At 42.6% G+C, this 72,089-nt stretch overlaps 1 long non-coding RNA gene and 1 pseudogene across 2 annotated transcripts; both read right to left on the bottom strand.

Annotated features, from left to right (window-relative positions):
- Nucleotides 1-21,275: 21,275 nt before the first annotated feature.
- LOC100715116 (pre-mRNA 3'-end-processing factor FIP1-like) lies at nt 21,276-33,899 on the bottom strand (annotated as a pseudogene).
- Nucleotides 33,900-34,593: 694 nt separating this feature from the next.
- On the bottom strand, nt 34,594-54,857 carry LOC134472394 (uncharacterized). Of its 2 annotated transcripts, none has more exons than XR_010042199.1 (3): nt 54,791-54,857; nt 50,697-50,862; nt 34,594-36,407 (listed from the first exon to the last, which is right to left on the bottom strand). It is a non-coding gene; the product is annotated as an uncharacterized LOC134472394 (long non-coding RNA). The 2 variants fall into 2 exon arrangements; XR_010042200.1 differs by lacking the exon at nt 34,594-36,407 and adding an exon at nt 47,589-47,734.
- Nucleotides 54,858-72,089: the final 17,232 nt, after the last annotated feature.

The following is a 72,089-nucleotide window of genomic DNA, read 5'->3' as shown; positions in this document are numbered from 1 at the left end:
CAGATATATGAGGCATACAGGACCCCAGCCACCTATAACCCAAACAGAGCTACACCCAATTTTGATAATAATCAAAATTCCAAAAATCCAATATAAGAACAGAATACTAAAAGCCGTCAGAGACAAGAAACAGATCACTTACAAGGGAACACCCATCAGAATTACAGCAGACTTCTCAGCACAAACCATCAAATCATGAAGAGCGTGGGGTGATATAATTCAAGCTTTGAAAGACAATAACCTCCAGCCAAGATTGATATATCCTGCACAACTGTCCCTAGAAATTGATGGAAAAACAAGGTGCTTCCAGGATAAAGAGGAACTAGGGGAATTTGCAACCACCAATTCAACTCTACAGAGAATACTGCAGGATATTCTAAAAAAGAAAAATACCAAGACTTCAGAAACAGTGGCAGAGAGGCCACAATGAATGGAGCAGAAAGCGAAATGAAGAAGACAAACTGACAACAAACGACAGAAAAAGAGCTCAACAGAAATGAGGCAGAGAAGATTGGATGGTAGGAACAGCTATTTTGGAGAAAACAAGACATTATAATAGCTAGTGCTGATTTAGTATCATCTTGCTTTGAAGCTCCATCAAGCTTTTATTCTTCTGTCTCCATTGGTCTTAACAGGTTGTATCTTATTGTATTTTATTGTATGTGATAATATAAGCAAAAACTTGTATAGACAAGGAGATTATACAGAAACCATTGTTCATTTTCTGATAGTTGGTTCTAAATACCCTGCAATAATGTCATTCTCTTGAATGGTTTTACATTGTCTTGATATGTTTGGTGCTACAGTATACGAAGTTATACTCAAAGATTTCAAGGAAAGAGACACTACGGTAACTACTTTTATGTCAGGATATCTTGTGGTGAAACACTATTTTGCTTAAATGGCTATGCTTTGATCTGTGCTGTTCTGTTGTTATGCCCTCTTTTATCTCAGTCTCTTTTTTAAAAATTATTTACTTTTTTATTTTTATCTTTTTAATTAAGGGAAAAATAAAAAATAGCAGGATACATTATAGTAACCTACTTTGATTTCCTATTAACTTGATTTGAAACCCTGTATAGCCCTCACCATCTTGGTTTGACTGATTTTCCTCTATTCTGCTTTGCTTGATAGTACCAAGTTCGAAAGTATAGGCAACAACTGTGAAGACAATAAGATTCATTATGACGCCCATTCCAGTTGACTATTATCTTCTTTTAAAGTCCTGTAATGTCTCCAATGTTTTGGTTTTATTCTTTACTGTTTTGTTCAATTTTATTATAACTGATGATATAGGCAATTCTTTTTAAGATAGCAAGAGGAAGTATGATAACCATTGTTGATCACCTTGTATTTTGTTTTTACATTTTCTATTATGTCCATCCTTTTGATTTGAGTGACTCTGTTCTGTTATGTCACATTTGGTTTTACTCTCTTCAAAAAAAAGTACTAAGAACTGTGGGAGTAATAAAACCCAAAATGTGTAATTGTCATTGTACAAAAGAAAGGAAAAGAAAGTGCTCTAAAGAACATAACTGCATATATATTTAAGTGTAGAAGATAGATAACCATATTACTGAGTTTTGTTGGATCATTGAACAAAACTGTTTCAGACTCACTGTTTGAAAGTCCACTTTATATGCTTTAATTTTGTAACTTGAACAACAATTTCTAAGATAACAATATGTAATCTATTAACTAGTGATTTCCTATTGTTTATTTTTTCTGAAATTCTGTATAACTTGTACCTTTTTCTGTTTTTTTTTTTTGTTTCCTCCTTAAATAAAAAAATTTGGAAGTGTGATTTTTCTGAGTTCTTCATATATTCTAGATATTAATCTTACGTCTGAGGAACAGCTTTCAAAATTTTTCTAACTCTTTGGGTTGTCTCTCTTCACTCTGTTGGTGATTTCTTTTGCTGTACAGAAACTTTTTAGTAAGAAGACATCCAGTTGTTAATTCTTTATATTTCCTATAAAACTGGGTTTTTGTTCTTAAAATCTTTTCCTCTATCTATGTCTTCAAGAGGTCTATTTATTCTATCTTCCAGAAGATTCATTGTTTTGGTTTTAATATCTAGATCTTTGATCCATTTTGATTTTAGTTTAGTGCATGGTGAGAGGCATGGGTCTTGCTTTAATATTTCACTTGTAGAAAACCAGTTTTTCCAGCAGCATTTATGAAAGAGGCTATCTTACTGGCACAAGTTTCCTCTAATGAAGTTGAATAATCCTGTGTACATATTTCATCTTTCTTGCACTCACACATTGATTGACTTGATGGTGTTTTTGCATGTTGGCTATGTGCTGCTAAGAATAACAGCGTGAAAATATCTCATCAGGATCCTGATTTAAGTATTTTGGATAAACAATCAATGTGTAATTGCTTATGTCTTAGTTCCATTTCTAATCATCACACAATGCTCAGCACCCACAATCTAAGGGAGGAGAGATGCATTTGAATTCACAGTTTGTAGGGAATTTGGCCCATTATTGGCTAGCTCCAAGGCAGGGCCCCAAGGAGAGAGGCCTGGTGGAGGAAAAACAGCTCCAGGCCTGGTGACTGGAGCAGAGATAATCAGGGGAGGAGCCAAGAAGGGAGACACCTTGCAGGCCACCCTCACGGGGACCCTCCCCTTCTGACCATGCTCCTAACAACAAGTCAGCTGCAGTGCCTCTGCAATCTAATCATGTCCTCAAGCTCCTGCTTATGATCCCATGAGGCTTTAGAGGGACATTCAGTCATAAACCATAACAGCTATATTACATGATAATTCTATTTTAACTTTCTGAGAAATTCCCTTGCTTTTTTTCATAGCATCTATCCCATTTTACACCCCTCCCCTAAATGTGCATGGGTTCTAACTCTACAATCTCACCAACACTTACTTTTATTTCTCTAAAACAGCTATCCTACCAATATATAAGGTAGTAACTTACTGTGACATTGATTTGTATTTCCTTGCTGTAGGTTAAATGTAATCTTTGTTGAAACCCCAATGACATTTTTCACAGAAATTGAAGGAATCATTTTAGTATGCACAGAAAATGCAGACGACCCCAAATAGCAAAAATAATCACATAGGAAAAAACACTGAAAGCATCACACTTCTTTGTTTCAAAAACATATTACTGAGCCACAATAAGTAAAACAGTATGTCACCTGGCATTGTACCACAGGTCTGCATGGGTACTGAAGGATTTACTTGCTTAGGCTTCAGTCACTGCCTCTTCACTGAGGCAGCATCACTCCTTCCATTCTGCTCCAGTATTTCACGGGGCCTGGGACCTGTCAACACTTGTTGGTCTTATACAAAGGCAATCTAGGAATCACCCTGAGGCAGAGGAAGAACCCTCACTGGCCATTCAGTGGAATCTTCTGCTCTACAGAGCCTATGGGAAGAGTGCAACATCCTGAATCCATCACCCACCTGCAGGGTGACTTTAGGTGATGTCTCCTCCTGCCTCATGGGATTTCCTGAAATAAGGAGCTGAAACCAGGTGCATCATTATCCAGTATGAGGCTCCCAGAGATGAACCAGATCAGGATGGATCCTTGGAGTTCCTGGTTTCCCAGTGATAGAGGAGTTCGGTATTTACATTCAATACCAAGACCCTGCCAGCTACCAACAGGACCAGTAGCTAGTGTGGGCCAGCAAAACCAGCCAGCCACACCCCAGCCAGCCTCCGGTGCCATTGGAACTGGTAAACAGTGTGGGCTGGGAGAAGCAGCCAGACAAACCCCCACATGCCTGCTGCCATCAAGGGAGTCTCAGTGTAGTCATGTGTGTCTGGAAAAGCCTGCCCTGCACCCCATTATCTCCCTGGGAACCCAGGTTAGGAGACACCCAAGTGTCTGGGCCAATCCTCTACACTGCAGATGGACAACCTTTGTGGGAAATGCCTGGAACCCGACAACCAGCTAATCCAGAGGAAACCAGGAAAATGTCAAGATGAAGGAGCAAAAGACAATCTCAGACCTCCAGCCCATACAGAAAAAGTATAGGAGACATAGACATGGGAAAAATTGAAAGGTGCACACATGAAATTTCTGTAAGTAGAACAACTGAAGTAAGAAACAACTTCATGAGGCTGTAAAAGTAATCAAATCAGAAATAATGTCTCAGGTAAAAGAATAAATAACAAACATAATGAAAGAAATGCTGAGCATATCTAAGGAGATATAGACTTAAAAAGAGAAGCATAGGAAAATGATGGACACTTTAAATGAACAATATAAGAAAGAATTGCAATGCATGAAACAGATTTAAAAAGCTATCCAAGAAATTGAAGGAGATATTCATTGAAAGCTGGAAAAATCACTTTTTCTATAAAGAAGGTGAAGATAGACTTTCAGACCTTGAAGATAAGATTGCAGCTAGCAATCGTGAAAGGAAAGATCTCTTAAAAATAACAAGGAACCAGGAAACAACAATTCGGTGGTTGCCAGATGACACAAAGAAAAATAACTTAAGAGTGATGTCAGCATAAAAGTAGGGGTCAACACAAATGACATAAAAAGACTACTTACATAAGTAATAGCAGGAAACTTCCCAAGCACGGGGAAAGGACCTCATATACAGGTAAGTGAGGCACATAGCACTCCGACTAGCCATAACGAAAATAAATCAGCACCCAGACATATAATAATCAAGATCACAGAAACACAACATAAGAAAATAATATTAAAGTCTATTAGAGAAAAGAAACAGATCACCCATAAAGGAAAACCCAAACAGAATCATGGCAGACTTCTTAACACAAACCATCAAGTCAAGAAGAGCTTGGAGTGAAGTATTTCAAGTCCCGAAAGAAAACATCTTCCAACCCAGATTGGTGTACCCCACAAAACTATCTTTCAAAATTAATGGAGAAACAAGATGCTTCCATGACAGAGAACAACTGAAAGAATTCATGACCACCAAACCAACCCTACACAGAGTGCTGAAGGATATTCTGAGGTGAGATAAAGATGACCATAGTCTCAGAAACAGTAGCAGAGAGGGATGGCTGAGCAGGGCAAGCAACTGAACAGAGGGTGAAAGTGGGGTGCTAATAGCAGGAAGATAGCAGGGCAAAGATGAGCCAGTTCATGTTGATTGTAGCCATTAATGTAGATGCCCTCGATTCACCAACAAGAAGAAACACAGGACATAGGATCCATCAATACACTGATACAAGAAACATATTCGACTTAAAAAGAAATTCATGGACTGAAGGTCAGAGGAGAGAAAACAATGCTCCATTTAATTGTAACCCAGAAAAAATCAGGGCAACTTGTCCATCAATTACAGAATGGATAAAAAAAGATATGGTATTTTTCTACAGTGAAAACCTACACAGCTATAAAGAAGGGTAATCTCAAGGTTCTTGTCAGTAAGTGGGTGAAACGAAATCATGCTCATGGGTGAAATGGTTTGGACTCACAGGAGCCAACATCACTTTGTCCCTCTAGTATAAAACACTGAAGGAGTTAGTGGGATCCAAAATGTACAATAGATATTGTGAAAGTTAAAGGGGAGGAAATGTTTAAAAAGGAAAGGTGGTAGCCATTGTTAATTTCCTATTATCTTGTTTTGAAGTCCTGTATTGTTTTTATTGTTTTGTTTGGGTGTTTTTGTTTTGTTTGATTTTATTATGTCTGATAGTGTGGGCAGCTATTTTGAAGACAGCAAGATAAGTTTTTGTAGCCATGGTTGATTTCTTATTATCTTGTTTCAAAGTCCTATATCACTTTGATGGTTTGTCTTCATTTTTTTTATTCTGTCTGAAGGTATGGGCAACTGTTGTGAAGATAAGAAGAGGCATTATGGTGACATTGTTGATTTTCAATTATCTTGTTTTGAAGTCCTGTATCACTTTCATTTTTTTGTTTTGATTGGCTTTACTCTGTTTCATTTTGTTTGGTTTTATTCTTTTTAAAATAAAAAGTTAAAAATAAAATAAAACAATATGTCATTCAGTGTGGCAGACATATGGAACATAATAGAAAGTCCAGGAATAACCCCATACATTATGACTAACTGATTTTTGATGAGTATAACAAGAATACACAATAAGGAACATATTCTTTCCAACAATGGTTCTGGGAAAACTAGCTGTAAAAAAGTGAAATAGGACTTTCATCTAGCAACATATGCAAAAAACAATTCAAAGCAGATTAAAGAATTAACTATAAAAACCTGAAATAGTAAACCTCCAAGAAGAAAGCACAGAGGAAAATCTTCATGAATTTGTCATTGGCAGACATTTCATGAGTATGGGACAGAAGACAAGTATAAAACCCAGACAGATGGAAACACATGAAATAAAACATTTCTGCACAGAAAAGGCAACATCCTTACAAAATAAATGTGTTGAAAGCCATATATCTGATAAAGAATTAGTATCTAGTCATTAAAAAGTATTCTGGAATTCAATAGCAAAACACAACAACAAAAAATGCAGATAATTCAATTAAAAGTGGTCAAAGGGTTTGATTGATTTCTCCCCCAAAAAAGGTGTATCAGTGGCCAGCAGGGGAACTGCTGTGTGAAAACATGCCGTATATAAACCCTCTGACAGGAGACACGCTGAAGCTCTTTCAAGTGCTTACTGAACACACTTCCATCCCCATGTGACCGCTGTTCCCTTGCAGGTTTCCTAGAGAAAGAACCTGCCCTGGGCTGCTTTACTCACTGTGGACCGAAGGTCACAATGCATTCCTGAATCCCTGGCCCAAGGACAAAATGTAGGATGCTGCTGGTCAGTCACACACCGCAAAATCCTGCAACATGCAAACCTCTCCAGAGTCCAACCTTCAAATTCCTCTGCTATTGAATTCAAACATTTGTAGGTTTGGAGGAAACACACACACAAAAAAAATTTTTTTTAAACTGTAATCAGATTATTTCCTTCTTGGAAAAAAAAAAAAGAATGAGGGAACTCTTTTGTTTGGAATCCATCTCAAAGGATGTCACTGGGAAGATAACTGGAAGAGGGTCTCCATCTCCCAACACATGTGACCTGAGCCCTAACCCATGATATGTGATGGAGGGGCGCACTGCTCAGCACAGCTGCTCAGGACCCCGCGCTCAGGCAGCCGTCCTTGGGGAAGCAGTGCTTCTGTGCCAGGAAAGCTGAGCGCATTCCCTGTCCCCTGCCATCCGCCCACCCTCATCCTCTCTTAGCCACAGGCCCCTGCTTCCCACTCAGCCTGCTGCCCATCTGCCCCTTTGCCCAGTGCGCTTCTCACCAATGCCCTCCGTGTTCATGTCCTGTGAATCCTGCCAGTGCCAGCCCCGTCCATGGTATCACTCTTCTGCCAGTCAGCGGCCTCCTGCCACACTTGTGTGCATTTCCTGGCCCTTCCCTGACCCGCTGTGGAGCTCCCTCCACTCTAGGCTCTGTTCACTTCCCTCCATCCGCCCCCTCCCACCCCTCATCCCCTCCTCGTGCCCAAACCCTGCCTTTCCTTCCCCTCCCTTCCTTTACTGCCTTAGGGTGCTGTCAATGGTCTGACTTTTCCTTTCTTTTCCCTCTGCTCCCCACTCTCACCTCTCCCTCATTTCTGAAGGCCACCATGCTTCCGGCTTCCTCTCCTTGACTCTTCTTCAGCATTTTACTTTTTCCCCCTCTCTGAAGTTGACAAATGGGGGCACCATGGTGCTCTAAATTTTAGCAAGGCTTTTCCCTTTGATCATTTGGTCTATGCTTCAAAACTGCAGGCTGAGGAGCGACCCCAGTTTCTGTTCTGCACTGAAGTCACCTGCCATTCGCCTACCCAGTGAAAGGTGATGGAGGCACACGGCTGCGGGCACCTCGCGCCCCGGCTTGGCCCCCATGGCTCTCTATGCTCTAATGCAGTTTCTCTTTGACCCCATCTTTCCATTTCCACTCGACTTTTCCTCTATTTCTTTCTTCTTTCCTGCATCACTGTGTGACAGAAATGATACCTAAGGCGTGCTTTGTTCTTCTGTCTTCCTGGAGGAGGACCGCACAACCCAGGACTCGGTGGGTCTCATCCTTCGTTGTTGTCCGTGACTGTCCTATGCCCAAGAGAACATTTAGCAGTATCCCTGGATACTCCCCACCACCAGTCAGTGACTTCCTACCCACACACCCAGAGACAACCCCAGTGTCTCCTTCCACGGCCACATGTCTCCAATGATTTGAGAACCACTGTCCTATGCACTAAACAATCTGTTCTTCCACAGAGATGAGACCACAGACTCCTACCTATTCCATTTAGAGCAATTCCAAAACCAATAAACTAACATAGGCACCCGGGAAAGGCTGGACTTAGACCACAGTCCCCTGGCCACCAGGCCTCATCTCCCATCCCTGCACTGAGACATGTGGTGCTGAGGGTCTTCATCTCCCTATCATGAGCTGCTAGCTGTGTCCACTCCACTTGCTGTCACTCCTGAGAGGAAACACTGGGAAGGTCGCATTCCCACAGGGATGTGATGGAGATGGAGGGGGCAGAGGGTGGGAAATGGTAGTGAACAGGTAGGAAATGGAGGGAACAGAGGGAACACTAGGTCAAAGCCGAGTCATGGTACCTCCCACCCCCAACAGCCCGACCTGGGGATTCTGGGACAGTTCCTTCCACTTCTGTGTCAGATGTAGCTGCCAACTGCAGAAAAAAATGGTACAGAAAACCAAGTTACTGCTGTTCTTGTCTCTGCAGAACTAACAACAGTCACAGCCTTGGACCAGAGACGTGATCTGTGCTTCGTTTTCTGTTTTGCTTTGTTTCCCTAGCTGTCAGGATCAGTAAGGCTGCTGGGTACGAGGCCCTCTGCAGCAGGCTTTGGGTGGCAAGATGACATTTCCCATTCTTGCTTCTGGAAAATGCAAACAAAGCCCACAATAGAGAAGAGGAGGAAGAGAGAGGTGAACCATGTGGGAACTGAGACCTACAATTTCTGCTCAGAGCCCAGCCTACATCCTGGCACAATACATGGGGCTATCCCATGCCCCTGTCCCATGAGGAATATTTCACTGTGAGGAATACTGTGGGGATAACTCTAAAGCCCTGAGAGTTACATAGAATAATATTATGCTTATGATTCCAGCACAGGCTCAGTCTCCTGACACCACATATCCACATAAATACTGACCACACACTCATGTGTAGTCACACGCACACATGAACATGCCCCCCACCCTCTCTGAGCCAGGCAGGGGCATATCCACCACCACCATCTCTCACACAAGCTCTAAACTCTCCATCTCCCTTCCTCTTCTCTGTCTCCCTTCTCCTCTCCTCTTCTCTCCTCTCTTCCTCTCCCCTCTCCTCTCCTCTCCTCCCCTTTTCTCTCATCTTCTCTCTCCTTTTCACTGACATTTTCCTGTGTGCTCTTAGACACATTTTTAAAATGTGTACAAGTCAACCACACCATATTTCCACACATACGTGTGCAAATGCTCTTGTAAGCAACCCTGGCTCTGCCCTCCTTCACTCTCAGGCTGACCCAGTGGCTGCAGAAGCCCTTGGCCCTTCTGCTTCTCCCTCCTGCTTCCATCCCAATGAGCCTCCTGGTTCTATATGGGAGACTGTGTGCTCTATCCTTGTGCCTGCCTACTCCACAGCACACCCCACAGCCCCCTGCTCACAGCCCCAGCCTACTGCATCCCCCTCCCATCGACACTGCCCCCCTGCCAACTCCTGTGCACAGCCCCATTTTCTCCAGGGCTCCCCCCCCCCATATGCCTTGCCCATGTCGTTTCTCCCATGTGCTGGTGATGTCTAGGGCTTGGACCCCACCTCTCTCGTGGCACACACCCTTCTGTCTCACATATTCCCTTAACTCAGAACCACTTTTCTATCCATCTAGTAGCACAAATCACAGACAGTATATTAAGTAAAGATAAAAAAAGTACAATGAAATGCGTAAACCTTGGATTTTTTCCTTCTGAGAGGATAGAACACCTTCTCCTATTCCTCGTAGTAAGTATGATGAGAATCACTTGGAAGAAGTCAAGGAGTTCTTAGAGAGGGTAGCCTGGCTGGGCCTCATCATCAGAGTCTTTGCCTGGTGATAAGTTCCCTGTATTCTTGTTTGTGTTTTGTTTTTGCCTCACATGTCTCATGTGTAGGACTACACAAATCAAAAATTTGGAAACAGCAGGAGACACAACAAACCAAAATTCCATCTGAAATCCACTGTTTCTAACAAAAAACCAAAGAGGCTGTAAAATTGAAGACTTTCAGACTTTGGCTCCCCTCAAACACCGTGAACCCACTGATCTCACTCCTAGCATGGTCAGTAGAGGCTACTGGGGACCCCAGACTTCTATACTCAGGGGATGATGATAAGAAACCCCTACATCTCATCAGGAAAGGACTAGTGAGGATCTTGCTCCCCCACCCAGTCACAAGGACAATTCTAACCCCACTGACTCCACTGGGGCCCTAAGAGACCATGAACACCCAGTCCTTCAGGTAATGGCAAGGTACTATCCCTGATACCCTTTCCAGGGCCATCACAGAGGGGTCCTGGTCACAACAAAGATGGAAGTGGTCCTCATGCTATAATCTAATAATACTCATGTTTTATCCATCATATCAAGGATGAAGAAAATCACAACCTGAGTGAGAAAATACAGGCCATAGACAACAAATCTGAAGTGGTGCCATTAGAATTACCTGGAAAACATTTAAAAGCTGAAAACTTTAAAGGCATTGCAAAGGTACCCAAAACAAATAGCAGTGTCTCAGCAAGAGTAGAAGATATAAAGAAAAATCAGTGAGAAACATTAGAACTGAAAAACACAGTAACTGAAATAAAAGACTCCATGATTAGGGTCTTCAGGAAAAAACACAAATAATAAAGGAAAGTCCTATTGAAGTTGAAGACAGAGCAATAGAATTTCCCTGATGGAGACAACAGAGAGAATCTGGATTGAAAAAGTAAGACAGAACCTCACACACATGCTACTACACAGAAGATCTAACATCTGTGTCACCAACATTCTAAAATGAGGAGAAAAAGGTGACACCAGCAAAATATTTGGTGAAATACTAGCCCAAATGTTCACAAATTTGGCAAAAGACTTAAATCTATAAATTTAAGAAGAGTGAACTCCACACAGGATAAAGCCCAATAATCATGGCGCACTTTAGTCCAATTTAGAGAAGCTGAAGACCATAAAGCATCATGAATGTAGAGGAGAAACAGAAGGCAAACCCACCATGGCTTCTGCATCAGAATTCGTGGGCTCAGAAAGGAGTGGCCCAGCATTTTCAACTGCTGAAGGAAGGCAACCTTCAACTCAGAACACTCTGTCTCCCGTCTATAATCAAGACCTTCTTACATGAAGGGAGACTGAGGGATTGTAGGGTGCCTATTTCACTACAGAGTAGCTCGAGGAGAATCTCTAAACAGAAGCTAAATGATCCTAATAGTGAAGGAACATCCCAGAAAAAAGACTAACAGCAAAAAGCAAAAAGTGAAGAAGTATAATTTGCAAATCACATTTAGTAGTTGAAACAGAAATTATCACACTAATTTTTCACAGTTTGTAGAGGACATTACAGACAATTTCATTTTGAAGGAGGATGAAGGCAGGATTTCTGGGTTTTATTTTATGATTGTATTAGTTTTATGCTTGTAATGCATCATGATTACAGTATTTGGGTTACTGATAATGTGAATTGATCATAGAACTATACAAGTGGCCATGTCAGTGGACAGTGATAGTGTACATATATAATGCAATACCCCAGTTGACCACTAGTAAAGTTTTGGAATGACATATGCAAAACCATAGACACATAAAAATGGAATTCTAAGTGATGTTTAAGAAATGCATGCAATCAGGCAAAAGAAAACAGAAATGTAAATACATAGTGAAGATGCTGAAAACTTACAAGACTTGCAAAGGGGCAATAGAACACTTGTTTTGCTGTAAAACATAACTAATGGATAGCCAGGATACTGGACTGAAGGATTTTGAACAGAAAATGCTGCTTCCAAATACTGAAAAAAAAATAGAATGAGATTTCAATAAAGACACCACTTATAAAGTGTTAAAGATAACAAATATCCAGGAGTAAACTGAGAAATATAAACTACATGATAAGCAACTCTAAAAGTTATATTCAGAATAACCAGAGAAATCCCTCATCAATGGAGACACTTATCAGATTTCTGATATAAAAGACTCAGAACTGAGATGGCCACTGGTCCTATAATCTATGCAGTTAAGATGATCACAGTTCAAATTCCAGTGAAATATATTTATTACAGTACTTGAAACACCATCAGAGTGTGATACCAAACAGCATGAATGTCCTGCAATTCCTCTGTGCTCCAGCCTTCTTGATCTCCAACCCTGGAGATCAGTGAGTGATCTTCCTATGGTGTCCATTTCCACAATGTTATTAGTTGGAAAAATGCAGTGAATAATCTTTGACATTAGCTTATTTTACTTGCTATGCATTTGAGATTCCTCTATCTCTTTTTGTGTTTTCATTTTTCCTTAGCCCTGAATAGCATTTCATCCACTGTGTGGAAGTTTTACAGTTTATATATTCTTTCACCTACTAAAACACATATTGCTTCATTCTGAGTATTGGTATTTATGAATGAGGCTGCCATAAACATCTTTGTGCAGATTTTAGCATAATTTTCATATTTACTCTTTGGGGTAAGTATCAAAGCACACAATGTGTGGATTGTATAGCAACCATAAGTTTAGTTTCATAAGAAATTACCACTCTGTCCTGCAAACTAGCAGAACCATTGTATGCTCCCGCCTGCAGAGCCTTTCGGAGTACTGTGTTCCCTAATCTTTCCAGCATTCAGTGTTTTTGGCTACTTGTAATAGATATGTGATGAGACTTCGGAGAACATGGCAGACAGATAGCAGCAGCTACGGAGGCTCTCTGAAAGACCCAGCTTAGAATTCAGGAATGGTGCGGAGTAAGGAATCATAAACAAGAGGAGATATGCCCTGCTGATCCAAGAATGAACTGGGCTGAGAGAAACCAACTGGGAATGCAATCCTGGTGCTATAACAGGAACAGAAAAGCCTCAGTGTGGAAGCTGGAGCCCGCGCCATTGGAAGCCGCGATTTGGGTTTCCCACCACCACTGCTGCATCTACATCAGCTCGGCAGGGAGAGAGACACGCGGAAGCTCTGAGAATGGGAATCAGTGAACAGAGTTGAAAGCAGGACGGGCGGGGAGCTGTGAGTTGACCTGCGGTGAGTGAGAGGAAATGGAACTCTTCCACGGTCTAGGAGACTCCAACAGAGGACATTCTGGGACCGGGCAGACTTGCGGGAACAGGGTGCTGCAGTGACTTCAGTCACGTATTCCCCTCTCAAGCGGGATTAGCCTATGTGATGCTGCTGGCTGAGACCCAGTAGGCTAGCACAACCAAGGTCCCAGCTCCTGAAGGTAGATTGACCTGGAGGGGCGGGCCCCGCATAGGCTGCCTGGTCTGCAACTTCCTGGTGCTCTGCAGTGGGTGGGAACACCTAGCTGGCGCAATTCAATCAGACTGTGGCCGAGAGGGAAGGAAGCTGGGCCTCCTATATATGCATGAATATATAAGGAACAAAGAATATGGGAAGAGGCAGCAACAAGAAAGGCTCCTAGGTCCCCAATCCTGAGAAAGAGGCAATAGCAGACACAGCACCAATAGATATAAAGCTCTCCAGAGCCTCATAGACAAGTTCAGGAATGAAGTTATTAATGACCTGAAGCTAGAAATAAGCAGAATAGTTAGAGAAATGCTAAGCACCACCCAAGAAAAAACAGATGGTAGAATGGAAGAACAGAAAAAGAGGGGAGAATTGTTTGATGGAGAAAATAGAGAAAGCATAGAATATGTGAAGCAGGTTCAAAGAGATTACCAGAAAACTAAAAACTCTATCGAAAACTGGCATAACAGCTTAAAAGAAATTAAGGACACATTATCTGAACTGGAGGGCAGATTTGTAATATGGGAGCATGAAATGAAAAACTTCTTAAAAATAACAAAGAAACAAACAGCAATAATACAAAGACTAGAAGATGATAAGAGGATCTATAACTTAAGAATTAAGAACATAAAAGAAGAAGTAGGGACACAAACAAATGAATTTCAAAAGCTACTCACAGAAACAATCCAGGAAAATTTTCCTAATTTAGCAAAAGGTAAAGATACTCTATTGTATGAAGCATACAGGACCCCAGCCACCTACAACCCAAACAGAGCAACACCCAGGCATATAATAATAAAAATTCCAGAAATCCAATACAAGAACAGAATATTAAAAGCCGTCAGAGACAAGAAACAGATCACTTATAAGGGAACACCCATCAGAATTACAGCAGACTTCTCGGCACAAACCATCAAATCATGAAGAGCATGGGGGGAAATAATTCAAGCTTTGAAAGATAATCTCCAGCCAAGATTGATATATCCTGCACAACTATCCCTGGAAATTGATGGAAAAACAAGGTGCTTCCAGGATAAAGAGGAACTAGGGGAATATGCAACCACCAATTCAACTCTACAGAGAATATTGCAGGATATTCTAAAAAAGAAAAATACAAAGAATCCAGAAATAATGGCAGAGAGGCCACAATGAATGGAACAGAAAACAAAATGAAGAAGACAAACTGACAACTAATGACAGAAAAAGAGCTCAACAGAAATGAGGCAGAGAAGATTGGATGATAGGAACAGCTATTTTGGAGAAAATGACGTCGTAATAGGTAATACTGATTTAGTATCATCTTGTTTTGAAGTCTCATCAAGCTTTTGTTCTTCTGTCTCCACTAGTCTAAACAGGTTGTATCTTATTGGATTTTATTATATATGATAATATAAGCAAAAACTTTTATAGACAAGGAGATTATATAGAAACCATTGTTCATTTTCTGTTAGTTGATTCTAAATACCCTGTAATACTGTCATTCTCTTAAATGGTTTCACATTGTTTTGATATATTTGATGCTACAGTATACGAAGCTATACTCAAAGATTTCAAGGAAAGAGACAATATGGTAACTACTTTTATGTTGGGATTATCTTGTGGTGAAACACTATTTTGCTTAAATGGTTATGTTTTGATCTGCGCTGTTTTGCTGTTATGCCCTCTTTTAACTCAATCTCCATTTTATTATTTACTTTTTTATTTTTATCCTTTTAATTAAGGGAAAAATAAATAAAAAATAGCAGGAATAGATATGCGATGAATTGTCATTGTAGTTTTAGCTCACTAATGATATATGACATCAAGTACTTGTTGCTATGTTTAATTTCCATTAACATGTCATCTTACCAACATTCTGTCTATATATTTGCCATATTTTTGTCATTTTATTAGTTTTGTTCATGTACTACCTAGCTGGACAGTTTTGCAAGTATTTTTTTTCCTAGTCTGTGGTTTGTGTTATCATTCTTTCCAGTCTTTCTCAGATACATCTTTCGTAAATATTTTCTCACAGTCTGCATCCCATTTCATTCTCTAGGTAGTGTCCTTCTAGAGCAGAATTTTTTATGTCTAATGAAGTACAACATTAATTTTTTCATTTGTTATTGGATGTAAAACTTCACTTTGCCACACGTAAGATCTCTTAGGTTATCTGTTTCCTGTGTGATCTTGCAATCATTTTATAATTTGATTTGTGACTTTTAGTTCTATGATATATTCCGTATAAACTTTTGTGGAGAGGAGAGGGTCCTTATCAATATTTGTGTGTGTGTGTGTGTGTGTGTGTGTGTGTGTGTGTGTGTAAATATCCAGCTATTCCAACACCATTTGTTGAAAAGTCTTATCTTTTCTCCATTACGTTCCCTTTTCTACTTTGTCAAAGATCGCTGACTACAGTTACAGGGCTTATTCCTGGGTTTTCAATTCTGTTCCAGTTATGCTTTGTCTAGTTATCTATTTTCTTGTCACTTCTGCCAAACCACTCTGCTTACTTGGCACTACAGTAACTCTCAGGTTGAGTAGGGTCCTCCTCCCCTTCACTCTTCTCCCCCAGTATTCAGCTGGCTGTTCTGGGTCCAGTTTCAGAGTTTACCTTTATGATTTTGATTCTGTAGGTGAAGAAGGGACTGGGACTCAGAGAAACTGCCTAATTGTATAGCAGTAATCTATTTAATAAGTGTACCCACTTTCCCCTCAAAGTTGAATTGGAGAAATTTTGAGACAAAAAGAGTCCTATAAAGATGAAAGTATGAATCATATCTCATCTGATAAAAGCAATTTTCTATTTCTCTAGTTAGCATTTTACCTTCTCAGTAGTTGTATGGTAGCAGGGGCAAAGGCCTTCTTGACCTTATTGGTAGGAACACACAATGTTCTAAACACTTCCGTTTCTAAGACATTTTATAACTCAACCAAAACCTATTGTTGTTTTTACATATTTCTGCCCCGTATTACCCCAGAGGAATGTCTAGGCACAAGAAAACAGACCACCCCAAATATTAAATGTCTACAATAAACACCCTAAAATGTAAGAAACAGTATGTACCGAAACACCACCAAAATAAACAAGACACAAATTAGAGAAACGAACAAAGAACTTTATTGCACTTATGAGTAATTCATAATTCTGCACATTTTGGTCGTAAAATCTTAGCCACTTCAGACAAACAACAAGTCAGAATCAGATCCATCTCCAGATGCAGACAGGCACAAAACACATCCCAAATTTATAAATAAATAGAACACCCAATAGACAACTGTGATCTTTGCTACCATCTAGAAGCCAGCTGGGAATTGAAAACTAACTTCTCTCTGTCTGTGCTGTTACTGAGTTTATGACAGTTGCCCTTGTGGTTGACCTTTGAGAAATGAGATGGGTAAGCCCAGCCACTTCCCTCCAAGGGGCCCCAGCATAAAAACACGCCACAGTGGGTGCAACATGGGGCACCATAGAAGAAAGCATGGCCCAAGGGGGTATGGGGCACAGGGTGGGGGCAATGCATGTCAGGAAGGCTGTGCTGAAAGCTGGTGCCACTGGGCCCTGCTTGCTCCAGCTCTGCTCAGCTGCCCAGGGCTCAGGGCTCAACCTTCAGGCTTAAGGTAAGAGGCACAAGTGAGAGACGGGCCCTCAGGAGTCTCCTTCTAGGTGGGCTCATCACCCCAGGTGCAAAACATAAGCTTCAAGCCACGGGCAGTCCTCAGGCTGTGGATTTGTTGCTCATTCACTTGTGGAAAGCATTACCATCCATGACCACTGTCTTTATTTGAAACCCTGCAAATCCTGTGGCCTCTAGACTCAGACCTAAGCAGTCGTCACCACCATTCAAGGCCTGACCTTCTGCACTAGCTGGCTGGCTGCTAGACCCCTGGGTTCAAGGTGTCTATGGACTATTTTTCAGTTTTGCTAACTTGGCATAGTTGCAGCTTCCTTTTAAAGGGGGGGCCCTGCTCTCCGCTTTATAAGTAGAGGTGAATGGAATTTCTATATTGCCTGTCCTCTGGACACTTCCTTTGTGGCTTCCTTCCTTCGTTTGCCAAGGCTTGGGAGATGGCTTTACTGCCTGCTTTGGGACACACAATGAGGAGAGTGAGGTGACCTCCGCACATTCTTACCTCTATATATCACCCCAACTGTCACACCCAGCTCCTCACAGGGGGCCATGCTCTGAGTCAGCCTAGGATTACAAGAGAAAGAGCCAGAACCCATGTCCATGGATGCTGGAGTCGGGTTGATGAGTGACCTTTTTGAGAGTCCCCTTGACCATTATCTAGTTCCACCTACATGTCCCTCAAGAAACCTGCAAGAGTATGACCAACTCTGCCTATGCTGCTGATGCCTGGTGCTATTTGCTCCCAATTGGAATGAATAATAGACCCCAGAAAATAAGGAGCAACAACAACAACAAAAAAAATAAAACAGCAAATTCTAGAGCAAGAAAGTGCTTCACAAATACAAACAGTGGGCCCAGTGTTACTTCCCCAAATGCTTACAACAAGGTTTCAAGCAATATCTTCAGTGCTGTGCTGATTTCACTAGGAGGAGAAGAGATAATATCCAGTGCTTTTTCCCAGTATTTTTCTGCTGTTGCTTTCATGGATCACTACAAACTTAGTGGCTTAAAACAAAAATAAAATGGTTATTTTACAGTGCTATTGGTTAAAGGCAGACATAGGTTCCTCTAAGTCAAATCAGGATCCCTTGGGGCTGAGCTCTTTTCTGGAAAGTCTGGGGAAGAATTCACATCTTCATTCCAGTTTCTAGAAACCACCCACGTTTCTTGGTTTGTAGTCTCCTCCTCCATCACTGGATCCAACAACACAATGACTCTGATTTTTTAGTTACTTTCCTTTATTAAGGTGGCTCTGAGAGGCCCCATGTTCCTGAATACCCATGTGATTACATGGGGGAACACCCTGGCTCACCAAATCATCTGTACACCTCAAGTTCCCTCGGTATAATCACTGCTGTAATGGCCCTTTAGTTAAGGCTTCCAGGAATCAGAATCCAAACCCTGGACACCTTAGGGCTAAAGGGTTATTCTGCTGATCACCATAGCAATACAACCCAGTCCAAACTTATGTTCCATTTTTACATTTATTTTTGCTATAATTTCAAACTAATGAGTATCCCATATTTCACCAACTAGATCTAGATACTTCTACAACATAAGAAATTCTCTTGCTTAAAAATACTAATCAGAATCTTTGCTCACACAGTGTGAATCTTTCCCAGTCTCTAAATATACTGTATCACCATTTGCCTTTCTTCATAGTACTGAGAGTTGAATCCAGGGCCTTCACAAGGAGTTGTATTTCTAGCCCTTTTTGTTTTTCTTTTGAGATGGGGTCTCACTAAGTCTCTAAGTTGCCCGGGCTGTGGTCAAACTTGGGATCTTCCTGTCTCAAACTCCCAAAATGCTAAGATTATAGGTATTCACCCCCATGTCAGGGTAACATTAACTTCACAGAACTAAAGTGGACAGGAGTTTTCAAAACTACCCTCTCCTCGAATCTGTGTTAAGGCTGCTGTGCTGTCTTGATTTGGGGATTCCAGGGACCCTGAAACATGATTTGAACTATCACTTCCAATCAGTCCTACCTCAAGAGCAATGAGTAGGCTTAAATTATTCAGATTGTGGGTGGAGATGCTCCACAGAGGAAATAACAGACACTACAGGCGAAATATTCACTGCATGTGATGGTAGCAGCTGGCCTCACCCATTTGCAAGTCTGGGTGACCTTCAGGACAGACAGCAACTTCCCTCAGTTACCCTGCAGGCTGCTATGCTTTGGACATGGGAAACAGCTTGCTGATGCTGGAAGGGTGCTGAACAACTTTCACAGAGCCGGCTCAGGACGCATCACAGTCATTACAGTGGGAGTCAGCAGATACCCAGTGGCGTCCACTCCCCTCTCCTCTTGATACTGTAAAACAGGCATTGATGCCAGTGCTGTGAGCTCCCACTTCCTCACAGGCATGGCCATGAGGCCTACTGTGTGATCTAATGCTGCTTATTTAACTTCTCAGCATTGTTTTCTTTTCTGTAATAAGCAGTCATAACATCTATATCACCCAGTAATAGCTGCCATTGAGCAAGTGAAAGCAAATGCACTTCCTGCCAGTAATGGGTACTCAATCAGCAGGATATTGGTCAGCTTTCTGGTCACTGTGACACTGTACTCAACACTTGAAGGAGGAGAGGGTTACTTTGGTTCATGGTTTTGTAGGACTGCATCTCTGCTCACTGGTTCCAAGGCAGTAATATCATGGTGGAAGGGCATGATGGAGCAAGGCCTAGCTCCTAGTGGTTGGGAACAGCACTGGAAAGGAAGGCGGAGGGACTACATATAGGACCCAAGATGTGGTCATGAACTGGGCTATGGCAGCTTGACTTGAGCAAGCACCACCTAGCAGACACATAAAGCCCAGGTGCGTCAGAGGATGACTGTCTTATAGACACCAAAGTAAGAAGGGATGACCCACCCAGACGTGTGTAGCACTGACCAATAAGCTCGTGACACCCGGATAGAATGAAAAGAGAAAAAAGGAAGGAATCTTCCCTTTTCCTTTGGCAGTGCTCCCATCTTTGCTCTGCCTTCAGACATTCGTCTTCAGTTCCTTTAGGCTTCCCATGAAGACTGTTTAAGCCTCCAACACAGACCTTTCAGACTCCAGACAACTACACTCTGCAGTGAGCTCCAAGCCTCCAACCTTCAAAACAAGTGTCCTGATCTCCGGTGCTAGACGGCCATTTTGCATTCTTTTACCCTGATCTGAAAGGTGGCCACTAGGACTCTTCTGTTTCTCATCCTGGAAGCCTGTCTAGCAGATCCGTTGAATAATCATACATATATTTGTATTATACCTTTTTCTCTCATGCACCCTAAGACAGAGGCCATGCTTCCACGACCCAATAGACACACCCAGAAGTATGCTCCCCCAAACCGGTGAAGAGCTTGGGAGGGAAATCCTGGGTGGGGGTAGAGAGGAACAGAGGTCTGAGAACAGAACACCCTCTGCTGGTGTGAAAAACAGTAGATTGCATGCAACTACTTCTGCAGGAAGGAACTTCTGGTGCTGGGGGAGATGCTGCTGCGGTGAATCTTACAGGAGCAGGAAGCCCACAGTAAACAGAGCAGGCAGGCAGGAAATGGGGAGTCCCAGCTCTGTCCCAGCTCCTTCCCAGCTTTGCACCGTCCCTAGAGTTCATGTCCTGCCTGAGGCTCACAGGGAGCAGATGGCAAAGCAGGAGTCCAGTTGGGATGGTCGCAGTCCCAGCACAGGAGAGAAGAGTGGGACCGAGAGACAAAGACTCTGTAACTGCTGTATAGGGAAGTGAGGGAAAGGAGTGTTATGGAAGCCATGGTTTAACGTCTGATAACAGATAAAAATCAAAAATGGCTTGATCCAAGCTAGGCATGGTGCACACCTGTAATTCCAGCACTTGGGAGGCAGGAGAATGGTAAGTTCAAAGCCACCCTGGGCTATGTGGCAAGATCCTGTCTCTAAATAGACATAAGTAAGTAAGTAAGTAAATAAATAGTGCATTGACTGGAAATAACAGAGCAAATTATTGTAAAGACTTCCTAGAGTGTGGCAGAGTTCTATCTTGAATATTACCATGAAATATTCTTCCAAAATATCAGTTTAATGATAGATCATTTTTTTACATAAGATATAGAAAAACCATGTCACCATTCTTTCTGATGCTTAGCACACCAACGCTGCTGGGGTGACCACCTCTGGACATAAGCCCTCATGTACTGTCCCCATGACTTTTTATTAACATGAAAATTCATTTTTATTTTGAAAAAAAGTTGACTTTTCATGCTAATAGAATAAGATTAAGGGTAAATTTCTTACACATTATCCAGAAAAATAATGAGATTCATAGTATCTATTTCTGGTACTATATACACAGAAGGCAGAAACTCTGCCTCTCCTGCAGGTAGTGTAGCTTTAGTGTTTTCCTGTTCAGGGGCAGCTTTGCTGCTGGCCTCTTTTCCTTCTTTGCCTCTTTTAGGGTTTTGTACTTGTGTCTCCTGTGACTGTCAACTTTTTCACTTTCATGGCGACCTCTACTACTGCTGTGTGATGACTTGTGCCTGGTTTCTTTTCTCCCCATGTTGTCTTTCTATACACTGTCCTTTCTTTTCTTGACTTGTTCTGTGATGGTCAAAGCCTCTTTATACACGCTTCCTGTTTCTATGTGGCTTTGTCACTGTTGAAAGCGCTTGGTGTAGGACTGTGATCACACTACCCTCCCCTCTCTCTCATACGTTCTCTTGCCCTGCCCCAATCCCAGTCTCACTCTCTGTTTCTGTCTCTGTCTGAATCTGTCTTTCTGTCTCCTTGCATAGCATTTCCATCGCTTGGCAGTGCCCACAAGACTTGGCCATGAAGGAGCAAAACCAGTAAGATGGAGGAAAGAAGGCAACCTTGCCATACAGAACTGCATGTGCAGAAACACTATCATCAGCAGAGGAATGTCCACTTTGTGTTGTTGGTAGAAGAGATGGCGGTGGAGGAGCTGAAGGAGGGAAATCTGGAGGTGGTACAGCTATTGGGATTCCAGGTGGCGAAATCAGAGGTGGAGCAGTAGTGACAGCTGGAGGAGGCGGAAGCAATGGAGAAGGCGGAAGCAATGGAGAAGGCACAGGGGAGTGGGAAGAGCTCCAGGAGGGAAAATGTAGGCAGTTTGCTACAACTGCTGTCTACGTCAGTGGCAGATCTTTCAGAAAAGGTGTGTATGTTGCTGTTTTTATTTGCGCATAGTCTTCCTTCTACTCAGCTAATAGTTACAGTTTATCCTCTAATGAATTGCTCCAGAAAATCTCCTTACATCAGGTGATTCAGCCCTCCCATATCCACACGGACCCTGCCACTTCCCAGCGCTTGCACTGGCTTTTCTGGAGGCAGTACTTGTCTGAGACTGAAATGAGGTGCAAGTCCAGGCTTGAACAAAGATGCGGGAGAAGTAAACTCAGCTTCTGTAGAAGGAAGCACTACTTTCTCCAAATTTCTCCCCTGTTATACCGTAATTTTATCTGTAGAAGTAACTGGTATAACTTCAAGTCTCATTCGGATCCTCTTCTGTTTTTCACAGGACGCTTTCCAGCTATCTTCATTAAGCCCATAATTAAAATAATCAGAAAGATCAGCACCAGGCTTACACCATGGTCTGTCTTCCAGAGAATCCAAATCTACCTCCAAGAGCAGAACTCCATTCATGCTTCCAGGTACATCAAGGCCTAAATCTCTGATTTTTGCTGCTGTAGCCTCATAAACTCTTCCCCCGTCTCCATGTCAAGGTTTACAGGTGTGGTACCACCACTCCCATCCTGTAGCACTCCTGTTTTAAGGTCTCCTAGAGAGACAGGATCCTCCCTCTCCCCCTTCCCTCTATCCCTTGGCGATGGCCAACTTTCCTTGATGATTTTTATGCAAATGCCACATCAATTCTAGCGTGTTTTAAAAATTGTCTCAAAACGAAGCTGTGAAAGTATGCTTTACCATGGACAGTATATGTTTATTTGAAAACTGTCAGAGCTGTGATGGTAACACCTGACCGTCACCAAACACACTGGGAGGCCGAGGCAGGCAGCAAGATTACAAGTTGGAGCTCAGCCTGGGCAAATTAACAATTCAGAGACACCTTGTCTCAAAATGTAAAGAAAAAGAAGACAGTAAAAAGGGCTGGGGATGTAGCTCAGTGCAGAGGCCCTGAGTTCTTTTCCATTACTGAGAAAACAGCTGTTCATTTAGAAGGTTCCTTTTCTGATGAAGAAAAATTCACACACATACATATACATACACAACGAATTATTCAACCTTTAAAAAAGTAATTCTGACATGTATTACAACCTAGGTAAACTTAGAGAACCTTACTTCACATGAAATAAGCCAGGCACAAAAAAAACAAATACCATAAAATATCCTATGTGGAGTGTAAAACATCGAACTAGTGGAACTGGTACTGGTAATTACCGGACTTTTAGTAAGGAGATTACAGCACTGGGAAAATGTTGGTTAAAGGATGTAACATTTCAGAGAGACAGCAGGAGGAAAGGTAAGAGCTCTTTCACACTATAGATGATGAGAGTTAATAAAGACGTTGCATTCTTGAGTCACTAAATACTCAAACTATTTTCATCACACAAAAAAAACAGTATGTGAGGTAATGCATGTGCTAATGAGCTCAATCCACCATTTCAAAATGCATGCATGTTACGAAACAGCATGTTATATATACAATTACGTATGCTTAGTCAATCACAAAATAAAATGAAGCTTCTTTTATGTATCAAATTATTCATTTGTATAATCCTCTGAAGCTTTTTCTCTCGTAACTATGTACTTTGTAATTGTTTACTTGCTGACAAACATTGCAATTCTTGATAATCTGTAAGTGAAGCAATAGAAATATTTTTTTTTTAATCAAAAGAAAGCCCGTCTGACCTGGGAATCATTTATTGGAAGGATTCAGAATTTACAGTCAGGAAGCTTTACACATACTGACTCCATGCCAGGAATATAAACATAGGGTATTGCAAGTATGTTCTAATAAAAATAAATTTTAAAAGACAATGCTAGAAAAGTGCCTCTCACGCTGTCTCAGCCTTCAGCCAGCTGATGAATAACCTTGCAAAAAATAAAAAAGCAACTTTGTCATACAGAGCCGAATCATGCCGTGAAGTCCCTGTCACAGGGAAGCCTGGCTACACAAAATTCCACTGGAAAACAAAAAAAGCAAGTTCAAACTTTTTCCTTCACTGGGAAAAGGTTCTCTCTACCATCATTTTCAGACTTGCATGAATCTCAACATTTGAGCAAAAATGATAAGATAATATCTTCAGTATACTACAGATTTTTAAGATTGCTACCTTTAAAAAGTTATTTTATAAAACATCAAAAGCATAAACTAGTGACTTTGAAAAATTTATTTTTTGATATTTACTGCTTAACAGTCCAATATAAAAATACATCAAAATGTACAAAAGTACAAATGAGTAGAAATAGTTACATATAGTATAGCAGATAAAACACTAAAGGTTATAATACTTAAAGAAATATACCAAACTGGGTAAAAGCCTCATTAAACAAAGTGGTAAAATATATATTCACTAGGGAAACAACTTCAAACTACTTAGAAATGTTCATTTTCCCTAATGACATACTATTTCAATTTAGTAAAATTTCATGTCTTTTTCAGCTTTATGAACTTCATAAGTCTGACTTGCAAATATATTTATTATAATACAAATAATTATTATAATACTGAAATTAGTTGAGGGTAGGGTGTCATTAATAGATACTTATGTCTCTGATGACACTTTAATGTTGTCTTTACATTTTCAAAAATACCATGACAAAAATAAAATTCTCCCACTTCCTAGATACTCAGATCTTCTTCCTCCATCACACTAGCCCACAAATCTTTCTTGAAGGTCTAAATTCAAAGAAACAGAAGTTTACTAAAACTATGTAAGCAGAACAAAGAAGTGGAAAATCATTGCTTTCCTGTGATAAATTCTAGCAGGCGGATGAATCGGGTGGCATCTGAACAATCTTTCCTGAGCTCTGTGATCATCAGACTCACTGTGACCAAGCAATCGAGTTCTTACACTACTGTGCAGCCTCAAATCTTTGTCTACATCTACACAAGAACACAAGGAGATATGAAAATAAATGTTGGTTATGATATCAGTAGGGGGATTGTGCTTTATCTTATCTCCCAGTATCTATCAAAATCACCTGACACGGTGCTTTGGAACAAAACCTCAGTGTGGAAAATAAGCTCAGACACACACGCTGTTAACCTAAGGGCCACCCAGGTGGGAGCTGCTGCTGGACCAAAGATGAATCCCATTCAGCTGTCAGCTTCCAGCATCACTGGTGGCTTTTCAGCGGAGGACGGACCATTTCTTTCCCTTTGAATCTCTATAGATTCTTAGGTCAAGTGATTTAATTAGTTTGCTCTTTCCCAAATTGCTTATGCAGAAATCCACGAAGTTTATAATGCATGCCAGGAAATTGATTCAAACCCAGATTGTTCTGGTAGGCACCAATAAAAGTTCCTGCCCCAGTCACGAGATTTAATGCTGTACAGAAAGTGGTGCCATAGAGTCTGAGAAAAGACAGCCCCATTTTATTAGTAGGATCCAGGACACCACCCTACCTTTATTTAAAGTGTTACCATATGTTGCAGATAACATGATAAAACTAGAACCAAACCCAGTCTTCTTGTCGGGCCACTAATGGGAAATAGGAAGCCCGGAGAATCCTTTTCCTAGAATAAACTTGAAGGTTAGTTTCCTCTAAGTGAGGAGCATGCGTACGCCTTTACTTTTAGCTGCCCCAAGAACATCAGCATAACGGCTCTATGTTTTCTGCTAAAGCCCTGGACTTTACTTTCAAGAATGATTCTGGGTGGATTTCCTGCTGTTGGCCTCATGTTCATTGGTTGCTTGGGTTGGTTAAAGGTGGAGTCCATTCAGGTGGGCTGTGGACACTGGGATGCTGAAGTGAGCAGCACCAGGTGGTGACACTGGTCAGTCGTTTCGTGACACGGGACTTCGCTTTCCTGGAACTGCGCCATCGCTAGGGAAGATCCAGAGTGCTAAATGTTAAGGTGCACTGGTCTGCTGCTCAGGGAACTTGAGATGAGAGAAGGAAAAGAATCTGATATCCAAACCCGAGTGACCTGAATGATGCAGTGTCACGCTGTGTCCTGTACCCTGAGTCCTCTCTCTGGGGCTTCTCACTCTCCACTGTCTGGGTCCAAATGACTTTCATGAGTAAATTCACGTAAAATGTGTGTTTTTCCTGCCAAACGATGTATATTATCCTGTGCTTTCTTAACAACACTGCAACTCAAACTATTTCAAGCAAGGAACTTCAAATGATTGCTCTGATAGATTTGTTTCCGGCTTGTTTTTGAGCTCACAGCAGTTCCATGGGCTCAGAGTCTACTTTCTTGTGTGGTATTTGCAATCACTCACGAAACTAGAAATATTTCAAAGCAACACACCCCTGGCCTGGTGCACTTCCAGGGTGACCGGTCCCGGTGTGGACACTTCTCTTGTACCGATTTCTTTCGTCTCTGCCTGGCAATTATGTGCATGGCATTCCACACCCTTCTTGGCAGAGGGACGAGTTGGCTTCTCACCTACATGAGCTGTCTTCTTCCAGGAGCTCTGGCTGCCGGGTGCTATTTGGAAAGCGATGGAGGCCAGAGAGAAGGGTGGAGATAAGATCTCTGTGGCACAGGGGTTGCCTACACCGCAGCTGTCTACACTGCCTACACTGCTCCGGAGTCAGACCGGCCGTGCTCATAGACCTAACACCTCCAATGCTATTTGGAGCTTCCTGCCATTCCTAACACATGAAAGTCTTTTGTTCCTTATCAATTTCTAAAAAATGATTTTCTAAGAAAATTTTTTCTCATTCATTTTTATTGAGATATAATTGCCATCACATAAAAATTACTTGGAAATGTACACTCAAGTGATTTGGGCCTAAGAACAAAATCATGCCACCGATGTAACTCCTACTACTGTCTGACGATGGAGAAATCATCAACTTCGAAAAAAGTCTCTCCTGCCCTCAAAGGTCACTTCCCACCTCTGTACACTGTTTCATCGTGCAGCTTTCTCTCCCTTCCGTTCCTCAGGCTGAGTTATCTCCACTGCCTCATCCACTGAATTTTTTCTTTTTCTAGCTGACATCTGCCTTGGAGCCCCTCAAGTGAGCTGCTCATCTCATTTATTGTATTTTTCAAATCTGAGAATTCCTATTCGGTTCTTTTTGCAATCCCTGTTACTGATCATCTTTACTTAATGAGAAGTTGTCCTCACCCTGTCCCTTAGACAAATACACTCGGTTCCCTTCAGCTCTTAAACATATCTACAGTAGGTGAGTTAATGTCTGTTGGTAACAGACTAGACTTCTTCAGGGCCAGCACTGGTTGACTACATTCTTTCCCACACGTGTTCCATGCTTCTTTCTTTGCACTGTTCGTATTTTTCCAAAAGTAAGCAGTTTATTTTTTTTTGAATTTTTTCTTTAATTAAGACAAACATAAGAAATGACTAAATAATTTTTTTTGAAACAATAAGGGGGAGATTGAGATAAAACAGGACATAACAATATAACAATAGAGGTCACAGCATGACTGTTTCAACAACCTAGTACTTCACCACCTTATAACCTGACTTAATAGTAGTTACCATAGTGTCTTTTTCCTTGAAATATTTGGATAAAACTTCATATACTCTAGCTTCAAATATTTTCATATCAAGAAGCCCAGAATAAAGCCTTTCTAATTAATGAGTGAAAACTTTATAAGGCTTCAAGGCCACCTAATGGGGAATCATGATTACCACATATTTTTATATATTTGAATCATTATTTACATTAGGGAAACTATTCGGTATTCACACATGCGAGATTGATTTATTTCACTAATGAGTATGGTCTCAAGCTGCACCCATTTATTGATAAATATCTCAATGTGATCCTTCTTTATAGCTGAATAATACTCCATTGTATAGAAATACCACAACTTTTTTATCCATTCCTCAGTTGATGGGCACTTGGGTTGTTTCCAAGATCTGGCGATTACAAATTGTGCTGCTATAAACATAGGTGCACATATATCACTGTGGTATGATGCTTTCAGTTCTTCTGGGAATATGCCTAGAATAACTCACAGTGGCCGCTCTTGGCATCAGACCCTCCCCACCACGCTGCTCTGCTGTTGTCCTTGTATCTTGTTGCTCCTGGAGCTGCTGTTTGGTTTCATAACCCGCCGGAGCTCATTTCATAGGTTCTGTTTGCTTTGCAGTGTGTGATCCCTGAGGCTCTGCTCAGCAAGCTCAGTGACCACCCCACCAGTGGGGAGATAATTCCTCAAACGGTGTGAATCACTGTATCCTTTGCCAAGGGCACGGCAGGCGTGGCTTAGCGCGTCTTCATTGCTCTGGCATGCATCTCACAACAGCTGCAGCTCCAGCATCCAGCTTGCCCAGAGCTTATAATATCCCAAATGATAGAACAGAAGCATCTCAAAACTCCTTTCTTCTCTCGGTCTCACTAGGGGATCTCACCATGTTTCTCAGCCTGGCCTAGAACTCTACAGCTCAAGCAATGCCCCTGCTTCTCTGTCCATTCCAAACAAGTCAGCAGCGTGTCTGGATTTTATGCAACTTCCACTCTCCTCCTCACTGGGAGAAGGAGCTTAAATGTTTCTGACAAAGCACAGCAGCTCCTAAAATTAATGAACCCGCAACACGTGTGAGTGGGTGGGAGAGAGCAGGAGGGGCATAGCAAGGTTCCCTGGCCACATTCAGGACCGTGTGGTTCGTTCTTGAAAAATAGTGTTTCTTTCTTCACTTTGGACTTCAGTGTTTGTAGACACAAGGACAGGCTTTTATTATGCTTTAGGAAAACAAAAGGAGGGAAGAGAGACAGCTAGCCAGGTGAAAACCTTTCTAAGGCCAGATGGGTACCAAGGACAGAGGACACAGACTTGGGAAAGAAAGAAGAGAGCGAGGGCAGAATAAACCCACGTCCATCACACGCTTCTTAACAGAGGCAGCTGGGAGTGACCTTTATGTTCATCAGCAGATGAACCGGTACAGAAAGTGTGGCATTTACACACAATGGCACCCTGTTTTGCCGTAAAGAAGGGGGGACTTGGGTCATCTCTAGGAAAATGGGTGCAGCCTGAGACTGCAATGGTAAGTGAAAGATTAAATACCATGTGGTTTCTCTGAGTGACCCAAAGTATAAATTATTTAAAGAGATTAATAAAGGACAGATGATAAGGAAGAGGGAGATAGACTCCGGGCAGGTGGAAAGGGTGTGGGGAAGGAGAGGGAGAGAATGAGTGTGTGTGCCAGTTCCCTGCAAGGAAGGCGCTTATTGTGCATCCAAATGCACACTAGTGAAGAAGAAGGGGACAGAGAGGAAGCACACGTCATCACCACTACCAGAGGACACGGGAAGAAAACAGGATCGTGACGGAAAGGAATCCCTGCAGCTGGGCAGTACAGTTACTGGGACCTGGGCTGAAAATAAACTTAGCACCCTAGCAGGGTTGAAATCTGGGCGTCACAATGAGTGAACGGTTCTTGGTGTGTGTGTGTAAGCCAGAGCCTTCCGTGCCCCGCCCTGGTATAAAACGGAAAAGAAGGCTGTGAACGGGATGAAGGCTGAGGAGGTTTCTTTCTCTGTGATACTATGATATTCCATATTTGGGGGTCAAGTTTTCCTCATTTGTAGAATTATGGTAATGATCCTTCCTTTTCTCTTTTTCCTTCCTTGTGAAAGCCAGACAATAGGAAAATCAACAGTGGCTACCATAAAGTTTCTTATTCTCTTGAAAATAGCTGCCCATACCTTCCCACATATTGAAATTAAATAACAAAACAGACAAAAAATGATCAAAACAAAGAATACAAGCGTTACTGGGCTTCACAACAAGATGATAGGAAATCGATCATGGCTACTGTAATGTCTCGTTTTCCTCAAAGTAGCAGTTCATATCATTACACGCAATAAAATCAATTCTTGTAAACTCTTTAGGAGAAGTTCTAGGCATGTATAAGCCTGTACATGTACATCTGTCCTTTCTGTGTTAGAGGGAAAAACAAAGAAAATTATGGGAAAAGCAAGAAACAAAAGAGACAAATAACAATAACAAAGAGCCCAAAAAATTTCAAAGTAAGGTGGTAGGAACATAACTGAGGTTGTTATTTTGCATAGTTATCTTCAAAAAAGTTAGTCAGATTACCAGATATAGACATGCAAAATTGATCCAATCCTATGAATGTTAACTATTTTTCTCCAAGAACTAATAGATTTAGTAGTACAATCATCATAGTCATCTTAAGTGTGTATATACAAATGTATATCTTTTTTTCTTTCCCTTCCTTCTTTTCTCCTTTTCCCTGAGTTATTTTTCCCCTTTGCCCAGCTTCTTACTCTTTCACAATATTTATTGAAGATTTTGTATCTTATTTACTCATTTAGATTTTTATACTAGGGAGAAAATATAGTATTTACACATGTGAGTCTGATTTATTTCACTTATGAGTATAGTCTCAAGTCACATCCATTTACCTATAAAAACTTCAGTGTGATCCTTCTTTATAGCTGAGTAGTACTCCATTGTATAAAAATACCACATCTTTTTTATCCATTCCTCGATTGATATGCCACAGTTCACAAGGACATGCACATATCTGGTATGCTGATTTCACTTTTTTTTTTTACCAAACACCCAGAAATAGGCTAACTAATCATGTGGTAGGTCTATGTTTCAATTTTGGAGTGAATTCCATACTGCTCTTCAGAAGGCTGTACCAATTTGTATTTCCACCAATACTGCATGACAGCTTCTTTCCCCACATCCTTACCAAAATTTGTTATTTTGATCATAGCTATTATAACTGAGGTGAGTTAATATCTTCTTGTGGTTTTGACTATTTTAAAATCCTTGGGAGTATAATCCTCATCTCAAACACATCTGAATTGCCCAAGGGATAATGAGGTTCAAAAAAGAAACCTTTCTAATTGAACTGAAAAAGAAAATGTAGATGTACACCATTAGGTAAAAGTTAAAAGTCTTAAAACTAGGATATTGCATTCCTGAATCGGAATACTTTTCAGATTTCAGTGACAATGCTGAAATAACCCGTGTATTTTCTTTCTCTTTGTGGAGGAGGACTGTCAAATCCAATTGGCCATTCTGTATAATCTTTTTGAAGCTTTCAAACTTGGAAATGAAAGAGGGAGAACAAAAACAAAAACAAGAAAGGTCACCAACTGCCTCTCTTGAGATGTGAATCACCACCTTCTTTTCATCTGCAAAGCTGGTACAAACTGAAAACTCCCTCTTGGGCTTTTAGAGTGCACAAAGGATTTCTGACATGATTATCACCCTTCTTATCACGAAGGAAAACTCTCACTGGGGTGATGTATGGTGAAACTCCCAGGGAGGACCCCATCCCTCCTTTAATGTCATTTGAAATCTGGTGTCTTGAGCTCTGGCAGGTGCCTCCCACTTCTGCAGTCTCTGACCTTGACCCGATGCTTCCCAGTTTCAGTGGGAACATGAGGAGAAGACCAGAGAGGGCCAAGAGTAATACTCTGTGCTCTTAAGCTGGATCCATGCCTTCTTAATGATTTATTTTTCTGCTCTCGTGCTTGGATAAACTTTCTCTCTCCCTGTCCCTCGTTTTCCTTTTTTTTCCATCTTTCTCTCCCTTTCTCTTGAGAGTTCACCCAGGCCCAGAGCCCTTTGTGTGAGTCTGAGATGCAGCCACAGCCCTAGAGCCCCTGCTGGAGGATATGGACCTCAGGGTGCATGCACCCCCAGACAGACCCAGGGTTTCTGAGACACTACGCTCCTCAGCTAACCAGTTTCAGCTGTAACCAGCGGAACACTGGTTGAGCCCGGGGCTGGGACCCTTTGGAGTTTGGACTGAGTCACTAAAGGTATCCTCTGGGGCGGGGAGGAGCTGTCCAGCTGGGGCTGTTGTGAGGAGGACAGTGGGATCTCAGGGTGCACTGGAGTCTTTATGGGGCTGAGGGGACATCCTGGGTGACAGCTCAGCAGGTGTGGGAACACACTGGATCTACAGAGCACGGACTGACTCACTCCCTTCCTCCCGAGAGCTGCCCCACACGGCTGCTTTTGACACACAAAGGTGACAATTCCTGAGCGACTGGCTTTCAGTTTGCTGTGACTTCTGTCTCATCCTCCTTCACTTTGGATGCCACTTGGAGATACACTATGATTTCCTAGATGATTTTCTTTTAACTTGCAACAGATTTTCGTCCTCTGGCAGAGTGATTTCTTTTAAATTCTGCTGGTGTGAATGATATTATTCTTAAAGCTGACTTATAGGAAAAATAAAAAGATAATCTGTACATTATGCTACTCAAGAAACAAAAAATATTTAAATACTGTGATCTAGAATTCAATGTTTGATAAAGATGCCAGCCAAAGAACCTGAGAATTAAGATTTCAATAAAAGTGGCTAACAGTGGGGAAAAGATGATTTTAAAAATGTAAAATTCCAGCTTTCCTCCATGTTACCTACCTATGTGGGCTGGAGATGTAGGATCTGGCTCTCACTAGCATTAAAAATGATTAAATAAATTAGCAATAAAGGAATTCATGAGAAACTGAAATAAAACCCCAGTATTTGTCAGACAATACATCTTTTATTTTTATCATTCATTTATGAAGGACTGATTTGTGTTACAAATACAATTAAGTCTATAAACACATTGCCCTCAATTAAATTAAAACAGCCTATAGACTCCGTACACATTTGATTCTAAAGAGAAATTTCAGAAAGTGATGCTCTTTCTGGATATTTTAATAAAAGGAATCATTACAAAATGGAATTTAAAAAAAAAAAACCAACCAACAATCCACAATTCCATGTACTTTGTTAGATATTAGCAAAAGAATTCTTATAATTTGAAGAGTTTTAATACACATTTTAAAGTCAGGTAAAATGATTCTAAGTTATATTTTTCATAATATGTTCAAACATTATATAGGCTAATAGTTTAGTTTTAGTTGAATAAATATTAACCAGATAAAACAAATTATGTATTTATTTAATCTTTCCATTCTATTCATTAATATCCATGAAAATTTTAGACTTCACACTGGTTTGAATGCTACATAGTAAGTTAGACCCCTCAAGTCTAGACCCCAGGATCTCAGTGCTGGAAGTCACCATGAACTTCTGGAAATTCTGGTACCAGAGTACTGAATTACAGTTGGGTGATCCACATTCTTCTTGAACATCTCCACCACCAGGAAGCTTATCCCATTCTCAGTTTAGCTGCACCCAAATCCTTCTGTAAACCTTCTATTTCTGCTGAGATTGATTCAGTTTCTATTTCACAGGACAGACTCCAGGATGATTGAAAAGCTTTCCATACATTACGATACACTGAATAAAATAGCCATTTTTATAGAAAACACCAGAAATGTAAGGCATTTAGCAGTGATTTGCAGCTGTCCTTTGCTGGACCCATCATAACCTTCTAGAACTAAAATCTTTTTCTATGCCTCTGTCACTCTCTACGTGGTCTTTGCCTTTGTCAGCGCTGTGGTCTTCCTTGTCTCCTGCCCGGCCATAGGCAGAGGAGGGCAGGAGATCCACCATCAAGAGCCCCAGCTTCGGACGCTCCACCTCCACCACTCCACTTACCAGACAAGGGAGCCACAGTTAGTGCCCAGCCACAGGGCAGGGCCACGTAGAACCACATTCCAGGCCCAGCTCCCCTTCTCCTGGACCAGCTCCTGGAATTCTCCCTCCATGCCTGCATCGCATCTGTGTGGCGAGGCCACCGTGATGCACTCAAGTTCACGATGTGGGCTCCAATGGAAGGCACTGGCATTGTCTACTGAAATACCCCACTTTATCCTACCGCCTTCCTGTGATGGTCACCATCGTGCCTTAGATGGAAACTGATAGAGAAGACGAAGAAGTCCACTGTCTGAAAGTGCCTTGCAGGTCAGTGGCCAGCAGATAACCATGGACACTGCTCCTTCTGGTTACAAGGTGAATGGAGCAGCTGAGCAGGCAACAGCCGACCTGGTTACAGGTGTGTCTGCTGCTGCAACCCTGGGGGTGCCAACTAGCTCTCCTCCCTCCCCTCCTCCTCTCTCCTTCCTCTCTCTCCCTCCACTCCTTCCTTCCTTCCTTCCTTCCTTCCCTCCTTCTTTTCTTCCTAGTAAAGTAAAAGAATCTTAGTTTGATGATGCAACTTGCCAAAGCTGATCCAGAACTAAGGGTGAGGCTTGGGACAGACTGCTTTACCTGGCTGCTCATTCACCCTGCATCACAGTTCTTGTAGGATTCTGAATTGCAAAAGTAAACCAGCAAATAACTCCCTAGTCTCAGTGGCCCTCCTGCTGTTTAAACAGGCTACAGATACTCCACGAGTTACAGTGGGTTAACTCCCAACAAACCCATCACACATTGAAAATATGTAATGCCTTCAAGGCACCCAGAACACTTACCTTAACCTGCAGCTGGGCGAAATCACCTGATGCAGTGCTTATTTTATAATAAATGGAGACCATTTCAGATGATTGAGTGAGTACTGGATTGAACAGGACAAATGAATAGTTGTGTGGCTATGCATTCTCATCTTTTTAAACTAGAAAACTCTAAAGTTAAGCATCATGAGTCTTGGCCTTCGGTACTACAAAATTTTCAAACTAAAGTCACCAACCAGGCTCTCCGTTTGCAAACACTCCTGAAGGAGTGTGGCTGTCACGTTCCCTCTGGGACACAGTGCCAGGTGGGAGATCTGGCATCAGAGGCTAGCTGGCTGCTTTGGGGTTGGGGGAGACCCGGAATTCTAAACACAGGTGTATGCAGTAGGGGGCACAAGGAACCACCACACCTTTGGGAGCAGAGAAACTCAAAGCCTGACCCCGTAACACATTGTCTGAGGTCATCCTACTCCAAAGTTCACATTTGTTTAATGGATTCTCATGGATTCTTGCGGGGAAATGGGGTAGGAAGTAGACAGCATATTTGTAACCAGAGAACAAAGTTGGGCTATGCTGATGACCATGTAGTATAAACCACACAGCTTATAAGCAGGTTGGAAGATTATTTGTCATAATGATTGAGAGTGTTATAATGGTTGAGAGTGATTGGTGTTGAGAGTAATGTTATAATGGTTGAGAGTGATTGGTGGTCAGGACCCCAGAGGCCTGGAGGACCTAGAAGGACCATCTGGAGAGACCTTGCCTCTACTACTCAGTTCTAGATCATCCTGTGGCCTATGCAGTGGCAGATTCTGGGTCATCTTTTCACATGTCCTTCTTCACAGCTTTGCTCTCTACCTGCTCCTCCCGGGAGGTCGTTCTCGGGAGCACGAATGCTTGTCTCATCTTAAGGCTGATGAGGTTCCCATGATACAGGTTCTGAACTGTGCGTGCCCTTAACAGCTTCAGGGACAGAAGATGAGGGCACATTTGACACCAGAAAGGCAGAGCAGAGATGGGGATCAGGACACTTGAGAGGACTAGCATGGAAAATGGACTTTGCTTGTTTCCTGATTACAGTCACCAGGATGGGACCCCATCTAAGCATCCCCCCACCAGGTAGTGAGTGGGAATTTTTCAACCAGTTTCTGGGTTTTAAATAATAAGGTTGAATAGAGTCAAATCTTGTAGATGGGAACACTGAAATCCTCCAGCTGGACCACAGCAAGTGGAGGCCTCTACTGAATGACACAGAGAGCCCAGGCTCAGCTAGGCGCAGTGATACTACCTGGAGGACTACCTGAGTACTACAATCCCAGTACTTTGGGAGGCTGAGGCAAGAGAATTGAAAGTTGGAACCCAGCAAGTGCAACTCAGTGAGACTCCATCTCAAAGTAAAAAATTAAAAACTAGGTGTGGGTATGGCTTAGTGCCTAGGCTCTGAGTTTAGTCCTCAGTATGACACATACATAGGCACTTAAAAATACACAGGCAGATAAATGGCCTCTGTCTCGGTCCTCCACCAGCTGCTTGCTAGAGTGTCTAAGCATTTGTGCCTACAATGAAATCAATGCAGATAAAAATTTTTAAATCTCCTGGTAGAAGTGAGAGGCTAGAGCATGAGCATAGGGAACATAGAGCCAGCCTCTGTGCATGGTGGATGGAAAGATGTGCATGGTGGGGACCCACTGCAGCCCCCACACTCTCCAGCTCCGTGTTTTCCGTAGGCTCTGGAGAACAGGACTCAGTGCTTCAGGCCTTGCTGCAAAGCTCAAACGTGAGGTGCCGAAGCACCTGGCTGCTCTCCTGTGCTGCACCCGTGACTCATGATGATGCTCGGGGCAAGAGTGTGACAAGGTGCTGCTCCTGCAGATCTGGCCTCATCTCTTGCTCCGGGACAAATGAGGAACACAGGGACCTTGGCCAGGTGGCACTGAGATGCCGCAGGCTCTTTGACCTGTCAAGTAGTAAAGTAGAATCAATCACAGAAATAAACCCTCCCTGTGGTTGGGAGATTATCATCTTTACAAGGTAATAAAGGCAACAAATCACATCTGCCAGCACTCAGAGCAGGAGACTCGTACAGCAGCCTTGGGTAAGCAGAGAGGCTCCATGCCCCAGCACACAGGATTGAGAGAGAAAGCTGGGATCTGGGCTGCAGGAGACCATACACACTGAGGCTGTGTGAGTGGACAATCGAGGTGCACCCCAGAGGGTCAGCTCCAGCTGCTGACGGGAGGACACCAGACCCCTGAGCACTCCAGCTTCCCACCTTCTCGCTCCTTCTTATTGCTGATAGCTATGGATTTAAATCACTTATCCCCAAGGACACTGGCGGCTGGTGTACAATCAGCAGACTTGCAGGGCCTACCCTCATTCCCAGCTGGGCCCCACCTTCAGTGACCACTCCAGCAAATGACTGGACCCAGGAGGACACTGACTGGCCATTTCTGCCCCACGTGAGTCTCTCAAACAGGCAATACTTGCTTGAGGGTCTCCCATGGGCTCCACCAAGACTTTCTCAGAACCCCACCCAAGTCAGGCTTTTCCTTCCCATTCCGCCCCCGTCCCTGCTCTCGGAGCTGCTGGGGGACTCATGGTGCGAGATCTGCCCCTGGGCATTCTTGGTCCCCCCCACACACACATCCTTCACACATCTCCTCTGCCAAGTCCGAAGGATGGCTATCATGATAATGCCAGCAAACCAAAGCCAGCAGCTTATTAAAAGGATTAGACTCCATGACCAAGTGGGATTTGTTCCAGAAATGAAGCACTGGCCCCCACACAAGAATCAATCACCGCATACACTGAATTAACAGAATAAAGAAAGCAGGAAGAAGATCCCACAGGATCATCTCAACAGAGGCAGGAAGTATATCGTGATGTCTGATAGCCTTGCGTTATGAAAACACTCAGCAGACTAGGATTAGAATAGCACATCTTCAGTAATAAATGAAGGGCATCTGTAAAAAACCCACAGAGAACCTCACACCTCATAGTGAAAGATTGAACTCTTTCCCCCTAATAACAAGACAAAAAGTCTCATCTCTTAAGATACCAACTCCTACCACTCCTATTTCAACACTGTACTGGAGATCCCAGCGGGGCAATTAGGGAAGGAAAAGAAGAGAGGTCCAGATAATTCAGATTGGGAAAAAGTAGTAAAATCATCATTATTTGCAAATAATATGATCTAAAAATTCTAAAGGAGCCACACACACACACACACACACACACACACACACACACACGTGTGTTAGTGTTAATAAAAATTATTGGCAAAGTTGCAGAGTAAAAGAATATACAAAAGTTGATCGCATTTCCCCACATCACAATGAGCAACATGAGTTAAGAAAATGTTCATTTAACACCAAAAATATTGCTACTAGCCTCTGTTCATCAAAAAGAAAGGCTTGTGATTTCATTGTGTATGACTGTATCTTATAATCTGAGCAACTACTTGGAACATAACAATATGTGATATATTAACCAGTGTCAATCTCCTATTATGTTGTTTTGAAATTTTTTATCATTGCTTTTTTTATTTTTTAATTTAAAAAAATACTACTAAATGTAGTAGTGTTTAGCAGACTTGCAGGCTGAACGCTGCAAAACATTCTGGGAAGAAACCAAAAAAGATCTAAGCGCAGGAAAGCAATCCATGCTCCCAGATGAGAGGACTTAATGTTAAAATTGTAATGTGAACTGGACTGCATATCCAGTGTATTTTACATGTGATTTTTGTGGACATGGATAAGCTGGTTCCCGGATTCGCTTTGAGATACAAGGCATGATGAACACCTAAAACACCCTTTAAAAAAAGAACGAAGTTGGAGAAAGATTTTCTGACTTAGACCACCAAGCTAAAATAGTCATGGCCCTGGGCAAAATAGAACTGAGACTTCAGTACTCAATGTAGCACCTACAGTTAAACTACTTTTTAGCAAAGAGGCCAACCACTTAGTGGGAAAAGTAAAGTTTCATCAAGAAATGGTGATGCACTCTGGCTTCTCACAGCAAAGGGGTGAGTTTCAACCCTGACTCACACTGTTAACTGTTTGCAATAGTTAACTCAAAGCAGATCAAGTTCTTACTAAATATAAGGGCTGAGTTCTTATACGGAGACAGGATCAACCTGTGTGGCCTTAGATCAGCCACCAGCTTATTAGACATTCTGCAAGATACTCTAGCAAAGAAAGGAATCAATAATAGACAAGAGGAACATTATCCAAATTAAATTCCTTTAGCTTCAAAGAGGACTGTTAACAAAGGGAAAAGACAGTCCAATTTAAGAAAAAAGAATTGCAAATCATATATCTGATAAGTCTAGTATCCAGAATATATAAAAATTGTGATAACTCAATATTTAAAAATAGCACAAATAGCCAAATTTTAACATAGGCAACATGTTAAGAAGAAGACAAAAAAAATGGACAAGAAACATAGATTTCAGAGTTATTAATCAGTAAGAAGTCATAGAATCATAGTAAGATATTTCATGCCTGCGAGGATGGCCATGAGATTTTTTTTTTTTTTTGCTTTTTTCATAAAAAGAAGAGAAAGAAATCAGTGTTACTTGAGGATGTGGAGATATTGGTAGCTGCATTCATTACTGATAGGCTTATGAAATAGATTTATTCTCCATTCAGCTATTTTAGCCTATCCTACACAGAGTGATGATTATTTGAGTCAGAAGGGCTTTCTACACTGACTGGGGAATTATGAGAAAATTAAGTGAGTTATTACATGACAGACTGCCAGCTGCTAGGAAGTGGTCAGCACTATTCTCCTGCTGATAAACACATTTATAAATGAAGCGGATTTCTGCAAGGGACCAGTGGGTCAGGGCAGAGGAGCTCCAGCTCTTTGTGTTGAACCCTGCCTAGCCTCATGGGACAGGCCACCCCAGATTTAGGAGAGAGGGGAACAAATAACCAGACACCTGATTAAGTAAAAGTTTGTAGTTATAAGACGGGGGTCCTGAAACTGGTTGTCTCTTCATCTATAGATAACATTAATCTTTATCCCTTTATGCCTCAGGATATTGATGAGGATGAAAAGAGGTAAAAGTTTGAAAATGTTATACTTCAAGTCAGAAGAAAAGCAGCCCCTGGATTGAGCATCCTCTATTAATGTGCTACCCACGCAGTCAGGCACCCTAAGGCTCCCACTCCACAGGAGGTGACTGCTTATCTACAGAGGAGGCTTCCTCTACTACGTGCAGCAGAATCATCTCGAACCATGACACAAACGTGCAGTCCAGAGAGTGAGAAATGATTGTCTGTCCATCCACTTAAGGGTGGCAATCACACAGAACCACCAGGAGCACATCTTGGGCGAGGCCGGGCTGGGGCCTCAATTTTAGAGGTTCTCCAGAAGGGATCCCAAAACCTAAGTGTGGCATCCTTTCTACCATCACTCATGGCAAAGAAGAGCAGGCAGGGCCAGTGAGGCAGCGAAACAGCAGAGGTCAGGAATGCAGGACATGACGGAAAATAAATGTTGCCATGGGAACAAGAGAACCCCTGGAATGTTGAAGGCACAAGGTAAGGTGGCTGGTGGGCTCCTCACAAGCTCAAGGAGAGGAAAGTAGATGGGCACGGAGTTGGAGCCCTCACTGAGAAGAGACGGTGACTGTGAGTTGGAACACATGTTGAGCATCTAGTATGGGCCAGCCCAGGGCATGGGCAGTAAAGCTGGTGAACAGCGGACAGAGGTGCAATAGCACATCAACAAAGGAGTTGACTTTGGGAAAAAAGAATGATGATGAATGTCCCTTACATGGGACACCAGGACTGAGGGGGACACATTTGATAGAGAAGGAAGGAGGATTTGTGAGGATGCAGCTTGGAAACCAGGAAACACACACAGCTCAGCGTGGGAGTACAACACACATGGCCACTGAGGTCCCACTGGAGGTGCAGGAGAAGGTAGATTGTGCAAGGGCGTGTGCACCTGAATGCTACAATGAATATGAGCAGATACCCCCATACAACACACAAACATGCACACACACACACACACACACACACACACACACACGCACACTCACCCCTCTGTCTGCCTGCAGTGGTGGCATGATAGTTTAGAATGTCCCCTTGCAGGTGGCGTTGAGTTTAGATTACAGAAGGGAGAGGTGAAGGAGGGATGTCAGAAAGGCTGGAGGATGACTAAATCCTCCCTGCTGAAGCACTTCTCTGGAATAAACTCACCCAGTACCTGACGTCAGCATTCTTTTTGCCAGATCTCTTCATTTTGAATGCAAATTCCAAGGTGTGCTTTCAGCTAGGGATAATTACCTAATTATCTATTATCCAGTGGGTTTCGCTGCATTTTATGCCCCCTCTCCCTTGTTTAGTGTGTGGTTTTTGGCAAGCTTGAGAAAGATGTGACTCAACCGCCTGTCAGCGCAGCTTTGGTGAGCTCAACACCTCATGGAAAAGGAATCACTCTTGTCTCGGGCACAGAGGGGTAACTGATTACTAATTACTGAAAATTATGTCTGAAGTGGAGAAGGCAGAAGCCTATTTTCTAAGGCTCTGGGTAATTAGCAGACAAGCTTGAGACACCCGTGGTAGCCAGAGGGAAGAAACATCTGGGAAGGAGGAGGCTCTTTACCTCCGCCTAAGACCTACTTACAGCTTTGGGCTGAGGAGCTTCTCACTCCCAAGCAAAAAGGAGGGCGAGAATTGAGGTTGGGACTGGGGCCTGCGTATTGCAGCTCAGAGCAGGAGGTGCTAGGATGAGCCACAGGGCTGTCTGCAGTGCAAGGGTGGATGACAGAACAGAAAGGAAATAAAAACTGAGCTCTGTGCTTTCTTAAAAGTATCATGGGTAGTCTTTCTAAAACCCAAGTCTATTCATGCCACTGCTCTGCATCTCCGTGTCCAGAAAGTTCCAGATTCTCATGGACTTTTTTTTGTTTGTTTTTTGTCTTTTTCCTTTTTATCGGTACCGGGGATCGAACTCACGGGATCGAACTCACGACTGCCTGCTTTCAAGGCAGGCACTTATGCTGCTGAGCTAAATCTCCAGCCCCTGATCCTTAGGGACTTTGAGAGCCCTCCAGGCCCCTTCAGCACCTTGCCTATTTCAGTCCTCACTTCCTGGATGACCAGGAAGGGCTTCTGTGATCAGGGCTCCTGGGGACAACTCCTCCTCCTACCCTCAACATTTGCACCACGCATTTCTTATTCTTGTAGCAGTCTCCTCCTGCCGTCTCTGCCTTGCCCTTTCTCCCAGCTCCTGCTGGTGAGACTTTAGAGGATGCCCAGCACTGCTCTGTGTTCCCATCATCTCAGTTTTCATAAGCTTTATTCTTTTAGAAGAGTTTCGGTTTCAAAGAAAATTTCCAGATATGATACAGGTCCGTACCCTGTTCACTCTGTTAGGAACATCAGGCTTTTGTACACTATATGTATTAAAATTAATAAACCAATATTGGTATATATTTATTAAGCAGGGTTCATTTTTACTCAGCTTGTCTTCAGTTTTACAAAATATTGTTTTTCTATTCCAAAATCTCACACAGGATGCAACATGCAGTTTGTCCCCCAAAGGTTCATGTGCAGAAAACTGGTTTCACAGTACAGTAGAGAAAGGCAGAAGCATTAAGACAGGGTGCTTAGTGGGAGTTAAGGACATCATTGGGGTGTCCTTAATTAATGTCCCATCATTGCACCCTCAGTGAAGGTTCATACTATTTTTGAAGGATCCTGTTAATTCTTTGGAGAACGGACTGTGCTCTGGAAGAAAGTACTATGCATAAGGTCCATCTAGGAGTAGTAAGTTATGCTCCATCTCCTTGGACGCAGAGCAACAATATAAGTTATTTGGGGTTTTTCTGCCTGTTGGCTCATGGAGTCACAAAGCAATGTACTCAGCAGTGGATTAATCTGCTTACACTCATTCATAGCTGAGTGTGCTGCTGGAAGACAGGGCCATTTGGGGATGGATTGCTGGGCACGCACTTGTGGAGAATCCTACCATTTGGAAAGCAGAAGACAAAATGATCCTACTCCACTGGGTTTTCCTGTTCAGTTACACGTGGCATGCTTGCATAAAGATAACTTAATAAGTGAGTGGGCTCTGGCAACCCAGGCTTAAAAACCCCTTTGTGAAAGCTGTGTCCTCTTCCTGGAATTCCACTCTCTCCCTTCTCCCCTAGAGAAACCTGGAAACATTAAGTCTCCTCTCAAGGTCACCTGTTTGGAACCCTGAAAGCAACCGGTTTCACACCCAGCCTCCTGCCTCCTGCTGTGCCTCTCACCGTCCCTCTGGAGTGTCCCTGGCCTTCCCAGTCCTGTCTCTGCCCCAGAACCTTCCCACTTCAACCTGGGGACCAGGACTGTCTGTAGCATGCTGAATGTGAGCTGCCTAAAATAATGATCTCAATAATATTTCACATACCCAGGGGAAACACATCCAGAAAATGATTGTTCTTATCACTGCACTGGCAAGGCAAAAAGAATTTTATGGTATGAATATTAACCAGTGACTCATGTATTCTGTAAAAACATTCATGCATCTACAGTTCTTTAAAAGGGGTTCAGTTAGAAGACAATTACTTTCATTGCCTCAAAAATACAAAAATATTGTCAGGAACTTGGAAATGACAACTTTTTAAATGGTGTTTAAGTCCGACATCCACCATAATTGCCATTCAAAACAGTGGCCGAGGTCCTGTTCCTTCTTCCAGTTTTGCTCACTATTCCCAGGGTGTTCCCAGTGCAGCTTGGCAAGGAAGTGAACAGCTAGGGCTGGTCTCTAGCTCTGTAACTCTGTCATTTTGGTTACACTTCACATATGAGATTGAATACAGTGCAGTTTTTTGCGATTCACTTTCTCAGGACAGACCCTTCGACATCTGTTCACACTGCTGCAGGTGGAGAGGTCACTGCCTATGTCCTCCCAGGGGCAGTGTGTGAACCATCAGGAGGCCACATGCTCACCCTGCCAGCACTTCCACTCCTCTGAAGTTTGTGTCGTTCTAATAGACAGATGACAATGTCTCATCATGATCTTACTTCATGTGGTCCTTTATATTTGTTGTGGCCCTTGTTTTTACATTTCAGGGTTCCAATAGGTGGCTGGTGATGTCCCCACGGTCTTTGAGTTTTCCTACTGACCTAGTATATTGACTAGTTCCCTGGTACCCACTGGCCTCCTTTCAGCCTCTTCAGTAAAAAGGTCTCCTCTATCTTTTGCCCATTTTCTGAAACTGTTGTTTGATTTTTATGTTGAATAAAGTCAATAAGCTCTCTCAATGATAACATCTTCACACATTCTAGAAATGTACCCTATGTACCCTAGATACATAGTTTATTAATGCATCCCTCCATTCTGCATGCTACGTTTTCATTTGCATGCTAGGGTCTTTTGTACCATGAAGATTATGAACATTGATAAAGTATAATTTATGCATTTTAATAAATGCTTATATCCTGTCCATGAGCTGCTATACTCTAGGACTTAATATTTTGTCCTAGGCTATCTTCCAAAAGTGTTCTTTTTTTATATCTTACATAGAATTCTAGGATGAATTTTGAGTTAACTTTTGCACAAGATATGTGATTTAAGTTGTGATTCATTTTTTTTCTTACAGATACCAAATGTGACAGTACTATTTGCAGAGAAAGCTATTCTCTCCTTTCCCACTGGATTTCCCTAGAACTTCATCAGAAGCACACAGTCAGTCTTTTGTGGGAATATTTCTGCATTTTCTACCTGTTCTATTGGTCCATGTGTCTGTCCCACAGTCTGAGTTTCTACAGTTTTATAAAGTAAGTCTGGAAATCACATAAACTGCTTCTTTTCAATTGATCTTTCCTTTTTCAAAATTGTTTTTGCTTTTGTAGATCCTTCAGTTTTCCAATTATATTTTGGAATAATGCTCTCTATGGATATAAAAACAATCTTGTTAAGATTGTGTGTCAGTCTGGGAAGAATCTACATCTTTCTTTATTGTGTTTTCTCCTTTGTGTGCAAAACGTCTCTGTATTGTCCTTCATTCTTCCACCTGTGCTTTGTGACTTTCCGCAGGTGAGCCTTTACTTGTGTTGTGACACTGAAAACTAAGTACTGTATTTCAAGTGATTTTAAAATGAGAGTAGAACTTAATTTGCACCTGCCAAGAACTCCTGCAATATAGAGACACAGTTCATCCCTGAGTGCCTATCTTGTGTCCTGTGAACTGATTTTTCTAAATACTTAGGGGATTCTCATATCAAGAATGTGAATGTCATAATAACTTTTGTTGTTTCCTTCCCATTTACACACGATTCTTTTCCTTTTTTTTTCTTTTCTAACTGAGCTGGCTCGAATTTGCAGTATTATGTGCACAGTGGTGGTAAACAAAAGCCAGTGACTTTGCCTCATTACAGGGAAAATATGCCCTTTCACCTCTGACTATGTCAGTGGAAGGTTTCTGTTTGTTGCTTTGTTTTCTAAATATGTTCTGTCAAGCAGAGGATGTTCTCCTTTTTCTACTCTGCTGGTGATTTTTATCATGAATGGTTGTTAAATTTTGTCAACTGACTTATCTAGATCAATTGATATGACCAGACAGCTTTTCATTTTTACACCACTAAGAGATGGACTGTATTGCTTTTCAAATATTGAAACTTTATATACCCGGGATAAATTCTATTGGGTCACCATATGTTGCTAAAATTGCTTTCTCCATTTGTGGAGGTTTCTACAATCTCTTTTATCAGAGATATTGTTCTGTAACCTTCCTGTCCACCCTTTTCTATTTTCTGCCATATTTGTTTGATTTTTATATCATAGCCACATGAAATGACTTGAGAATTCCTTAATCTACATTTTAGGGGATGATGTGTACTATAGATGTTATTTCTTCCATAAATGTTTGCCCAAATTCCCGTTGAAACCACTCAGGCCTGGGATTTCTTTTCAATACATTTTCAACTATAAATTCACTTTAATAGATAAAAGTCTATTTGCACTGTATGTTTGAATAGTCTGTGATTTGTGAAGAATGGGCTAACTTGTTTAAACTGTTGAATTTAAACAAAATTTATGCATGTATAATTCTTTGTAAAATTTGTTGTTCTTTTAACATCTATCTCTTTTACTTCTGATATCCAAAATAAAGGTTTTCTCTTTTTTCCCCTTTATTAGCCATGCTAAAAGTTCGATTTTTTAAAAGTAGACTTTGCTTACATTTCTCTAGTCTGTTTTCTTTCTCTCTCTCTCTCTCTTTTTTTTTTTTTTTTTTTTTTTTTTTTGGTTGTTTGTGGGTTGGTTGGTCTGGTCTGGTCTGGTCTGGTCTGGTTATTCTCTGTGTGCCTTAGCCAGCCCAAGCCAGTATGTCGAAGTACCATGGATGGTGTGGCAGGCCAACGACAGAAACTCGATCCTTGCTGCTCTGTTTACAGCTGAGAGCAGCCTGACAGAGAGCCCTCTTGTGCCTCTCTCCTGGACCCCTGAGGCAGAGAGTGAGGCAGCCTCTTCTCCTCCCATTTCCCTCCCTCCTGGTCCCACCTCCTGCAGGAGGGGCTCCTGGGGTCACGTGGGAGGGACGGTTCAGGTTACCCGGAGGGTCCATAACATCCCCAGTTCACAGCCATACCTTCACAGTTTCACTGTTTCCGTTCTGTCATGTCCCTTTTGCTTGCTTTCACTTTTTCTATACTTTCTTTTTCTAATTCTTTAAAATGGAAGCATAATTCATTGATTCTAGACTCTCCCATTCTAAGTATTTAATGCTAAAATGTTCTCTCATCACTGTTGTAGGTTTAGCATCAAATGTTAATAAATCACAATTTAACATCATGCACTGCATTCTTACTCTAGTTACTGAGTCCTGGCCCGAAATTAAGCAATGTGGTGCACGCCAGCAAAAGGTAGATGGCCATAAAAACAAATCAATAAAGTAAAAATAGTGCTGAACATGACACTGAATTTTCTTAAACAAAACCAAACAACAACAAAAAGCTCAAACTTCAATACAGGAAGAGCTTTGCATAAGCCATTTATACACAAGAAGCTGAAAGATTGCAATCAAAGGAACTCACAGAGTTTCATGGAGAAAACTTGAGGGTGCATCCATAAGTTATGTTTTCCTGGAAGAGGGGATTAGGTTTGTAGCCCAGAATGGCAGTACACTTTCCTTGAAGACCGAATGCAAAGTTTATCCTTCCTGAAGAGAAGATACTGGATCATGACGGTTAAAATCCGACATGCTGCACCCAGATTCTGGGTTGAATATTATATATTGCTGAATGGACTTAAGACCTTAGACAATTTGTTTCACTCCTTTATGTTAATGCTTCTATAAAATGGGAAAATAATAACAGTGACATGAAAGGGAAATTCTGTATGAGAAATTGTTCTTTTTAAAATTTTGTTCTTTTAAAACTACCTAGCTCTGTAACTGCTTCGTGATTTTGTAATTACTTTCTTGACCCTGTAACCATGAGAGTGTAAGCAAGCATGCAGGAGGCCTGATTGCACCAAGCTTCATGACCATTAATCCAGCCTTGTAACCGATGATCTCTCTCTCTGCTAGCTGATCAGAAGAGATCTCCCGGGCTGTTCTGTCCTGCTTTTGCACCTCTTGCTTGTGCATCATATAAAAGCCCTAGGCCACCAGAGATTGGATCCTGATATTTTGGGAGTGATTCCAATCAATGCCTGTGGATGTAAAATAAATCTGCTTCCAAATCCTGGGTGTCATTGCAGTGTTTCTATTTGCTGTAGCAAACTAACTTCTAGTTTCTTTCCAATGATTAATCAAACTAATACACATACGTGAGTTTCAATAGCTCTTTAACTCTATTAATAATTATAACTTATTTTGCTTTTTATTGTTAATGATTTTGTCACAATTTCCCAGTTCTGGCTGAGCTTTGCAGTCATACATGATACCACTCTATCTCTGGCTACAGAATTCAAGACATGAAGATATCTTTCAAAAGACAGCCCAGCCTGCCTCTTCGGGCCCCTTCGTGGTGTTCCTGTCTCTCTCACCTGGACTGCACTTTGACTTCCCTGTCAGTCTCCTGCTTCTATTCCTGCCCTCTCATGTTCTGCTCTGCACATCTGTTATCTCTTTTAAAATGTGAGCCAGACACCTTTAAAGCTCCTAGAATAAACTCTGATATACTCACTGGGACGAGGGAGCTCAAGCCATGTGGGCCCAACAGTCACTACCACTTCCCCAACTCTCTCTCCATCTCACACATCTCACCTGTCTCATCTGCTGCTTTTTAGTCAGGTCCCAGTGGGCCAAGGAACATCATCCTGACTGTTCCTGTATGGCTAAAAGGAAAACAAGATCATCATTTACCCTAAAAACATTTCTGCTATGAAATGCATAGGGTTTCCACACTATGCAATTTTCTCAGTTTTTTGTGGACACCAACTCAATGTCACACATGTTTTAACTCAATTCTGACACTGAATACTCAGTAAGACACTACAGGCCAATGGCTCAGTCCAACAAGACTCTCTCTCCCTGCATGTCCCAGGGGCAAGTACTGGTCCCCAAGTTACCTGACATTTTGTCCCATTTAGCCAGATAGTGGATTCCCAGTGAAGTATTTTCCATAATTCACTGAAACAGCTCACAGAACTCGCAGAACTATGTCACTTGCCATGACTGGCTTATTATAAAGAATACAACTGAGGAATGACCAAATCGAAGACACACAAGGAGACCAAATATAGGAAGGGACAGAGGCACCTATGCCTTCTCTGAGCTCTCCAACCTCCCAACATACCCACACGTTCACTGGCCTGGAAGCTCTTCCAACCCTTCCATTAGGCTTTCATGGCAGCTCCATTATGGCAGCAGGACTAATTCATTCATGAGCTGCTGGTGACTGAATTGTATCCAGGTCATCCTCTCTAGAAGCCAGGGAGTAGGGCTGAAAACTCTATCCCTCTGCCCTCATGTTCAATTCCTCTGTCAACCACAGCCACTTAATGCCTTCCAGCCACCAGACACCTTGGTGACCTCCAAAGTGACACAATGGCCTTGGAGATTCCAAGAAGCCTGGAAGCTCTAGGGACCAAGAACAATACAATAAAAGATGTTTCCATTACTCCAATCACTCAGGGAACCTGGAGGAGTTTAGAAACTCTGCATCAGGAACAGAAGGCAGAGGCCAGAGAAGTAGTTTTTGTCAAATGGTCTTCCTGAGACCACTTTTTGCACTACATACTGCATGTGCGCTGGTCTCCGCCTATGTGCTCCTCCCCCAACACATGCCCACAGGCTGTGCTCTCTGACACCCCTCCCTGTCTTCCACTGGACCATTTCACTCACTTTATGGCTTCTTTGTCTCCCCATTTTTCACTGTTGGCCTTCTATTGAAGATACTCTGGCCAAGGAAGAGGTTACATTCCTTGGCATCTAACCCTGTAAATTCAGTATCTACACTATTATTGGTATATATCAGGCTTTTAATAGCTACACTTTTGAATTAATAAAGGCCCAAAAGGTAAATTTAGATTCACTAATTTTTCCAAAAACCATATGGAGTAGGTAATTTTCTATTTTTCTTAATATTTGCAGTACATAAAGACTACATTTATCATTAGGAGTCCATTACATGTACATTACATAATACATCTTAATTCATTTTTTATATTCTCTCCCCTTTCTCTCCTTTGTTTATCTCTTGGTCTTTTTCCTGTTTACAGAAATCTACCTCCCTGTTTCTATTATTTTGTTCTGTTTTTTCCATTATTTTGCTCTTTATTTATACTTTGGGTTTCTCATATAAAAGCAACCATGCAATATTTAAGCTTCCATGTCTGATTTATTTCACTTAACTTTATGGTCCCAGACTGCATCCATTTTCCTACAAATGACTCAAATTTGTCCATTTTATAACAGAGTAGTACTTCATTTAAATAAGATAACATATTACAGTGATCTGTGAGTACTCTTATTTATAGCTTCTCAATTCACAATAGTTAAATCTTGAAAGCAGTGTCTATGTCCATCAAGAGCTGAGTGAATTCTGTTAATGACAAGATGTATAAAACTTCTACCTCAAAGACACATGCCACATAAATAGTGAAGTCAAATTATTTACAAATATGAATTTTTGTATTTATCCTCTGCCACCCACCCAAAACAATATTTTGCTCTTACCCCTGAAAGCAGGTGAGAATTTGTATGTGCAGAAATAGTCTAGAATTTAGGGCTGGGGATTTAGCTCAGCGGCATAAGCGCCTGCTTTGAAAGCAGGCAGTCGTGAGTTCGATCCCTGGTACCGATAAAAATGAAAAAACAAACAAACAAACAAAAAAAGAAATAGTCTAGAATTTCTAAAATAAGGATAAGTTATTATCCTATTCCTGGGGAATTTTCCCACTCTCTTGGGGAAAAAATGGAGTTTATTTAAGTGATTTCCTGCATAAAGTTTTTGCTCTTTGAAACAACCATTCCTCACACCAAGTTTATGAGCTCAGTATTATTAGTGTTTCTATTTCACATATTATCTTACTAAGACACAGATTGTTTAAGTATCTTTCTCACTATACCTGGGGTTCTCCTATGTAACAGTAGTTTAGAGAAGACCTACAAAGATTGAAACTCAAATGAGAAAGATTTTCTTAGTTTAGAAACACAATGAGGGAGGAATAAGAAACAGAGAAATGCATTACAATGAGTTTTTGTAAAGTTCTACCCAAACAAAAACCGATAAGAAAGAATAATTGATCACCGAACTCATCTCATCTTATTGTAATGACTACAGGTGTCTGATTCTATGTCTGCCTTCCCCAAAGCCAGGACAGGGCCAGGAAGATGCCAGGCAGGACATTCTACTGGGCCTAGAGCTGGATCAGTGAGATTCAGTGCTAACCCAGAAACTCAACATGGTTATGCACTGGATGAAGCAGAACATACAAGAAACTCAAGCACAGAAGCGACCCTTTAAGGACCCACAAGACAGAGAGGTCAACGTGTATGTCCACAGCTGATGCTGACACAGAAAGGAATCTGCCCTGAGCCTACACACGAATAGAGATGTGCCTCTCTGTGAGGTCAGTTACAGGAGTAAGGGGTCCAGCATCAGCAGGAGGTATTGGTATCAATCTAGGAGAGTGGTGAGAGCATCACAACCAAAGGGTAGATGTGGAATAGGCAAACATGTTGTCAAAGCCGGGAAGTTGAGTCATATAGCATGATTTGGAAGTGGGAAGCTTGTGTAGCATCATCGTGAAAGCCAAGGAGAAGGAAAGAGTGCAGCCTTACCTGTCCTCTTACCTGGTAGATGGAGATTGTGCTCAGTGAGTGAGAGGAGAAAACACAAATCTACAGCCAGCCAACACTGCTGATAACATCTTCCTGTGCACAAAAGTAAATGTCACCATTCCACCCTGCTCCTCCACTTCGATCTTAACTGGCTTTATGTGGTACCGACACAAGACATCTGATGGAACAAGAGTCAGTATAATATTTTTTTTGTTATGTAAGTGTAATGGGAACAATTCAATTAGGCTGAAATTTTCCCAGAATTTCCATATTTAGAGTAATGGTTAAACAATTTAACAATGTTATTTCACATCCAGTTTGTTTATGTGGATCAAAATACGGAAAGAAAAATGGAAGGATCCCAGTGTAGGATATACCTATTACAAATATCCCATTTTATTATTGTTGCTTTTCAAGCAGAGTCACTTAAAAGTACTTTTCTTATCTCAGCTTGCACCCAGTGAGTCCAGATTCAGGACGGTTCTGTCTACACGGACATCCACTCAGTAGTGACAACAGGGGGACATAAAGACAGGCTCACCAATTAAGAGTGACTGCACAGCAAGGCCACACACACAATACAAAGGATTACAAAGTCATACTTCTAAGGATTTTAAGTGGACTTATGAATGAGATGAAGTTAATTAGACTCATCATTAATAAACCAAAAGCATTTGCTCCTGGGCCTTCCAATCACCAGACACTTGCAAAGGGAAATTATTGAAAAGGGCGTCAGTCCATGAGAGAAAAGCCACAGCAGGGTTCTCTACCATCATCTTATAAATGTAATTATCCCCAAAAGCTCTGGCTGGACATGTGGCAGCCTTTGCATAAGCATAGGGGACACACAGAAGGATGGCCTGTTCCATTGTACATGATACTAGATTGTGGGCTAATTGTGGTCACCTGGAGTTAAGAGGTCCTAGAGATAGGAGAGATTAGGGAAATTTTCTCAACAGTAGGTTTCAGACTTTATAGGGGGATGATTAGTGGGGAAATAAGAAAAGTTGGTCAAGAGAAGTATTTCCAAACAGAAAAAGACTTAATATGTTACTACAGAGGTAAAGCAAGTTCTCACTCAGCTTCCTATAAATTGTAGCTCCTCTAGTTCAACATAGATTTTGCAAAATGATAGCCCTGGGCCAAGCGTAGTGGTTCAAGCCCATAATCCCAGCTACAGCACTCAGGAGCCCAAAGCTGGAGGATGACAAGATCATAGCCAGCCTAGGGAGACCCCATCTCAGAGCATTAAAAGGCGTAGCAGTGACACTCACTAGGACTGTGCCCCTGGATTCCACCCTTGGTACTGCAAATTAAGTACATCAATAATTAAAGAAAGTTAGCATGCAATTAAAGTAAATAGCACAAAAGTATTTGATGGAGTTTTGGAAATAGCTACACTGGGTAGACAAAATCTACATTGAGATACTCCATGGTTGGGCCTCAGATCAGTACTGGTTCTACAAATCACACTGTCTCAATGCCATTTGATAGAACTCGGACATCCTCAAGGCCCTGGTCTTCTGGCTGCAGATAACAGCCATCTGTATCGAAAAAAGAACTTGACTTTGGTAGGCTTTACCCAGTTTTGTAAACATTTTATTGGTCCATTTGTTGTTTACTTTGCAAAGCACAGATGGGTAAAATACCAAATGCAAATGCATTCTTTAAATTGGAGGGTCCTGTCCTGTCTGAGCCCAGATACCCAGCAGGGTTGAGCACATACTGACCTCCCAGAGGCAGCCCAAACAACATGCAGACAACAATCCCAACTATTTCCTTTGCAGAATGATCTGAAGGCTGTCTCTTCTGGAGTCTTAATCCTAATCCTAAATATTTGCTGTGCTAAATTGAGATAAAGTCATGCCTGTAATTGCATTATCTGTTCTTCTTCATGCTCATCATAAATGCCAAAGGGCAATTCTTCCTAGAGAAAAGAATCAGCCATTTGTGATAACACGCAATGTGTTTTTAATTAATGAGGTTGCTTTCTGCTGGCAGAATGGAAGCATCTTATCGTCACATGCTGGGGAACTCATGCAGGGTCCTGTCTGTACATGCCAAGCCCTGGAGCCAAAGAAAAATCTCCTGTCATTAACTTCTCTGCTTAACTAGCCCACTTATTAAGAACCAAGCCATCCGTCATCCCGGATAAGCATATCAGATATCATGGACGCCAGGAGGTGATGAAATACTTTGGCAAGAGCAGTGACCAGTTTGTGATACTAAGTCATGGTTTAGCTCCAGGATGGAAGGGGAAAAGAGAGTCAGTTACGATTGCTCAAGATTCTTGGACAAAATATCACTGTCATCTGTATCCAGAGGTGGAAAAAGAGGATTTTTATTTATTTGTTTGTTTTGTTATGAAGTGGAAAAGTGGTCTCTCTGTTGAGGGACAGGGAGAACAAGCCTGGCTTTAGGGACAGCACTGATGGGGATGAGTTCCTGCTGTCCACTTGCTCTGACACTTGGCACAAGTCCCCTGCCCTGCCCAGGGCTCTGTCTCTTCCATGGTACAGCAGGATAAGAACTCTCCCTTCGTGATAAACACAGGCGATGAAGTCCTTAAACAACGTTGTGGGCCATGCTGATAAAGATATCATTATTCTTTCTTGAAACAGTACTTTATCTTACAAACTCTACTGAAGTAAGAGGTGGACATAAACATTCTTAAAAATAAGTAATTCTTAGTGCCTATGGAATTATCAAATGCTTTTCTAAAATTCCCATATTTGAGGACGCAAGCCCTATCAACAGGCTTCTGCTCTTACCCCTTGAGCGTGGGCAAAACTAAACACAGTCATGACATACAAGGAGTTTTCTCCTCATAGGAGCTGAGAGGCATCTACTGTCAGAAGCACTTCCTAGAATTATTTATAAGGACAGAGGTGATAAAATGGTGGGTTCAAAGACAAAAGGGCGGGAAGGAAGGGATGGCATAGCTCCCCGCCAGTGCCCTGGGGTCCCTCTCCCTCCTGTTCTAAGCAAACTTTTGCACTAATGTGAACAGTCAAGGCAAAGGTCCCCTCCAGCAACTGGGTAAGGGAACCTAAAGTGAGGAACAGCTGGAGCAAAGAACAATCAAGCTGATTACTTTCAGTCATAAATAGAGCCCAGCTTGGCTCGCAGGTAAGTGAGATCATTTCATAGGCACTGAAGATTGCATGGGTGCCATTTCTGAGTTATAGGCTAAGGGACTGAGAATTAAAATCCAGGAAGGCTGGTGGGGCTAAACAAAATACAGTAATCACAAATCATAACAAAATGGGGATATTTGTACGCACGATCATAACTATATTCATAGGCCAAGGAATTGATACAGATAATTGAGACAAATTGGATTTTAAAAACTTGGGAAGATGCTAGTGAATAAAACATTATCATGTGTTCTAGTTTTCTTAGACACAACACAGAAAGAAATAATTTCACTGGATCTGGTACTGTGAAGCTTCTGGCTCTTCTCCAAAGTCAAAATGATGTGAAAGAAATATCATGAGACAGTTTTGGACATTGAGGTAGCAAAGGCAGTGCAACTAAAGACACTTATGAAAGAGGATTTCAGAGCTGTTGCAGAAAATGCAAGAACAATGAGATAAGCATGTCTGAAAGGAAGGAGAACAAATGAGATTAATGGGAATTTGTCTATGTTGTAAAATACTTTAAGTAAAGCATTCATTGCATTTTTTTTATTTTAAAGAGAATTTAAAAAATAAAAATGATACAGAATTCTAAAACAAGATGATAGGACACTAACAATGGTTATTATATTGCATATTGTCTTCAGAATGGTTAGTTGCTTAGCTATAGGCATGCAAAATTGATCAGACAATATAAGCACTAACAGTTCTTTTCAGTAAACTAACAGCATGAATAGTACAATTAATTTTGCTGTCATATATTTGTGTATATATTCACTTCCTTCTTTTCTTCAGTTGTTCTTTCCTTTTGAGCTGTTTCTTCCCCTTTTACCTTCACAAGATCTATAATTGTACCTTTTGGGTCTTATTTACTCTTTCAATTTCTTACACTAGAGACAATATGATGTTTACACATGCAAATCTGATTTATTTCACTTAAGAGTACAGTCTCTACTTACATCCATTTACCTATAAAAGCCTCAGTGTGTGACCGGCGCAGCCCCCCACTGAGACAGGAGACGCTCTTGTGGGCGACAGTTAACTGCTTCTTTATTCACGCGGGCTCTGGTTTATATATTTGGCTGTGACCAATCACAGGCTGCCACGAGGAAGCAGGGCGGGAATGGGACGCAGGCCCTGGCTACTATATCCAGTTGTGGCCAATCAGGAGTTGCCACAGAGTACGGAGTGAGCACGAAGTGCGCACGGGTTGGCTAATTTAAAGAGGGACGTAGCGCATTGCGGAAGCTGGCGTGGTCCTTAGTCCCGGGTGGGGTATGGTATGTTGAGCGCCTGCGCCCAACAAGTGTGACCCTACTTTATAGCTGAGTAGTACTCCATTGCATAAAAATATCACACCTTTTTTATCCATTCCTCAGTTGATAGGTACTTGGATTGTTTCCAAGATTTAGTTATTATAAATTGTGCTGCTATAAACATGGGTGCACATATATTACTGTGATATGATGTTTTCAATTCTCCTGGGAATATGCCCAGAAGGGCAATAGCTGGGTCATCACTATATTTTTTATCATACCTTGCACTATCTACAGCTTTTAATTAAAATCCTCAATATTTATAAATATTGAAATTGAAAAGGACAAATAAAAATGTTCAACCAATGGCTGACATAGAGAGATTCCTTACATATTTGTTTAAGAAAAATAAATGACGTGGAGCAAATAATAAAAATCAGCTAAATTAAGTGTTGTTTGCTGTGAAGATGACAAATTTCAAAGCTAAATAAGCAAAGTGAGAGGCCAGAAAGCAGCCCCCCTGGAGACACTCTGGGAGCGCACGGCTGCAGGTTAACTATAGCCAAGCCAAGACTGTGGTGCAAAATGACCATAGGGAGTGGTCACCCTGAGAGAGAGACAGAGATCCCCAAAGGACCCCTCGGGTTCCAACCCCCAATGTGTCATGTGTTCCACCAACCCAGGAGCAAGGATGACTTACAGATGACCCCAGCCACATATGACCCAAAAACAGGAGACCAGCTAAGCACGTCTACCCCCAGATTTCAGGCAAGGTGTCTCAAGACCTGGATCAGAGACTCTACCACAGGCCCTAAGTAGCAGAGTAGATCTGGATTCCAGATGCCAGGAAGCAGAGAGCTACTGAAAAAGCACAAGAAGAGGTGGTGGCCCAGTGACCAGGTGACAGGACAAGGTTGGCAGGGGCCTTGCAGAGCGTAGGAATGAGTGAGAGTTGGAAGCTGGAGGGAAAGGAAGGGAGTGCTTTTCTATGGAAGGGGAAAGTGGCAACATGGTCACTAGAGTGACAGAGAAAAGAGCGAACTCAGGAGAAATGTGAGAGATTTGCTGAAAGTGACAACTGGCATATTTTTCATTGTGCGTGGCAAGGAGGTATCAGCAGGTGAGTGAAAAAAAGACCGCTTCATCTCCATGCAAAACTTACAGGGAAGAGGAAGCCATCAGTAGTAGAAAATAAAATCCACCATTCTTACTATGTGAAGATGTCAAGTCTATTGCTAACAAAAAATTTCACACCAAACGTCAAAGGTAGGTTTGTAAAACCATTTGTTAAGTCCTCAGAAAGATCTAAATTGGTGCCTCACCAATCTTTTTATTGAAATAAAATAACTGAGTGTCTAGATTCTAGGCTTCTTGGATTCTGCCTGTTAAAACTAGGATTTCTAAGAAACATCAACAACTAGGTCTCTTATTGTTGTAATCAGGGGTTGTACAGAGAACAATTAGAATCAGGACATGGGGTTTATAATATTGTTTTATGATGGTCACCCAGAGTTAACACAAGAAACTGCAGGAAATCTATCTACAACACTAAAGACAAAATATTTAGCCAAGGGCCTGAATCGCACAGCAGTGTCCCACATGGGTCTTAATGAATATCCAGAGCTCATAACAATGCCTCCCACAAACCCAAATGGAGGTGTACAGCCCACAAAAAGGACACACGCAGGTCTCTTTTACAGATCCGTGCTAGGAAGGCCCAAAGATCAGTGGTGGAAGCTAGAAAGTCTATGCCAGTGGAGTGAAGGAGCTGTGCTGGTAGGTTGAGGGTTCTATGCTGGAGCTGAGAAGTCACACGACAAAGACCAGCACAACAGCCATCCTCAGCAACACAGAGGTTCCGAGCTCCTCTGATGATAAGCACAGTCAAATACATGCCAGGAAGCCAACGTGACAAGTTCATCCTGGAGACCAAGCAGCACATGTCTTCCCCTCTGAAGCCAGGAAGCACTGCTCAATGTAAGGACCAGAGCTGCTCCAGGAGAACTAATGGCTCAAACAGCAACTTGAAGGAGAACCCACAATGCTTCAATGCCTCAATGCCTAACTTTTCTTCCTCCACATCTCTGTTTATGCTGGCAACTTTCCTCAGGTGGAGCATCTCCACTCAGCGTCCTGCTGATTTAATTCCACTGGCGTTAAGTTGGCCATCAGTTTTTAATCCATGACACCTATCATCATACCGAAGTCCAAAGAACAGAAAGGTTCACAACAACTAGATTTATGGTGAGACATCTCCAAATGGAATATGCCCTAATCTTCTGGAACACACACAAGATTTATAAGATAATTACTTGTGGAATCACAACTAACCTATGGTAATATGACAAGAGAAAAATAACATACATGGAACAGAAGGTTTTAGACCCCAAATTTCCACTGGCATTATGGTGGGCAGAATTCTAAGATGATAGCCAAGTACACAACATACTCTACCTCCAGCTCTGCAGCCCGACACTAACCCGGCTGCAGCGTGAGGGAAATCTGCAGTTGTGATTAGGGGCCTGAACCAACTCATCATATGGCAGGGAGGTTATCTACGTGAACCTTATCCAATTAATGAGTTGCTTAAAATCAAGTTCTCCCTAACTATGGTAGAAAAAGCAGGCATCCTCACAGTGAACCACCCTCAAGCCACCTGGTGGCCTCTAGCCACTGTGAACTTGTAGGAAAACATTCAAATGAATTGTACCAGCAACCAGAGTCCTCGGGAAAGGATCCTGACCCCAGGTGAGAACTGGCCCTGGCCAAGAGCTTGACTTTGGCCTTGGGATACCCAGAACAGAGAATGCAGCTACAACAGGCCTGGACTCCAGACTCACAAAGATGGTACGATGGGAAACTGGTGTTGTATTAACCACTAAGTTGTGGTTTGCTACAGGGTAGGTAGGAATCAGGCTGAAAAACTATCCAGAATCAAAAGCCCATCATCCCTTATGGAAACAAAGAATGGTTCCACACTTGGAGGATGGGGCCGGGAGCCATGAAGCAGTGTTTCTGCACAGTGGCCCTGGTGGGCCTGGCCCAGGTGCCCAGGGAGCATCTGATGGGTTCCATGGTGACACAGACGAGACGGATACCCTCGTCCTCTCCCTTCCCCAGGAGGCCGTCTGGAGTGCTCATCCACGCTACAGAAGATGAGAGAGGGATGGAGCTTGTCTCTCTCTTCTGCCCCAGGTCCTCAGACAAAGGGACCTGGACTTCACAACCACACCAAGAAGCTGCACCTGCAGGTTGCAAAGGACCCCCGGGGGCTTGGGGTGGGGACCTGTCATTTTCACAGAGGAAGAATGTGCATCCTTAGTGGCCAGGGTTCCTCCTATGAGGATTTGAAAGTCTGCCCCAATTTCTTTGTGTCACCATCACTTCCTGGGCTCGCTAAGGATCCTCTCAATACCCCAGTGTGGGAGATGTGATGCTGAGAAGATCCAAAGTCTTTCAGAGCAGACGGCAACTCAGCCAGCTTCCCTTAGCTCCTGCCTTCTCCCTCAGGCCTGGGAGAAGGTGCCACTCCCAGACCACCAGGTAGAGAGGTCACCTACAGATACCAGAGAAAGAGAAAGGGACCGGGAAGGCCCTCAGTTCTAGTCACCCTGAACCTGCTCAGCCGAAGACAAACCCTGGCACTGAAGGTGACATTGCAAAGAGCTTAGCCCTGTCACACTGTCTGTGCAATCCTGGTCAGAGAGATAGGGAGAGGAAAAGCACACGGCCTCGTGGCAGCACACCAGGCCACAGTGCATAGACATGATCAGCAGTCTCTATTTTATGTGACAGGAAATGAAAGAAGGACAGCTGAACACACAATCAAATGATATGACAAGAGGGAGGAAAAGATATCGTTTTTCCACCATGGAAAGAGAGCATATAGTTTTTAAAGTCTTCTTGAGCACGAAAAAGATTTAATCTCTACACTGAAATGGACTTCCAAGAGCCCACACACACACACAATTGGGAGACAAAATGAATTGCATTGGGTTTATTCTGGGGAGCATTCTGAAAGCTAAGAGAACAGTTTGCTTCATGACTCCTTTAGGAGAGGGAGTCCTAATAAAAGCTCTCTTCCTCCCTTCCCTACCTCTCCCCAAAACCACATCTGCTTCCTGAGCAGGATCTGTTTCACTGAAGTGGATCTTCAGGGATTCCGCTGGATAAAATTCTCCACATTTTGGGTGAGGATGGAACTAGTGGTTGTTATAACATAAAGAAATGCAAAGAATTCTTTCTTTGTTTCTTTTTTGTGGTGCTGGGGATGAAACCCATGACCTTGTGCATGCTAGGAAAGTGTTCTTAGCTACTTTCCCTGGCTATGACAGGACACCTGGCACTCACAGGTTAAAGGAGGACAGGTTTATTTTTGGCTCACCATTATGTGTTCCTCGGTGAGGTTTTGGGGAGTGACTGGACCATGGATGTGAGGTGCTAGATTAGTCCTCTGGGTTGGCTTAGCATAGTTCTGGGTGTAATGGTAAACTCACTGAAGAAAGAGACCCCACCCTGGGTGTAGGATGCATCAACCAATAGGCTTAAAGCTTAGCTAGAATAAAAATGGAAAGGAAGAGGAAGCCGCAGCTTCCTGACTGCCCTGCCATGGACTGTTCCTCTCTGCCAGTACCCTCTGCCATGCTGCCCTCCCTTGGAGCCACCTCAACAAACTGTGAGTCAAAATGAACCTTTCCTCCTCCAACGTGGGCGTGCCAGGCATTTTGATCAAGCAGTGGGACCATTGTTAAGACAGTGTAGAGCAGGAGCTTAGCACACACAAGGCTCTGGGTTCCATCCCAAGCACCACAAAAAAGAAAAGTCAGAATTCTTTGCATCTTGTAAAAAAGCACAACAATGTTCATAAAAAGAAAATTTAACAGGGGCCTGAGATCGTTGTGTTTATATTCACATTTTGAGAACTGAAATAATCTTTGTAAAGTTGTATCAAGAAAAATGGTCCCTCTGTGCCTGTAAGAAACTAAAACAAACAACCACAAAATCTCAAAATCTCGTGCAGACTCCAAGCGTCTCTCTGGGCGCTCAGGAAGTGCTTAGAGAACCAAAGCAGAAAACATGCAAATATTTGTGTTTTTTCTGAACAGACGAGTGACACCATGTCTGTGCCTCCTCTGCTGCTTTTGCTCTGACGCTGCCCGGGGCGCACACCGGCCTTCTGTCGCCACTTCCCTGCCATGCTGCAGGAGCCAGTCCGTCTGCTTTCTGCCTGTGAAATGCGCTTCGTAATCAGGAACCCACAGGGGTCACTCAAGGGAATGCGGGGGCGGGGGGGACTTTGCTCATCCAGTACTGATTGCAAAAACGTCACTCTCTGTCCCTCCCCAACCCGTGCTGAGAGTGTGGGAGCTGCAGGATTCTTTTATCTTTGTCTTTCAGTGAGTTCTACGTTTTATAAACTGTGAGCCCTCAATTATGACCTGTATCTGAGCTTCCTTTTAATGTAGATATCCCCTTCTGTCTCTCTCTGCTTGTCCCCCAAGCCTGCCGCAGGTGCTCATGTATCCACACAGCTGCGGAAGGAGGTGAGAAAGTGGCCCAGGGAAATGGCAGGTCCCCTTGTGTCCATGGGGCTCAGTCCTCTGGATGTGGGTGTCAGCAGCAGCCTCAGGCTCTGCCAGTCTGCCTTCAGTTCCTGCAAGGCTGTCTGCTGGGGGGGGGGGGGTCGCACATCAAAACAACACCTCTCACACTGGAACACCTAAGCAGCCTCCCACCCTGCAGGCCACACCTGTGTCCCCACCACTGACTCTGACAGCCACCTGATAACTCCATGACAATGGTCTTTTTGGCTCCAGCAAAAACCAGTGGTCTTTTCTCATCTTAGAGTTATGAGGTCTTTTCCACTGACCTACTTCACTGGCCTTTTTAACTGTTTATCCCACAGAGTTTGTGTACATTTTTATAAAACTCACATAACACTAAAAACTAAATGTGAGTAATCAAGTGAGTCCTATAGTTAATGAAAATCATACCAGAAATGATGGGGCAGTACTGTAACCCCAGCACTCGGGAGGCTGAAGCAAAAAAACTGTTAGGAATTTAAGGCCAATCTGGGCCACACAGAGTTCAAGGCCAGCCTAAACTACATAGCAAGGCCCAGGCTCAAAAAACAAAGTGAAACAAAAATTACTTCAGACCAGGTATGTTCTCAGGTAGCACATCAGTCCTAAAGAAAATTTGTACAATATTAGAGATGTGAGAATTATCTGCACATTTTTTCAACTTCCTAGAGATGATTCACACTGAAATTACAAAGCACACTTGTCTTCAAATGAAGATAGTTATTACACAAACTCCCACGGATTCACCTGTATTGCTACACACTTTGGATTAACGCAACTCTCTGCAGACTTGGTTATGCCGCAGACAGCTCATACGCATCAGATATGCTCAAAATGCATCTTCAGGCCTTAATATTAAGGGAAATAAATCAGACATACAATCTTAAACACCACAAGATTTCTTTTACAGGAGAAAATCAAACTATAAAGAGCAAACTTCAAACAGCTGACAGGAGATGGGGAGACTGATCTCTTGCAAATGGGAAAGGATCCAAGAGATGGGGGGAGGGGAAAGGGGCAAAAGGGAATTTTTTTAAAAAAAGAACAGAAGAGAAATGGAAATAGAGCTTTTACAAATGGGAAGGCAACCGAAAAAGGGAGAGAGAAGGATGAGAGGGCAGGGAAGGGACTAAAAAGAGAATTAAGTTGTGTTCCATACACGCATCAACTCTCCACAATGAACACAGTGACGTGCTGCAAACAGGGACTAATAAAGAAGAAAATGAAGAATAGTGGTAACTGAAAGTATGGACGACTGCGAGGTCGCTGGGTGACCCCGTTTTAAACTGGATACTCTTCACTTCAATGCAGGAAAACCCACAAACTGCATGTGGGTTTGCACTTGGAGATGTGGCTTCCCTGGATTGCTGGGTAGAAGTCAGCTCCTTAAATTAACAGCTTCTGGCTTAATAAAGTTTAGTACAGTTTTTACTTCTGCTTATTAGCAAGTCTCCCTGAGCAGGAGCTGCTCCCTAAGAAGTCCAGGGTCAAAGCCTGAATTAGGAGTCTTTTCCTATGGTAACCCAGCAAGAGTGTTTTCTAAGGGGTTGGACCTATTGGGGTGACTCACACTTGGCACCTCATAACTTGAGATTTTCAGCCTTGTGTTTTATAAATATGCAGGCAGGCAATCAGGACTTCTTATTTAGCTGGAAGGGCGAGCGAGGAATGCAGTCTCAGGGAAAGTCTCTCTGTATAACATCAACCCAAATGTCCTAAGGACTAACTGTAGCACTCAAGGTGCTACACGGACTTCTCCTCCAATTCCACCCCAGTGGGTCACAGTCGAAATGAAAATGAGAAACAGCCATTGCCCCAGTCCCCCTTATTGACCCCCTCATTGCCGGGCCAGGAAGCTTCCGAGCTGCTGTGTCAGGATCATCTGGACCACAGGAGACCCAAGGAATAAGAAAGTCTCATTTTCCCAACAGTCTCAAGGAGGACAAAAAATAAGCCCAGAGGAAGTAGTTCTACCCCTGATGCCCTCTCCGGAACTGGCCAATCAAGTGCCTCCTCCCATCACCACCACCTCCTCTGTCCTCCCATCCAGCCCCATCTCAAAGAGCAGGAGGAGAGGAAAGGCTAGGCGGTCAGCTCCAGGAGGGCACAGGCCATCTCCTGTCTCCATACAAAGAGGGTCACTTCCTCTCGGCCACTTCCAACAGAATCAGATGATATGGCTTCCAGAGGATCCCGCAATCCTTCAGTGTTCTTCACATAGCAGGGACTTGGCTTTCCATCCTCTGTGCCTTTATCGGACCAAGGTGAAGGAGAGCCAAACAAAGGCTGAGCTTCATGGGGGAGAGAGCAGTGCAGCAGCCACGGGGCCCTGCCTGAGTCTTCCCAGGGCTGGGGTGGAGAGTCCTTGTCCCGTCCCTGTGTGGCTGGCTGGCTGCTGGAGGTCTTGCAGTGAGATGCTGACAACAGCAACTGGGAGCAGATTTGGGGAAAGAAAGAAAGCAGACAGATGATGGAGAGGTCCTGAGGGGTTCCCAGGAAGCTGTGCCCAGCCTGCACACCAGCCTCCCTGCACACATGGCACCTCTGGATAAACCACAGGGCAGGAGCACAAATGTCACTGAGAAGCCCGCAGTGCACAGACGGTTCCCTCTCTCCATATGATAGAGGCAGAAAGACAGACAGTCAGATAGGTACATAGATAGACACATAGACAGACAGACAGACAGACAGACAGACAGACAGGAGCCCTCATTCCCAGCTTTGCAAGCACAGTTACAGGATCAGACTTGCATGGCAAAACATTAGATGCTGACACCGATTTTGAAATGTTCAGTACACCGTTAACTATATTCATCACGCTGTATAACAGATCTAAACTTTGTTTTTTTAACCCCTCCTGTCTGAGACTGTGAACCGTTTGACCCTCACTTCCCCATCTCTCTCAATCGTTGAGACTACCATTCTTCTCTCTTCTTTTTTGGATTTGGTTTATAGCCCTACATAATTGAGATCATGTGATATATTTCTATGTCTGGCTTATTTTACTTAACATAATGTTCCCTGGGTTCATCCGTGAGGTCACAGTGATGGCATTTCCTTCTTTTCACGGCTAAGTCATATTCTACTGCCTGTGCGTACCACATGGTCCTCTCCACTCATCTGTGGTGGACATTTGGGTTGTTTCCATCTTGGGGCTCTCATGAATCGTGCTACAATAAACAGGAGAGTGCACATGTCTCTTAAAGTCTCGATTACATTTCCTTTAAATACGCAGCCATAAATGGAATTTCTGGACCTTCCAGTACTACTAGTTTTAGTTTTCAGAGACCCCCTCGTACAATTTTCCACACTGGTTTGCATCCCCCTCAGCTGTCCCACCTTTCTGCGGAAGGCACACATCCAGCATCCACCGTCAGTCTGCTCTCGCCCCCTTTGTCAGTGCACAGCATGTAACGGTGGGCCCGCGCCCCTCTAGGCAGTCTCCTGAGGCAGCGCTGAGCCTCCTGGGAAGCCTGCGTTCTGATTCAGGGAGCAGAGCACTGTGCGCATGCGTACCTGAGTGTCAAACCACCCTTCCGTTTATTTGAACTTTTCAACGTTCTTCAGTTCTTTTCTAACACTGACAAAAACTTGCATTCGGTATACTAGACTGGAAAGAGAATGCCCTTTTTTTCCAGAGTAGAATAGATCGGAAGGTGATAGCAGACAGAAGAGACATGCAGAATTTAAAGCATTAACCATTCTGAGTTTACTCCGTGACACTAATGATTTCTCTTTGTGTATTTTAAACTTAGACTTGCAGACACAAACGGCAAGACACATCAGGGTAGTCAAGGCCAAAGAACTCACCAGTCTCTAGGAGAGACTGATACCTCTGCCCTCCCTTGTGCTTAGTTTTCTCCATGCTTTGGTAAAATCTCTTCTAAGTGAGTTATGAAATAATGTAGACCTTTATTGCATAGTTACTGAACATGCATCAAAAGTAAACCACCCGGATCTCAGCTCCTAACACAAGAAAAGTACACTTGCCAACATTTTGACCAATGTACGCTTTCAAGAAAAGTGTTCTTGCTGGTGTGAGGTACTGCTGGAGAACATGCAGGAGTTATCCAACAGTATGGCTAGACGGTTCAGACAGCTTTAGCATTACCTTCCATGAAGAATGGAATCAAAAGTAGGTGTCCCAGTAGAGGGTGTGTGCATGTTTGAGAGAGACAGAGAGACGGAGACAGAGAGACAGAGAAACAGAGACATACTGGACCACACATTTAAACATTTTTATAAATAATAGCCCCTAAAAATGTCCATTTGCTGATCCCCATGTCTTAGTCACTTCTTTTGTTGCTGGGACAAAATACCCAGCACCCTCAGCTTGAAGGAGGAAAGGTTTATTTTGGCTTGGATTGTAGAGGTTTCGGTCCAGTTGGCCACCTCCATGGCAGAACAGCGTGTTGAAGGACCTAGGTGGAGGAAAGCTGCTCGTAGCATGGTGGACAAGAAATAGAGAAAATTAATAGAGGAGTCAGGGAAGGAGATTAAACCATTGCAGGCTGTGCCTACAGTAACCTGCATCTTTCAACCAGACTCCATGCTTACAGTGAGTCATCTGGAAGACCCATGAAACAATCACCTTCCAAAAGCTTTGCCTGTGAGCACATGAGGCTTTAGGGAAACATCAAGACATAAACCGTAACATCCCAGAAGCTGTGAACCTGTTACTTCACAGGGTGGAAGGACTTTGTTCCATCTGCACTTAGCTATCTTCAATATTGTCACCCTAAAGAGACTCACCTGATGGAGATACCGAGCCTCTGTGCCACTATTGGGCAAATGGCAGCGAGGCATGGAAGAAGGGCTTGGGTGGCTTGCACACCCAACACAGAGACCAGAATCTTAAACTGGAGCCTGACGTTCAACTTTTGCTCACCTGACAGACCAGGGAGCTCTGCAGAGTGGAGTTAATGGGAGTCAGTACTCTGCCCAGATGTGGCAAGCACCCAGAATATAGAGACAGACTCATTTAGGCAGAGACACAGCAAATTGAGATGCTACAGGAATAGCAATTCGTAGCTTCAGACAGCTAGAACAGCACCAGGAACTTCAAGTGGCTTGCACTTGGTCCCAGGAATAAATCAGAAAATCTCAGGTGAAATGAAAGAAAGAGAGAGAGGGAGAGAGAGACAGAGAGAGAGAGATGGAGAGAGGAGAGGAGAGGAGAGGAGAGGAGAGGAGAGGAGAGGAGAGGAGAGGAGAGGACATGCTTATGCACTACATTTTGACCCCTTCTGAGGGTCACCCCAGATCCCCTTTCAAAACCAGAACAATCCAGACTTCAGGCAGAAGTGTCAAGGTTTCATTCAACAGCTCTTGTTCCAGCATCTCCATGTGGGCCCCTCAGGGCCCAGGGACCCAGACCCAAGACCGTCTTCTCTCCCCCAACCTTGCCAAGAGAGAGCTGAGGTTTTGCAGGCTTCCTTCTTTCATTCACTGCGAACAGTGTGCTTTGTTTCTAATTTTTGCCAGTTGTGGAGAAGGCGCTCCATCTTCATAGGGGAACAGATGCTGCTGTGAATGACAAGCCCTCCCCACAGCATACATAGGAAGTGAATTTTTTTTTCCCAAATATTGGTAACCTGTATGGAAAATCGTGATCACTTCTTGGCTTGCGCACACTCAGATCAGTACAAATGACTTAACTGTCTCTAATGGCTGAAGTTTTTTGCCAAGAAAATTTAGTTTTACTGATTCTTATTCTCTGACCACACAAATCACAAGGTCATGTATTCTCTCTGTGTAAATGGAGCCTTTAAGTTTCAGAGATGTGATTGCTTTATAGGAAAAAAAAGTGTTCACACCTTAGATCATCTCTGCTTACCCAAAATGTACCCACAAGCCTTGATCTGCTGGAGGGACCCAGTGCAGTTGGTCAGAATCCCTCCAACCCACAGCTGACATTTCTCAGGGTCCCTGGAGGAGACAGAGGAAAATGAACTCATCCGCACAGGACCACAGGGTCCCCATTATTGCACGTGTGTCTGGACTTCCCAAGTCTAGTGTTCTCTTGTTCTTTTTCAGCTACATGCTAATAATCTTATATATCAAGACTTGCTCATAGGTTCTTCATGGGGATGGATACGGGAAAAAAAATATTTTAAGTAGAAACTTAACTATAGGATGAGAAAGGAATTACCTGACTTTGAGCCATTCCTTCCTTGCCTTCCCTTCAAAGACAAACTCAGACTCAGAATGGGAAAAAACCTTAAGATACCCACACTCAAGCAAACATCACAGAGACATCCTTAACTTGCTTGATGAGGCCTGCTTCTGGAGAAGTCCAGAATCCACAGTAGGAGCTCTGATTAGATCTAAATGTCCCCCTCAGGTCTCACATGGTCAGAGGAGGAGCTTGTGGGAGGTGACTGGATCATGGGGAGTCTGCTCATCAGTGAGTGCTCTATTAAAGCTGGTGCTTAGATGGACGTGGGTCACTGGAGGTGACCTGGAAGGTGTGTTTTTGTCCCTGACTCCTCCCTTCTCTCTCTGCTTCCTGAGTGCCATGATGTGAGAGCATCTCAACTGCGCTGAGGCCCCACTCCCACAATGCTTTCATCTTGGACCCAGCTAACCATGGACTGAACCCTCTGAAATCATAGCCAAAATAACTCAGTCTTGGTTTAAGTTGTGTATGTCAAGTATTTCTCCCAGGAACAAAAACCTGGTTAATACCCTAGGTATCACATTAGCTTTAATCTACATCAAACATATTTTTCATCTCTTTCTTATGGTGCAAAACATAACATGACACCATCTTTCCAAGATACAGTCTGGCAGGAGGCTTCTTCTTTAAGTCAGCAGTCAGAGAAATCCTGGTCTCAGACAGAGAATTAATGCATGTGCCTCTCCAGAACACATTCCAAGGAGCACTGTGGTTTACCGTTCAGTTACCACCACATCCTAGTTCAGGTGTATCTCATATAACCCAGGCTTACCGTACATTATTAGAAGTGGAAATCACTTTGGTAGAAGACACACATGCATAGGCGCATTGTGAGATCCACTCACTATCACATTCTTTTTTAATGCTCCACATTGTCGGGATTGTGACCTGCATATTAACAGTGTGAGTCTGTGTATACACACACATGCACATGTGTCAGTGTGGTTATTACTCATCTCCCTCAAAAGTCAGAAAGTTGCTTGGAGAAACAGACCTGTCCCTGCACCAAGCTGATGCTGAAGTCCCTAAAAGCATGAATGACTGAAATCCAGGAAGAATCCCCTCACTCTGACCCACCTCTCAATTGCACCCGCAGGCCCACTCTGTGCACTGTCCAGCTCTGCTCCTGGCTCAGGATAGGACTAGGGGACATTTGCAGGCAACAAAGCCTGCCCATGCGGCCTCTGGGTTATCAGAGTGTGAACCCTCCCCTGGAATTCATAATCACTTATGCTGCCAATGAACCTTCACCCTAAAAGTTCACATCCACTTTCTTTGCTTGGCGTTTCCAAGAGGAGACCAAGCTGGAAACTGCAAACACAAAACTCCTTTGGCCTTTTGGAGGGGAGGGAGCAGGAAGGCACGCACACACTCGTGTGTGCCAAGTGTGGCCTTTCCAAGACACAGAGAGATGTCCAAACTCAAGGGAGAAAAAATTAGACTGTAGAATTTTATCAACACTTCTTATCAGTGAGTTTATAAATGTAGTGAAAATTATTACATGAAGTGTTCAAGAAGGATAAGAAATAATAGGGGCCATAAGAAAGTCACAGTTGCTAGAATTTTGGGGTATTGAAATGAACTCAAAATGCAGGGCTCTCTGGAGATCAAGTTTGAATGTATGTTTCCTTCCACTGAGCTAATTTGCCTCGACTAATTAAAAAGTGATCTGGCAGCTTCTGTACTATCCAGGAAATTCCCACCCGCAACTTCTCTGACTGGAGCACTGTCATGGTTTATACCTCTACTTAGAAAACAGAGGTGTATTTTCAAAGATGCAGGATGAAGTCTCCAGGACCTTCCTCTCAGTTAACCCTGAGACCCTACCCACCAGACACACCAGGTGGAAGTGAGACTTAAACTGCAGATAAAATAAGCATCTTATCATTTGGTTGGCTTAATGTTTAATTTTTAAGGAGGGAAAAAAACTTAATTGGGAGGATACAAGAAGCCTGATTTTCATATTTCATTTCAGATTCTCTTTATCATTGACAGTAAGGAATGTTGCTTTCAGCACCATTTCTGATGCCCAACCACTCTGTAATGGAACCAAGACACTAGAGATGACGGAGAATCAGCAGCACACAGAATGCAGGATGGGAGGCCCACACACGCAGCTGTCCCCCTGAAGCTGTTGTGTCCATTTACACTCTCAGAAGAGGTCCCACTGTGCCATACTGGGCTGGCCTCCCGTGGAAGCCCACACAGTCAAATCCATGCAGTGTATCATCACATAGTAATTCCATTTGCATGCCCATGATCACACATAAGCAAAGGAACTTTTTACTTTATAATTATATGATCATATTTTGTCTTCATTGGAGTATTCTGTCTCCTTTGTCCATTTTTCTATTGAAACGTTTGTCTTCTCATTTATTTGCTCATGTTGATAGAATAGACAATAGATAACAGACTCTAATTTTATTTCAGCTATGTGTATTCCAAACATCTCCCCAGCTTTAGCTTTTTGCACAAAGTTTTCTAAGACAATCTGTGATAACAAGCTGGTTTTGATCTCCACTTCACAGACTATATAAATCGCATCTTTTGAGATGAGCATTTTTTTGTGTCTCGCTTAAGAAATCCTTCCTAACCTCAAGGTCAGAATGATTCTCATCGACATCATTTCTATGTAGATTTAAAGCTTGCTCCTGACTTTTAAGTTTTTAATCCATCTGGACTTAATTTCCCTATAGTGAGAGATAGAGATCTATTTAATGAATTCAATGAGGTGGTGTGTTTCGGAGCCCCATGTGTCACAGAGATCCCTCTTTGGACATTGACCTCCCATGTGTCATTGTCAGCATTTACCACATTCCATATAGTTTCTCCTGTTTCTGGATCCTATAATATTTTATTCACTTATTTGCTATATCTTCTGGAAAATCAATCAAAGGATTAATTGCCACACTGTCATGATCAGATCTATCTGGGTGGTGCCTGTCTTGATTTTTTCCAGAAATTAGAAAACAGAAAAGTTAGAACACAGAGATTATACCCCATCGGCCTCTGTCACCTTCTCATCATCTGGTACATAACATGCTCTCAGTAACACATGTCCTTGCTTCTTCTACTGTCAAAAGATAGAGGCTCCCCTCTCCTTGAACATGGAAGAGCATCTAGTTATTTAAAAATTACGGTATGTATTAGAAGTACACGAAGTGACTCCAGAGGCTGTCATTAAACACCAGTAAGCTTCTGCCTCATTCAGTGCAGCTTTTGTGCCTGGACCCTCACTGGCCCAAGACTGTCACAGTGATGGTGACAATGACCTGAGTCACATGCAGAAGAGCACCACATGCATGGAAGAATCAAGACAGGCATTCTCACCCAAGCCTTTAATGACAGCAGGTAATTCAAAGAATTTGTCACAGTAGTTTTAGCATCCAGTATTTTGGTTCACAGGAAGCCAGAACTCTGGGCACCATGAATCAGAATAAGCCAAAAACACTAGGCTATGTGCAATTTCCTGCCCCACAGAATCTGTGAGCCTAGTGGGGAGACTGGTGTTTGCACCACTGAATCTCAGGGTTACCATGCCACAGGGTAAGGGCAGAGGCTGCTGAGGGCCTCTCTGATAGGAGATCTAGCATAGGCAGAAGCAAGTGCCGCAGGAACCTGTGGTCCCTCGGGTAACACTTTCTCTGCCTGACCATGTGTGTCATCTTACTTTATGAGCCTCAGTTTCCCCTCTTCAAAGTCATCATAACTACTCAACAGCTTCATCCTGAGCTCTTTTGTCTCTCGCTGTAAATGAACTCATTCTGATAATCCTATAAACTGAAGACACAGTAAGCGGACTAACTCCACTCAGAGCTGTCATTTCTGGGGCTTGTCAAAGGGTTGGGTGCTAATGGTTACTATTGGTGTGTTTCATTTACTGAATGTGTAATATTTACAAATAAAATTTCTCAGTAAAGATGATTTGTCATTTATAATGTATACCATGACCGCATTTAGAAGGGTTGGGCACTGGGTATACACTTATTAGATGGAATTTAAAAAGAAAACAAGGAAATCACATACACCAAAATTCATATTAATATTGATGTTGTATAGCATCAGACCGATAGTACTCATGATAATCAATAAATTCAACTCTGAGAAACCTAAAGGCTAAGGCAAACATGATAAGTTACTGAATTTGGTATTTAATAAAAGGTAGCGGGCGAACTGCTTAGCAGTGATCACAGATGAAAAGAACAAGAGTGCTGTAGCGTGCAAAGTGACAAGACTTGTGAAATCAAAATGCAAGCACTCACTACGACTGACAGTAACTTGTTCACTAGACATCCCGCGATAGCCACTTTGCAAAGGAAAAAATTGAAGAGGCGAATTACAGTGGCTTCAAATTATACACCCCTCAAAAGCTGAAACAAGGATTCAAACACAGACTCATGATCTTCAAGCTCATCCTCTTCCCACTCTGTAATAAACTCCAAACTCAATCTCAGGATCTTATACGAGGACAGTCAATGGTCAATGACATAACACAATAACAACTGTATAAAAATGGCTTTTTGTTCCAACAACTTCCCAAAAGACTGAGGTTACAGATGTATAAAGCAACCCCAGCTATAATGCAAGGGTGCAAGTATGTCAGGGAAGTTAAGCATTGCAAGTCAAGCCATAAAATGAGTCCTTGAACACCTGGAAGATTAGATAGTTGACTTGCCTCTGCCCTTGACTTTCTCATCCACATCTAGGGTAAGAATTGAAAGCAAATACCTCAAAATTAATCTTGTCTGCAGGATTAAACACCATTAAATAAATTGATTGTGAGGCATTACAACATGCTGTAAGCTGCAAGACCAGTCACAGGAGTGCCATGTCATTCAGCAATTTCACTGAATGTCTTCATCAGCCAAAAGCCAAGAGCTTCCGGCTGGATCTCATAGAGTACTGTTAATGTGTGCAAGTTGTATCCGTAGTAAACATTAAGCTTTGGATCATGAAAACTGCCCTCCAAATAGTGCGGTTACAATGGTCTTCACTTACCACTCCTGTGGAAGGAAGCCCACGCCTGCTGCTTAGCATGGCCAGAGGAACCCAGTGCCAACTGGCCTCCTCTGTCCCCATTCCTGTCACTAAGGTACCACAACATGCTCCTTCTAGCAGTGTCCTCCGTGGGAAAAGCTCCTGGACACAGAAGATTTAACCTCAGGTGTTTACAGATATCTTCACGTGACACAGAGGCATTATTTTTTTCAGCTTCTTAGTTTATGTGACTTTAGTCAACTCTCATGATGACA

The sequence above is a fragment of the Cavia porcellus genome, unplaced genomic scaffold, assembly GCF_034190915.1.
Source record: "Cavia porcellus strain 051 isolate PalLab524CR breed Dunkin Hartley unplaced genomic scaffold, mCavPor4.1 scaffold_23, whole genome shotgun sequence".
Taxonomy (NCBI): Eukaryota; Metazoa; Chordata; class Mammalia; order Rodentia; family Caviidae; genus Cavia; species Cavia porcellus.
This window is presented reverse-complemented; position numbering and strand designations above follow the sequence as displayed.